Source organism: Anabrus simplex, chromosome 4 (assembly GCF_040414725.1).
Source record: "Anabrus simplex isolate iqAnaSimp1 chromosome 4, ASM4041472v1, whole genome shotgun sequence".
Lineage (NCBI taxonomy): Eukaryota > Metazoa > Arthropoda > Insecta > Orthoptera > Tettigoniidae > Anabrus > Anabrus simplex.
Genome location: NC_090268.1, coordinates 127,021,583 through 127,093,671, shown reverse-complemented (window position 1 = coordinate 127,093,671; position 72,089 = coordinate 127,021,583).

Below are 72,089 nucleotides of genomic sequence, written 5' to 3'. Positions count from 1 at the left end.
TGTGTATAAGGATAGTGGCGGATAACTTGAAAGATAGCACCCAGAAAATGGGCTTTCACGGTTATTGCATGTTCCAACATGTTAATGACCCTAAACATACTTCGGAACTTGTAAAAACCTGGCAGATTTGGAACCTTCCACATCAAGTAAAAAACCGCCTCCTCAGTTAGCGTATTTAAATAGAATTGAACATTTATGACCGATTTTGAAAAGTAGGATCAGAAACTGCAAGAGAGCATCCATACCGGGGCTAGGACGTTTCATTTCAGAACATTGGAAGAACACCAATCCACAACAATGCAAGAGACTAGTCTGTTCTATGCAAAGACGATGCGAGGGAGTTGTTAAGGCATAAGGATATGCCACACGATACTAATATTGTGGAAGTGTTGATTTATTTTGTGTGTTTCGAATAATTCCTATAATGAACTGTACGAATAAAAAAGCTGTAAAGAAAGTTCAGTTATCTGTTTTCTGAGATCGTTCATATATCTTCTGAAGTTGATATGTAAAATTTGACATAATTTAAAAATAAACCTCACACTATATCATGTTCCTTTCAGAAAAGTTCAAACAAATAGTGACTCAGACGACCTGGGATCTCCCAGCCGCCTTGTGAGTGTGGGGCCGTTCCTTTCCGTGTATTGTTCTCGTCGGCTGGCTTACCTGTGAGTATTTTTTTGGAGATTCAATGAGAATGTACTACCTATAACCACCACGCGAAAATTCTGGCTCACATCACTCGAGCTATAAAAAGGGACGCTAGCCGCGGATAGTCAGTCAGAGTTGGGCTCCGTGTTGGAGCTATAGTCAGTGTTGGTGCTGGACTGGGAGTCAGTGTTGAACTCCGTGGTGGAGTCAGCATGGGACTCAGTGTGTTGGGGTCCGGTGACTGGGCTGAGGGCGACAGAGGGGCAAGCTGTCGCTAGTGTCCCACCTAGGTCTGAACGAGGAGCAGTGGTTGTGGTGTCGGAGAATCCAGTGAATATGTGGTCTGGAGTCGACGGAACGGAAGACTGTACTACCTGAGAATACTGTGTGTTTATGTATTTCTGTGGACTGAGGATCATAGTGAGTCAGCGAGGGAAGCCGCTATCGTGAGTGTGAGGGTAAATGGACCTGTGTTAATATTCGCTGCTGTGAGTATCGTCCTGCTGTTGAATACTGTTGATCTGTTTAGTTGTTCACTGCACGTGACTGTGTGAATTACTTGACTCTCTCTGGAGTCGAACCAAGAAATAGTCATCGTGTGTTGTGTGGCCCGTAGCCTTGTGTTCAAATCCAGCGGCCTACACACAGCTGCTGTAGGAGGTGACTGGACTTAGGGAAGTGAAAGTAAGGATTACAGCCGTCCCAGGTATAGGAACGGGCCGGACTGCCTGCTGCGCCATAAGGAGCTAGGACCTAGGAAACGTTTTCACTCCTCTCCCCGGAGGAGCGGGCGGGCCAACTAGAAGGTAACGCGTCCTCTCTGGCCAGAAGTTTCGGCGGGTTTGGAGATTTCAAGGAGTTGTGAGATGGATGGGGAGGTTTTGAATCGGTGAAGGAGCTGGGTGGGGTCTTGGCTAAGTGCTTTATTGAATTTTCAAATTGTACTAATTATTATCATATGATTTTACAATTTTCAGTTAGATGTGCTGTTATAATTCATATTTAGCATTTTGTGGGTTATAATTTTCCAGTTTCCAATTTGCTCTTCCATTTGTTTATTGTAATATATTGTAATGGTTATGATTTTTGTTTTACAAATTTGCTCTGTTGCAATCTACGGTTACGTTTATCCAATTCCCAATGTACATTTTTCCATGTGTTACAATATAAAGATACAGCTTTACAATTACAATTTACTCTGTTTCCATTTGTTTAGTTTAGTTGTGAGTGACATTTTTTATGGTTATATTTACAGCTCCATAAGGAAGAGAGATTTGTAATAGACAGTAATTATTAAGTGTGGCCGTTAATAGCTGATTAGAATTGTGTGTGTGTGTGTGTGTGTGTGTGTACATTTATTGGATCATCCTGGAAATAAATTAGAGTAATAAAGCCGACGTAGTTTCATTTGTAACGATATTTTATGTAGGTCACCTGGCTGGGCAGCGGTCGTCTTGGCATACCAAGGCCCAAAATGGGCTTATGTACACAGGAAGAGATGGAGAAGGTTAATTATGGTATTAATGGTTTGATGTCTCATCAACTACTTTTACAGTTTTCGCAGACGGGATTTTGTACGTCACGAGTTATTTTGTTTACTAGTAAATCTGCCAACACAAGTTTTACGTGTATGAGCACCTTCCAATAACTGAACAGCGCCGGGATCGAACCCACGTCTCAAATGGCTGGCACTCTACTCTTTGAGGTATTCAGTCCGGCTGATTGGTAAGGACTAAGTATGGAACGGTAAGAGCCGTCGTCTTATAAAGTAAGTTACAGCTCGGGCATTTGTCTCGAGTAGAAACTAGAAATAACGTAAAACCAGCTTCAGGGCTGCCGATGGTAGGTTCTAATTCCATAACATTGATATCGTTTCTATGCAATTAATGTAAAACTTTTATTATTATTATTATTATTATTATTATTATTATTATTATTATTATTATTATTAGTAGTAGTAGTAGCGAATTCTCCCATATTGGAAGACGTTAAGCAAATAACTCAAGTCAGTTCTTCTGTGGGTTCTTCTTATTGCTCCAATAGGCTTTCATTCTTTCCGAGAAGGCTTGTTTACTTTCTTCCGACCAGTTGGTTTTCGCACTGTTTCTGTTGTGGTTGCTCTGATGTAGCTTTCCAATATCGTTTATTTTATGTCTAAATATGTCTCTTTCTAGAATGCCTGTTGAACTAATGTTTGCGTTTCTGAGGCCCTCTGTGAGTGGGGCTGCAGAATAACACCAACAGTATCGCCTCCCTGTCATAAGAGGCGTCTAAAAGGGGCGCCAGGGGCTCTCAACTTGGCAGCGTGGGTTGGCGACCACGGGGCCATTAGCTGGGGCCGGGCATTCTTTCCACTTACTTGTATCAGGCTCTTCACTTTCACCTATCCTATCCGATCATCCTTGGTCAACTCTTGTTCTTTTCCGACCCCGACGGTATTAGAGCACTCGAGGCCTAGGGAGTCTTTCATTTTCACGCTCTTCATGGCCCTTGTCTTCCTTTGGCCGATACCTTCATTTTTTGATGATGATGATGATGATGATGATGCTTGTAGTTTAAAGGGGGCCTAACATCGAGGACATCGGCCCCTAATGGTACGAAATGAAATGGCAAAAAAAAAATTCAAAATCATCCACTGATCAAAATAAGAAAATGTCATTAAGAATGAATGGATGGACATGAACCCCCAAAGAACAAAAAAACAAAAAACAGTGGATCCGACGCAAAGAACATAAATAATAGTACTACTGACCAAGGGACCACGTATAAAGCATAATCCTGAATAGAGGATGCCCGATGTCTAAAGAGGTCTAAAATCCATGTCTAAGGCCCCACAGAATGGTACATGTCGCAAGTAAATTAGAACCATGGTATTTGTCATCTTGGTGTACTAATCAAAAGTAACGAAGACTCACGGTGTTCCACACAAGATGGTACTAATCACAAAAATTGCACTTCGTACAGGGAACGCAGACCTATGGTGTTTCTCACACAATGGCGCCACTCATAGCCAACGCAAACCGGTAAGGTTCCCCACCTAGGTGTATTTGTCACGGGCGCCGGTATTCCCGTGGTGTTCCTCACATAGTGGGTACTAATCACAGGCAACGCTGACCCACGGTGCCGCTCATATAGCGGTACAACTCACAGGCTACGCCCAGACCCGCGGTGTTGCTCACATGGGTACGACGTACGGGTACTGGAAACCCCCAGGCCAGGCTTTTTACTGCAACTAATCACAAACCTATTTCGTACCTAACTTAATGGTACTACTCGCAAGTACAGGCAACCCATGGTGTTCCCCGCGTGATGGTACGAATCAAAAGTAGTTTCATGGTGCTAATTCAATCACCCCTTGGTCGCCCCTTTTAGTCGCCTCTCACGACAGGCAAGGGATACCGCGGGTGTATTCTACATGTGCGTTCCCCACCCGCAGGGTGTAGTGTGTTTGGTCCGAGAGAGGTATTTTATTTCTCTCAAGTCCGCCGGCAAGCCGGTTAGGACCCCCCTATCCGCCACCTGGGACGCGCCACGTGGGAGTATCACCTCTCCCCCTGCTATGCCTTCGTAGCAGGTTCGTAGCTTCATTATTTGAAGTGTCGGATCCCTACCATTTTTTTCTCTGATTAGTGTTATATAGTGGATGATTGCCCAGTTCCCTACTTCTTCTTAAATCAATAATCACTACCACCATCACCACTTTGAGGTCCTTTCGAATCTCGTTAAGTCAGGATATCGAGTTCCTAAGTGAGGTTACATGACTTATTTTCCTTTTTATCAATCGATTTTCTGGTAATCTAAGGAGATGACCGAAGATTCGTCTTTTCCTAATGTCAATTTCGATGTTTGAGAACTTTTCTGTTGTTTTGATTCATTGTGACCTGTATCCTTTTTGGGTGTATCTTGCTCCTAAGATTTTCGTAATGATCTTCCTCTGTTCATTTTTGATTTCTTCAAGTTGTTGTTTTCTGTTGAGTGCCAGTGTTTGACTTGCGTAAAGGACTGTTGGTTTTATGACTCTATTGCAATGCCGAATTTTTGTATGTCGAGATATGGATTTTATGTTGTAGTTGTTTTGGGCTAATCCTAATGCTTTCGTAATTTTTTGGAGACGCGTTTTTTGAGAGATCTTTTCATGGTCTGTCGGTTCGATAAATTCTCCGAAGTATTTAGAGTAAGGAACACATCAATTGTACCATGTTTTGTTCTCAGGCTCTTGATTATCTGTCTCTGAACATAAGAATTTAGTTTTCTCGAACAATATACGTATTCCCCTCTTTCCTGCACGTTGTTTGTCATTCATTTATATATTTGATTAGGCCATCCTAAGACAACATGAAACAGTCATCTTCTTCTTGTCTTCCCAAAACTTTTTCATCTTTTATTGGTGGTGTTGTTTTCTTTCGTCCATTTTCTGTCCGATTTCGTCTTGGCTTTCTCTGGAAATTTACCATAAAATTGCTTCACTAAATTCTTTTCTATTTACAACATTTCTTTTTTTAATATTGAATAATTCCAAATTATTATCATCATCATAATCTTCTTCTTCTCTTCTTATCTACAATAGCTAATATTATATATTAAAGCTAATAATTCTATTATGTGGACACAGTTGCTTTTTATAATTTTATTATCGTGAGACTGGATTAATAATTTCAAACAGTCTGTATTCATTGTAATCTCATTCGATAGCTGAGCGGAAAAAATCACAACAACCGATGTATTCTTCAGAGTATTGATGCAACCGCAAACGCAATTTTGGTTGGCAAAAGCCAGCTTGTACGTATGTATTTATGGAAATGTTGTTAATGGAGTGCTGGGATCGAAACGAGGTGGGGGTTGGACTGTATTGGGCCAGAAGTTGCTTGTAGTAGTTTGCTATCCGGCCATTTCCCTCTTGTACTAGAACCGCCATGTTTTCAACAATATAACAATGGTCACTCATGTATTAATCATTAGGGTTGGGAGGCGAGGAAAATTCCCGCAGCTCCACAAACGCAAACCGTCATCACATATCTCACGCAGTCAATCGAGCAAAATCATCATCAACGGGACCCTGTTTTAGTCAGTCTCTGAAGCAGCCCTTGTAACGCGATGAAGAGAAAATTACCTGCGACAGAGCGGTAGACATCTACAATAATAGCAAAACAATACAGGGGATAGGATGTATATGCTGTTTCCTTAGCCTCGTGGGGCAGGCACTAACAAGTACGTTCTACTGAATTCATAACTTGTATGTCTGTGTGTGAGAGTATAATCGTGCATTTTACATGAGGGAGTCATGTTGGCTGCAAATGTTTATCGTGCAGGCTGTACTCAACTGAAACCAGGCTTGTTAAATTCCAAATGGTCGAGAGAAAACAGGACAAATGGTCGCCGTGGACAAGGTATGATGGCAGGTCGGGGATTTCCTAAACGGACGAGTTAGTGACAAATGAGAAGCGGGGACGCTGTATAACAACAGCTAGAGAGAAGGGCTCTGGCCGACATGGGAGCACATTTAAAGGTAGCAGGCAAGTCCTTGGGGAAGTGATAACACACGATCCGGCCACTACCGGTTACTGATAATGTGTGTGTGAGTCAAGTCTCGCAGGGATCTCGGTTCTGACCTCTGTTGGCTCACTATTCCCGAAGGCTAACATTAGAAGTCCCTATCGGGAACGTCTAGTGAAACAAATATCCAGCAAGTCACTTAGATTGATGTCCTTTCTCAACGATCTTACACATGATTATTTCTTTACGACCTTACAAGAGATGATGGTCAATAGTATCCTCATTCCAGTAGTGAATAATAATAATAATAATAATAATAATAATAATAATAATAATAATAATAATAATAATAATAATGATAATAATAATAATAATAATAATAATAATAATAATAATTGTTACGGGGTTACCCGTGGACCAGCAGAGGTGAAAGAAGGTGCCGGGATGAATGGGTCTAACTACAAAGTAAAAGTTAATTTAAAATTTTAACAAAAGGTTATATTTTTCGAAAAATAACGAAACTTTAACGACTTTTCACTTAGTGAAATAACAGTCACATAGCAAATTAGACAGAAGACTTAGAAAGATCCAACATTTCCGAACTTGAACATTCTTGGGCTACAAGCTCCTAGTTTTACAATTTTTGGGTTCCCAGCTCGATTTTAAAAATAATATACATTTACCCAAAGGGCAGAAATCCCCTAATACCTGGAGCACTTGAGCCCAAAATTGCAATATCAGGCCTCCCAGAGGCAATTTTACAACACTTGAAAAAGAGCACACGCGCTCTCAGATCTCAAGTCTATTCCAGGCAACACAAAATGAAAATCTAATAATCACTGGCCTTACAAGGCACTATTTACAAATAGCCATCTTATTACACAGAGGTATCTAGAACCCAACCTACGGGGCCTTAGTGGAAAAGAACAGGTTCAATAAACGGCCCGAGTACAACTGGAAAGGAGTCAAAGATTGAGCCCCCCCCCCCCAAAAAAAAATTTTAAACCTATAGGGCACTTGGCCAATGAAACAGGGGCTAATCCCAAACTACTGAGGTAGCGCTAAGGGAGATAACTTCAATACATTGCAGAAACAAATGCGGTACCTCAAACCAAGATGAAGTGGAACTCGAGAGGGTATATCACCCTCTATCCCCGGTTTACAGTTAAAGATTTATGAAATTTTACATGAGCCGACAGGAGATTTACATTTTAAGGAAGTTGGTTACATAGGTCAAGTTTCGAACCTTTCCCTCGGGTGAAACTGCGGAGCTAGCAAAAGTGAAGATGTTAAGTGGCCATACCTTGTCGGAGAACTGCAACCTGATGAAGGAGGCGCCTCCCGCCCCCTGCGTGACACACACACTTAGTTAGATGACGATGAAAAATGGCCAAGAGACGGGAAAATCTGTAGTTTATAAACCCTCGGGGAAAGTTCGAGACCTTTCACGAATAAAACAGCCACACCCTCACAATTTTATTGGTATATGAAAAGTTTACACTCAATATCGAAGAAGAAAAACGGGATTGGTTGAAAATAAATTACAGAAATTCTTGATTGGCTAAATTCAAAACTGGCGGAAAGAAAAAATAAATATTTCCAACCCAAAGATGAATGAACAAAATTTAGTAAGAAAAAATTATGAATAACAAAATTTCTTCAAAAAGGTTCTTTCACTTCGCACCAGGGTGCATGATCATAGTTTTCTAGCAGTGACATCTATGAGAGAATGTCCCAACTTCTTGATAAATGGAAAACAAAACGAGTTGAAATTCACACAGTACTGGAAACTTCACAATAACAAAATTTTTGTGGTGCCATCTTCAGAGAAAATTTATAAGTTGGTCCAGTTTCAAGTTCACTGTTTCTCCTGTAGAGACGTTCTTTAAGACGCAAGATTTAAATGTGCGGCGTAGAGGTATACCTCCCGGTATAATAATAATAATAATAATAATAATAATAATAATAATAATAATAATAATAATAATAATAATAATTGTACCGGGAGGTACACCAAAACGCCGCGCATTTAAAACTAGCGCCCAAAAGAACGCCTCTATAGATAAAACAGTGAAACTGAAACTACAACAACTTAGAACTTTACTCAGAAGATGTCACAACAGAAATATGATGTAATTTTGTTATTGTACAGTTTCCTAACCTGTGTGGATTTCTACTTGTTTTGTTTACCATTCATCCAGAAGTTTGGACATTCTCCCATAGATGACACTCCCAAAAACTATGATCATGCACCCTGGTGCGAAGTGAAAGAACTTTTGATTTAAGGAAGTTTTGTATTTGTACCGGGAAGTACACCTCTACGCCGAACATTTAAATCTTGCGCCAATAAGACCTCCTCTATAGGAGAAACACTGAACTTAAAACTAGACCTCTTTAAACCTTTTGCTCAGAAGATTTCACTACCTTAATTTTGTGATAATGAAGTTGCCAGTACTGTATGGATTTCAACTTGTTTTATTTTCCGTTCTTCAAGAAGTGTAGACATTCTCTCATAGATGTCTCTACAAAAAACACTATGATCATGCATCCTGATGTGAAGTGAAGAAACTTTTTTGAAGAAATTTTGTACTCACAAGTTTTTCTTTACTAAATTTCGTTCATTCTTTTGTGGGTTGGCAATATTTAGCTTTCCCTTCCGCCAGTTTTGAATTTAGCCAATCCAGAATTTCTGTAATTAATTTCCTACCAAACACAGGCTTCTTCTTCGATTTGGTGTGTAACTTTAAGCTAGCCAATTAAATTGTGGGAACCACAACTGACTCACTGTACGAGAAGGAAATAGTGCGAACACGCTGTACGGGAAGGAAGTGATACTAACACACGGGAGTGAAATTGGATATACGGTATTCGAGTGACACGACTACAACGGACTGGTCTTCAAACGTTCGTGGAACGTAGTCTTGTTATGTTCGTGGAAAGTGGCTGATCGACAAATTGTGGAGTGCTTACGCATTAAGTATTGGAACACCTGTGGCGGCCTGGCATTGATGATGATGATGCTTGTTGTTTTAAGGGGCCTAACATCGAAGGTCATCGGCCCCTAATGGTACGAAATGAAAGAACAAAAATTGCAAAGGCATCCACTGACCAAGATAAAAATAAAATATGGCATGAAGAATGAATGGATGGACATGAACTCAACAAAACACAAAACAAACAAACAAAAAACCAGTGGATCGGACTCAACACAGATCGAAAATAACATTATTACCGACCAAGGGACCACTTATAAAGCACAATGATGCTTGGTGTCTAAAGGGGGTGCAAAATCCACGTCTAAGGCCCCACAGAATGGTACATGTCGCGAGTAAAATAGAACCATGGTATGTGTCATGTTGGGGTATTAATCAGAAGTAGCGAAGACTCACGGTGTTCCACACAAGATGGTACTACTCACAAGTATTGCAATACGTACAAGTAACGCAGACCTATGGTGTGTCTCACACAATGGCGCAACTCAGAGTCAACGCAAACCGAGAAGGTTCCCCACCTAGGTGTACTAAACACGGGCGCCGGTATTCCAGTGGTGTTCCTCACATAGTGGGTACTAATCACAGGCAACGCAGACCCACGGTGCTGCTCATATAGTGGTACAACTCACAGGCTACGCCCAGACCCGCGGTGTTGCACACATGGGTACGACGCACGGGTACTGGAATCCACCAGGCCAGGCTTTAACTTCTACTAATCACAAACCTATTTCGTACCGAATTTAGTGGTACTACTCGCAAGTACAGGCAACCTATGGTGTTCCCCGCGTGATGGTACGATTCAAAATTAGTTTCATGGTTCTAATTCAGTCAGCCCTTGGTCGCCCCTTTTAGTCGCCTCTTACGACAGGCAGGGGATACCGCGGGTGTATTCTACATGTGCGTCCCCCACCCGCAGGGGGTAGTGTGTTTGGTCCGCGAGAGGTATTTTATTTCCCTCAAGTCCGCCGGCAAGCCGGTTAGGACCCCCCTATCCGCCACCTGGGACGCGCCACGTGGGAGTATCACCTCTCCCCCTGCTAAGCCTGCGTAGCAGGTTCGTGGGGCCTGGCATTATATGCTGGTGAAAGCTATCTCAGATTTTCCATAATTTATGTTCAGGATCGACAAGCGTGGGTTGCTCAAATGTATATATACTTACAACAAGTGTTAAAGTCTGTGAACACAGTATTACGAGGTACAGTATCTGTGTGATATTATAACTGCCGATTATGAGAATCGGCAAGTCGTGTTAATACAGAGACAGTGAAGGGTATTATTTTATCTACATATATGTACATTGTTCGACAGACTAACCACAAATGGTGGCTTAGTTCTCGGTTTCGTTTTCCCACTGTTTTCACTGTTGTTGTTGTTCCAGCAATCTTTTGTTTGTGTATTATAAGTGTATTTTGGTGTGTTGATGAGGTGCTCATGCACGGATTTTATTGAGAATATAATTAGATATTTTAGAATCAGTGGAGTTATTGATGAACCTAGGCGCAGTTCCTATCTATTTAGTCGTTTTCAGAAGGTTAGGTGAGGCCTGTAGCAGATGTACCAGTACGCAGCATTATGTACACGTCCTGGGATATAAAGTATTATCATGCTCTATCTGGTGAACTCTGGCACCCATATTACGGACATTTCGATTAATTATGTTTATTAATTTTATTACGTTTTTGCGTAATGTTATTTATTTATAGATTTTTATTAATTATTATTTATTAATGTTATTCAAAACAGTTACAACCTGAGGGAAAGGTCCGAGTCATTAACTATGTAACCTAGTTTTCCTGAACATGTAACTTTCTACCGGCTAATGTAATAACTACATAAAAAATTTAACAAGTAAGTAGAAGCAATGCCAAGACGCCGCTAAGGGTCCCGTGGTCGCTAATCCACACTCCCAAGTTGAGAGCCCCTTGGGCCCCTTTTAGTCGTCTCTTACGACAGGCAGGGGATACCGTGGGTGTATTCTTCATCTGCGTCCCCCACCCACACGGGGTCATATGAAATTATGACAGTGTGCTTGAAAAATGAAAGAATCGAGTGTTAAATCACTGCATTCAATATATATTTATATGAATCCAATTTAAGGCTTCTATATCACCGATAAAATGTGATAATTGATATATGTTAGACGATTTTCGGGCATTCATTTACTGCGTGGAAAAATAATAATAAAAATAATGTAATGCCTTGTTAATGCTGCAATGGCATCTGGAATTCTTTGCAGAATTCTACATACCCTTGTCTTGCACTCACGAGTATCGTTGCCTACAATTACATGAAAAGAGTCTCAAGCATACTATCTAAGAACTATACGCAACTGCTGTACTGGAGACACTGATAAGTTTCAATCTGTGGGCAACTCTAACCTATTTTGAATTTATTGAATTTATTTTAGTACGTTTGTAGAAAATTTTCTTCTGACAAATAAAAAAGTCGTTTTTCTTACGATGGGTCGTCCTTTTCCTTCTTGAGTTAATAATATTCTTCAAACAGCAGTAAAGCTTTTAACTCATCTTCTACATACTGAAGAAAAATGAAAACCTAAAACCTGTTTTCCAGTCATTGACCGGGTCAGGGATGTAATGAATGAAGCAGATAGAGGCTGTTAGTACGATGGGGTCGCCACTCCCAAAGTGATTTATTAATGAATGATAGATGCTATGAAATGAGAATGGAGAGTGTTGCTGGAATGAAAGATGACAGGGAAAACCGGAGTACCCGGAGAAAAACCTGTCCCGCCTCCGCTTTGTCCAGCACAAATCTCACATGGTGTGACCGGGATTTGAACCACGGTATCCAGCGGTGAGAGGCCGACGCGCTGCCGTCTGAGCCACGGAGGCTCCACCTTCTACATACTATCATCTTGAAATTTTAACAGCTGTTAGGTGGTTTAACACAGAGCTTCTCTCAAGTCAGTTTAACAGAAGAATTAACGATTCGTTAGAGTTAACAATTCTTGATGAGACGGTCATTTTGTTACATTGTGTGTTAAGTCTCCTTATGTCCGGCCCCGCGGTGTAGGGGGCAACGCGTCCACCTGTCACCTGGCAGCCCCGGGTTCGATTCCCGGCCGGTTCAAGAGTTTTTAACTGTTAATGATTAATATGCCTGACGTGGGGACTGGGTGTTTGTGTCGTCCTTAACGTTCTTTTCCTGACATTCAAGACTTTACACTTCCACAATTTCCAAATACACGCAGGTTTCTAACATATGGTGCAAGTAGGGGCAAAAGATTTCTAGGTCGACGCCCCGAACAAATAGCATTAAAAATCTCCCCTTAACACCAGTGTTAACACATAACATTCGTTGAAGAAACTGATCATGATGATGAAGATTATGTTTGTTGTTTAAAGGGATTAATAGTAAGAGGTAAAAGAAACGAAAATTAAAACTTCAAAATTTATCCACTGAATACAATCTAAAACGAACGGTGATGGAAAAATGATACTGAAACGAAAACAATCAGTAAATCCAATTCACAAAGCTTCAGTTACTGGGATGATGATGATGATGATGATGATGCTTGTTGTTTTAAGGGGCCTAACAGCGAAGGTCATCGGCCCCTAATGGTACGAAATGAAAGAACAAAAATTACAAAGGCATCCACTGACCAAAATAAAAATAAAAAATGTCATGAAGAATGAATGGATGGACAGGAACCCAACAAAACACAAAACAAACAAAAACAAAAACCAGTGGATCTGATTCAATAGAGAACGAAAATAATAGTATTACCGACCAAGGTACCACTTATAAAGCACAATGATGCTTGGTGTCTAAAGGGGGTGCAAAATCCACGTCTAAGGCCCCACAGAATGGTACATGTCGCGAGTAAAATAGAACCATGGTATGTGTCATGTTGGGGTATTAATCAGAAGTAGCGAAGACTCACGGTGTTCAACAAAAGATGGTACTACTCACAAGTATTGTACTTCGTACAGGTAACGCAGACCTATGGTGTTTCGCACACAATGACGTCACGTACAGCCAACGCAAACCGATGAGTTTCCTCACCTAGGGTACTAGTCACGGGTGCCGGTCCCAAGGGCCCCGTGGTGTTCCGCACATAGTGAGTACTAATCACAGGCAACGCAGACCCACGGTGTCGCTCATATAGTGGTACAACTCACAGGCTACGCCCAGACCCGCGGTGTTGCCCACATGGGTACAACGCACGGGTACTGGAATCCACCAGGCCAGGCTTTTTACTGCAACGAATCACAAACATATTTCGTACCATATTAGTGATACTACTCGCAAGTACATGCAACCCATAGTGTTCCCCGCATGATGGTACGAATCAAAAGTAGTTGCATGGTTCTAATTCATTCATCCCTTGGTCGCCCCTTTTAGTCGCCTCGCACGACAGGCAGGGGATACCGTGGGTGTATTATTCGTCAGCCTCCCCCACCCACAGGGGGTGTGTGTTTGGTCCGCGAGAGGTATTTTATTTCCCTCAAGTCCGCCGGCAAGCCGGTTAGGACCCCCCTATCCGCCACCTGGGACGCGCCACGTGGGAGTATCACCTCTCCCCCTGCTACGCCAGCGTAGTAGGTTCGTGGACTGGGATGATGCAATATTATGAAAAGGGGTCCAAAATCCAGGTATCCGGCCCCTCAAAATTGTACTAATCACTGGGAGGAAGAACCATGGTATTCTTCCTATAGTGGTACTAATCACAGGTAACGTAGACTCGCAAGTACCCGAGTTCAAAAGTACAGGCTTAACAGTGTTGCATAACGATTCCGGCGTATTACTCTGTAAAGCATGAATCTCTCGCTTACGTAGGTGAGCTCGTCTTCGGGTTAACCCGACCCGTAGAGAATTTCCAGTGTTTTCTTTTTGGACATTAGGTACAAATATATTTTCTGCTGAATAGCTATGATGTCAAATTAATGTCCTATTTTGAAAATAAAGGATGAAGTTTTAAATTTGATGTTTGAAACTCAGGTAGAATTTAAGATTTGCTGACGCACATTATAATATTTTTCCAGTGTGGAAACGTTCGTCTGGGTGTGTGTGGCTTACATACAATTTACGCATGTATGTAACTAACTACCTGAAGATGCAGTGCAGTGACTTTAAACTGTTTCCTGCACATTGTATGTGCATACGTCCTGACTCATAGTACGGCGTTTGGTATAAGCCGAGAGGCAAACGAACCTCACGAACATCACACTTTACCTCAGACTCAGTGCCGGAGGCTGCCGCCCGCGCTGCTAAAGACTCCTAGACAACAGATAAAATTTAGACCTCATATAGTGGCTGTGTGAACTGCGGATTAATTTACGAACACATTTGCGAGTATATTCTGTATTACAATGGCGAAGTGAGTTTCATTAAAATAATATTTGCCATGCGTAATAATGGCGTATGGCCTCCGGAGAGGCCTGGTGTAGGTCTTTTTCTCGTAGACGGTCTAATAGGCGACCTGCATGTCTGTGAAGATGAGGGCCATTCATTGGATGGTTTCTAATACTGAATACACCACACACACCCGGGCCCGAGCCATTGGAATTAACCAATTATTGTTAATATCCCCGACCTGGCCGGCAATCGAACCCGGGACCCTCTGAATTGAAGGCTAGTACGCTGACCATTCGGCCAACAAGTCGGACTTTCTCTTGCAAATAGCACTTCATGAAGCATACATCTCGACACCTGATACCATAGTTGAAACATAAGGATGCACTTTGCGATTAGTTTTACTGTCCAAATTTCCTTCGGTGCCATAAAGCCTCATTTTTTTAAACAAAGTGCAATCAATATTTCCAAATGCCATGACGGCATGCAGAGTATATATGGGTCTCATGATAACAAAGACTTCTACACAAGGGACGTTCTTCAATTAAAACTACTTAAGGGTTGTCGTCGAACTTCAGTGATACAAGAAACTCTTGCCATTATTTCTACAGAATATGAAATCCTATAAATAAATAAATAAATAAATAAATAAATAAATAAATAAATACATACATACATACATACATACACACATAAATAAATAAATAAATAAATAAATAAATAAATAAATAAATAAATAAATAAATAAATAAATAAATAAATAAATAAATAAATAATCAACATAATCTGAATGATTTCATTCCAAACAAGAAAGGAAAGGGAGTATTCAACGTGACTGTTTTCTAGTGCTCTATTACGAGGGTAGGGTATAATACATTGCAACTATCTTTATTAGCACGGTTGCAGGATTTACCAGAAAAATGGAAATGTATAGATGGAAGTGCGGAGCGTAAGGTGCAGGGGAATGTATGAAAAATTCCGAGGAGGTTTACGAGGTGTATAATATAAAGCGACGAATTTGTCATCCATAAAATCCTTGTGCTACATAATTTTCAGAGAGTGCACTAACCTTTACGGTAAACTCTCAAAGTAGTCCACCGGGCGAGTTGGCCATGCGGATAGGGGCGTGCAGCTGTGAGATAGTGGGTTCAAACTCCACTGTCGGCAGCCCTGAAGATGATTTTCCGTGGTTTCCCATTTTCACGCCATGCAAATGCTGGGGCTGTATCTTAATTAAGGCCACGACCGCTTCCTTCCCATTCCTAGCCCTTTCCTATCCCGTCGTCGCCATAAGACCTACCTGTGTCGGTACGAAGTAAAACAAATTGCTCAAAGTAGTCCCTTATATCCACAACTCTTTCCAAATGATGTGGGAGACCTCGGATATCTGTCGCCTCGCCATGTGTACATTTTCCAATATCATGTTTCACAGCGTTGGCGGTCTCCTCTCGTGTCGCAAACAGTCTCCCACGTGACGGTTCTTTCACTTTGGGGATGAGATCAAAATTGGACGGAGACAAGTCCGGTAAGCATGGCGGGTGTTCCAGAACTTCCCACGCCGCTTTTCCCTCGGCACATCCATTCTGCACGGAGCCTGACTCATTACTGCTGTCCTATTGCCCTGCACGTGGTAGCTGACCAATATACCGCCATCTCGTGCTGAGCCCATGTACTATGAGTGTCATGCTCTCCAGGACGTGTGACAATTGTATGGAAGCACCATGAAAATGTGAGGAAAAATTAGTTGCTATGATGTGCCCTAACTATCGTATATTGTTTAACCATGTTAATATTATGTGATACTGTTTTCCGGTGAATTATTTGAAATTTTAGTGAAAAGTTAATGATCTGATAACATTTGGCTTTGTAAACTGTTTTATTAACATTTGGGAGCGAAATTAAGTACCTTGTAGGAGTTATTTGTCAAGGGGTACCCGAAGAGCTCAACTGCCTATGGACCCACATAAAATTTAATCCGGCACTATTCAAACTCCTCCCTCGGACAAATCATTCGCTGAATTTAAAAAAGGAATAACGTTTTACGAACGTCGAACATTCATCCCTACATTCCGTAATTATTTTATTTGTATTATCTCCCATACACTCGCTACATAGGCCTATAATCGTTTATCTGCCTGTATTTTGAATTTTTAACTGATAAAAGTAAAACAATCTCCGTACAGACAATGAAGGCCCTTGAAGGAGCGGAAGGTAAAGTCTTTCACGATTCGTAACCTCAGAACTTATTACAGTAGAGTGGTTAGATCTACGACAGGCTGCCTTTGCTCTCGAGAATTAAGCTCCGGAATTTTTCTACTTCCTGACGGGGAATCGAACCTGCGTTCTTCCGAGTGAATCGAGCACGCCTTTACCGCCTCGGTCAGGCAGCCAAATGGAACAAATAGCCAACGAGCGAATTGGCCGTGAGGTTAGGGTCACGTATCTGTAGGCTTGCATTCGGTAGATTGCGGGTTCGAATTTCACCGTCGGCAGCCCTGAAGATGGGTTTCCGCGGTTTACCATTTTCACACTAGGCGTCATCAGACGGAAATCTTACTGGCTATTCGGAAGAAATCGCTCCCAGGGGCTCTTAAATTGGAAGCGTGGGTTGGCAACCACGAAGACCTTAGCTGAGTCCTGGCATTGCTTCCACTTACTTGTGCCAGGCTCCTGACTTTCATCTATCCTATTAGACATCCCTTGGTCATACCTTGTTCTTTTTGAGTCCGACGAAATTAGAGCAATGGGGGAATAGGGAGTCTTTCATTTTCACGCCCTTCATGGTCCTTGTCATTCTTTGGCCAATACCTTCATTTTTTGACGTGTCGGACCTCTTGGATTTATTCCCTTTGATTAGTGTTTCTTTCTAAGCGTTGAGAAGAAATGGCCGCTACAAGATTACATTGCGAGGTAGCGAAAGAATCCTTCTACAAAGAGGACCTTAGGATGAAATTATCGTTGCAAGCTACAGGACCATCTATACACTTACTAGAGTGTAAACAATTAAAGATGATGATGGTGATGATGATGATGATGATGCTTGTTGTTTAAAGGGGCCTAACATCGAAGTCATCGGCCCCTAATGGTACGAAATGAGACGAAATACAATGAAGATTTAAAAGTACAAATTTCATCCACTGACCAGAATTCAAAACGTGATGATGAGGAATGAAGGAATCAGTATGAATTTAAAACCATCAGTGGATCCGACCCGCAATGCCTCACCTGACCAGAAACAATATTACGAACCAAAGAACAGTTTCCAAAACACAATCTTGAATCGATGAAGCTTGTTGTCTAAAGGAGTTCCAAATCCATGTCAACGGTCAATCATAACGGCACTTGCCGCCAGTAAAGGAGAACCATGGTATTTCTCAGGTTGCGGTAGTATTCAAAGGTAGCGTAAACTCGCGGTGTTCCAAACATTAAGGTACTACTCACAAGTATTGTACGTCGTAAAGGTAACGCAGACCTATGGTGTTTCTCACACAATGGCGAGGCAACACAAACCGATGGTGTTCCTCACCTAGGTGTACTAATCACAGTCAACGCAGACCCACGGTGCCACTCATATAGTGGTACTAATCACAGGCAACGCCCAGACTCGTGGTATTCCTCACATGGGTACGACTCACGGGTACTGGAAACCCACAGTGACACACTCTCTGCTGCTACTAATCACAAACCTACTTCATACCTAATATAGTGGTACTACTCGCAAGTACAGGCAATCCATGGTGTTCCCCGCGTGATGGTACTAATCAAAAGTAGTTTCATGGTGCTAAAGCAATCATCCCTTGGTCGCCCCTTTTAGTCGCTTCCCACGACAGGCAGGGGATACCGTGGGTGTGTTCTTCGTCTGCATCCCTCACCCACAGGGGGGTAGACAGAGAGAAAAAAGAAGTGATCCGTCACTTGAAATAACGGACGAAGAAAGGCAAGGTCCACGAAGGGCGTGAAAATGAAAGACTCCCTTGGCCTCGAATGATCTAATGCCGTCGGAGTTGGAAAAGAACAAGAGTTGATCAAGATAGGTCGGACAGGAAAGATGAAAGCGATGAACCTGGCACAAGTAAGTGGAAGCAATGCCAGGACTCAGCAAAGGGCCCCGTGGTCGCCAACCCACGCTTCCAAGTTGAGAGCCCCTGGGGCCCCTTTTAGTCACCTCTTACGTCAGTCAGGGGATACCGTGGGTGTATTCTTCATCTGCGTCCCGCACCCACTCGGGATCACAGCCAATGGTTGTGATCATTTTGAAATGAAGAATCAACCCGTATAGTTAGAATTAAAGACGTAAAACTGCAGGGCCCTTGTTCATGAGCACGGCATCAAGAGCCGCGTTAAGTTACAAGCTTGCTTTAGAATATTTGTTCACTCTGTATATATATATATATATATATTACGCAGCAGAAATTAAAAACTGCACGTACAGGAAGGAACTGTTCGCTGTTACCGAACTCTGTTATTTCCCCCAAGATAATGGCAGCCCTACACCTGTAAACACACAAATCCAGCCGTAATATTGTAGTCCCTGTAGCGTGACTGATAGCCCGTGCGTGGTGCCCTGCCTGACGTTGTGTTTACTCTCTGACCCGATGTCATCAAACACACGCTTGATTTATTTTTATATAATTTACTGTCGACTCGCCCGTCAGGCGGGAGCCCCCGAGCCAGCTATAATTAACCCTCACTCGCCATTATCATTTAAACACTTGAATACATCGCAAGAAAAATCGAAAACATGTTTTGTTGTGATTCGTTACATGAACATTGGGACACATGAAATATGGCGGCTCATCACGGTACTTCGATCTACACTTCGCTCGGTGCAACTCATTTTAGAAACTTTTGCATATGAATTAATTTTTATAATATCTGATGATGATTATGATGATGATGATGATGATGATGATGTTTGTTGTTTGAAGGGGCCTGACAGCTAGGTCATTGGCCCCTATTGGTACGAGCTGAATGAAACAACATATCCACTGACCAGAATCTAAAACGAATGTTGATGAAAAAGTGATCGTGAAACAAAAACTCTCAGTGAATCCAATTCACAAGGCTTTAATCACTGGAATGATACTCGTTATCTAAAGGGGTCCAAAATCCAGGTCACCGGCCCCTCATAGTAGCACTAATCACTGGTCAAAGAGAACCATGGTGTTCCTCCTACAGTGGTACTTACCACAGGTAACGTAGACTCATTGTGTTTCCCTCATGGTGTTACTAATCACAGGTAATGTAGACCCGTGGTGTGTCACACACAATGGCACCACTCACAGGTAAAATAAACCCATGGTGTTTCGCACATAAGCTACACAGACCCGTGGTGTTCCTCACTTAGTGGAACTAATCACACGCCACGTACACTCATGGTATGTAGGCAATATAGACCCAAGGTTATCACATATTTTGGTAAGGCCCACAAGCAACATAAACCCACGGTGTTCCTCACATAATGGAACTACTATTCTCAGGCTACGCAGACCCATGGTTTTATTCACATGTGGTACCAATAACGGGCGTCATCCAAACCTGTGGTGTTTCTCACTTAGTGGCATTAATCAAAGGCAACGTAGATCCATGGTGTTTCTAATACATTGGTACTATTCATAGGTAACGCAGACTCATTCTGAACACAGTGGAACTGACCGGTGGAATACACACGATGACAATTATCACAAACAACGCCCGGATCCTAAGTGTTTCTAGCAAAATGGTACTGCTCTTATGTAACGTAGGCCCATGGTTTTCCTCGCAAGGTCGCAAATAACGTCGATCCATGGTATTCAGCACGTAATGGTACTAATCACAAGTAATCTCATGGTTCTAATGTCATCATCCCTTGGTCGCCCCTTTTTAGTCGCCTCTTACGACAGGCTGGGGATACCGTGGGTGTATTCTTCAACTGAGTCCCCGAACCACAGAGGATTGTGTGTTTGGTCCGCGAGAGGTATTATATTTCCTTCAAGTCCGCCGGCAAGCCGGTTAGGACCCCCCTATCCGCCACCTGGGACGCGTCACGTGGGAGTATCACCTCTCCTGCTGCTACGCCAGCGTAGAAGGTTCGTGGTGGAAAAAAAAAACTTAATTAAAATAGAATGACATGTTTCATTCTTAAATGGACATAATCAGATTCTATCAAATCACACTCAAATATTTATAAATAGTTGTATGTTTATTTCTGTTTACATATTTAGGAACTTGAAATCCGGAACTGATCACCGCTTTACACACAATTGTAACGGACTCGTCACTTCACTGGCATATACGAAATTCGCCATGCACATAACCTTTTTTCTAGTACTAATTTGGACTCACCCTCATCTTGATATACACCCTATTTTCTCTGCAACTGGGACTTACATACTTCAGTGAATATTTATTTGGACATCACATTCTTTGCACGAACTCCGCTCTATCCATCTCTACGATTTGGTATCTACTGACTACCTTCTTGCCTGCTGACGTCATACGACACCGCTTGGTTTGTTGCGCATGCTCCTGTAACATCTGGAATCTTCCAGACGTATTTCTCCTCATTATTCCCCTCTACTCTACCGTATAAATATCTGGCCTTTTCTGGATATTTTGAGACTTTAGCCTGTGTGGATGGAGGAACACCAAACGTCGTCTCCGTCCTTAGGGACATGTGCCCAGGAGTCTCCATTTTGGGGCAGTACTACGTATTTCATGATGAGGTATGACAAACTGTTCATTCATTTTCTGTAAAACTTCAAGTTGCACCAGGAACATTTTCCTTTGTAATTCTGAGTATACTCGATTCAATCATCCAATAGGAGAGATCCACATCGCTCTACAAGGCCCCTCCCATTCTTGCCCTCTCTACGCGCAGCGTGCCTCACAAAAACTTTCCATGACCACAGTCCTGAAATAGTGTTTGGTGACACGGACTTAACATCGGCAGTCTAGATAAGTACGTAAGTTTTCATTATATTAATACTTGTATATATTTTCATTTTTGTCATTACTGTTTCATGTTATTACTAAACTCTCTATCAATGACAAGTTTACGCTACGTAAACAATACTGTACATATACAAAATTGTTTTTAAAGTGATTTGATAGAATCTGAGGATGTTCTTGTAGAACGAAACATGTCATTCTTTATATATTATTGTGTTTTTACAGGTATGTTTATAGTGTGATAATTTACATTGTATTTGCTGTGTGTTTGACAGACTGAAAAGCCTTTGTTACATTTAACTAAGTCAACACTGGAAAACATGGCTTTATTCTTAACAAATTCAGATAGGGAGCATGTCATTTCCAGGCCAAGATTCCACTCACTTTTTAACTATTTAAAGTTTCCTTTGAAGAACTTAGTTACAACTCTCTTTCGAGCTGTGCGTGTGCTGTATTTGGAACTCCGTGAGTCCTACACACGGTCATACGTAAAAAGTGCTTCGCCATTCGCGTTTGCAGTTGTAAGTGACTGTCTTGGAACAGCTTTATTTGAATAATATTGTGATTTCGCCTTGCATAATTTTACTTGGTGTCAATTCGTGTGGTAACTAATAGTAACTGATGCAGTTCTGTTTTGTATATTTGGACTTAACTTCGAAGATTTCTTGCTGTTGTATTCTGATCTTGTAATTTTGTAGATCTTTTTCCTTATATTTCTTGTTACTCTTCGTTTCTCATCAGAAAGGCTATTTTCCCTTTTCCTTTCTTGTTCCTTTCCATTCCTGCTTTGTTCTTCCTCATTTGCTCTCTTTCCCCTTGATATTTTGTTTTGTATAAAGATTTGAATTTTCGTATAACTGGTTGGGAAAGTACCACATTTGTATATTCTTATTTTTTGTGAAAATTTGTAAGAGGTTCGGTTTGTTTATTTCAATATATCTGTCTCCAAAGTTTATTATGCTTTCTTATCTATTCTTGACCCGTCATGTCCCTAATTTCACTTGACACTTCCGTTTTTTTTAATGTTCTTACGCACGGTTTCCACTGCGCTATGTGCTAGTTCCTCTTGAATGCTATGATCTTGATAGTAGGAAGTCTTTATTACCACGGCCTCTATTCTCAAATTGGCATAACTGGATGGCGTGAATACTATAACCGACCGTTTTGGAAATAACTTGGTGTTGTCGATATATTGGGATCTTGCCTTAGCATTATTATTATTATTATTATTATTATTATTATTATTATTATTATTATTATTATTATTATTATTATATGTATGTATGTATAACCCGAATGGGTTACACAATCCAACACTAACACCAACAAAACACGGTCGGAGGATCGCAAGAAAAGCTACAGCGAGCAGATGAAGAGATTTTGGGAGAAAAAAGGGGCAACGACATAAGCTAAGTTCAACTGCGCTCCTTAGTGGGGTGATATGGCGGTTCTTTCGGATTCACTTGACACAACCGAAAACCAAATAAACCAAATTCACATGCAAGTGGCTAAGGCAGGCCTCCAGATTTAATTTGAGAAAACACAGTTCATAACAAAGATCAAGACGGCTCCCACAAATCTACAGGTCAACAGGGCAAAATAAAACGGCCAGAGAAATTCAAATACCTTGGGGTGTGGATAGAACCTAATATTTCTGAGAAAGAGGCATTCAAATCAAGAATCAACAAGATGGAACTAGCCTATCACCTCACCAAAAATATCTATAACATACGATCAGTATCTTTCAAATCAAAGCTCATACATTACTGTACAGCTATTCGATCTGAAGCTCTATGTGCAGCAGAATGCCGCTCAATGAATAAAAAAGGTCTGGTATAACACCTAGAAGCCAAAGAAAGGAAGATTATAAGGAAGATCTTGAGTTCAGTAAAGAAAAATGGAGAATATGGGAGAAGGCACAATAATGAACTATATCTGCATATGGAGAAAATTACAGACACTACTATGAAAAACATTTCCTCCTATGGTCACTGAACACAAATGTGACCAGAAAGATAGTGCACTCGAATCTTTGCCTACTTTCTGAATAAGAAATCTAAAGGGGTCTGCTTCACCGAAATGTAAAAGGATTTGCAAGAATTGGGGATCTTACCTGATGACATCTTGCAACATGATCCTTTAAAGAAGAAACTTGAAGGTCTACAGAGTTTTCGAGCAAAACCCAAAATGAAGACTGAAGTACGGAAGGAAGCTCACCGAAGAAGGATGCGGAAGTACTGGGCAGATATTAAAGTTCAAAAGTAAAACGGTTGAAATAGCGTGGTCTATATTTGGCCGAAACAAAAGATAATAATAATAATAATAATAATAATAATAATAATAATAATAATTGTTCCGAGACCGAGCTCGATAGCTGCAGTCGATTAAGTGCGGCCAGTATCCAGTAATCGGGAGATAGTGGGTTCGAGCCCCACTGTCGGCAGCCCTGAAGATGGTTTTCCGTGGTTTCCCATTTTCACACCAGGCAAATGCCGAGGCTGTACCTTAATTAAGGCCACGGCCACTTCCTTCCAATTCCTAGGCCTTTCCTATCCCATCGTCGCCGTAAGACATATCTGTGTCGGTGCGACGTAAAGCAAATAGCAATTGTTCCGAGGTTTCTGTGGAACAGCAGAGGTGAAAGAAGGTGCAGGGGTGAATGGTTCTAACTACAAATGCCACGAAAAGAAAAATTTAAAACTGAAGGTTATTTCCTGTTTTTAAAATTTAACTTTAGCAAATTTTATAACAATGAAACGTTAGGTAAAATGACAAGGCTTTAACCAAAACAAGAAAATCCAAAATTTAGAGACAATTAAACAATCTGGGCTTCAAGCCCCAAGTTTTACAATCCTTGAGCTACTGGCCCAACTTTACCAAGGCACAAATTTGTTCAAAGGGCAGAAATCCCCTAATTCCTGGAGCACTTGCTACCAACTCACAATATCAAGCCTTCAAAAGGCACTCAGTAATCTAATTTTGAAAAGAACTAACAGGCTCTCAGTTAATCAAGCATATTCAAGGCAACATCAAATTTTACAATTACTTGCCATCAAGGCACAACTTACAAAATTAAACGGGGGTATCTTGCACCCAACCTACTGGGCCTTAGCAGGAAAAGAACAGGTTAAGTAAATGGTCCGACACACAAAAGGAATGGAGGGGTGAATTTGCACTCCTACATGAAACTTCTTAAAACCTGAAAGGCACTAGGCCGATGAAACAGGGGCTATTCCCAAACTATGGAGGTGACCCGTATAAGAAGGAAGTATGAACATTACGGAAGAAAAGAAATTCAGTTACCAAAACGTAGTCACCTCAAATCAAAATGAAGGGGAGCTCGGGAGGGTAAAGCACTCTCTATCCCCGATTTACAGTTACAAATTTACTTAAGTTTTACATAAACTGGAAGAAATTTACATATTTATAGAGATAGGTTACATGGTAAAGGTTTCGGACCTTCCCCGCGGGTTAAAATGCTGAGCTAGCAAGAAATAAAGATGTTAAATGGCCATTACCTTGCTGAAGAGCTGCTGCCGGATGAACGAGGCACCTCCCGCCTCCTGCTACACTTCCATACACTAGGTATGATGTTGATGATGATGATGATGCTTGTTGTTTAAAGGGGCCTAACATCGAAGGTCATCGGCCCCTAATGGAATGTGATAAACGACATGAGAGATGATGTTAAAATTTTAAAAACATATCCACTGACTAGAGTTTAAAAATGATGGAGAAAAATGAGGGTGAGATTAAAACAATCAGTGGATCTAATACGCAATGCCTTATTTTCTAATAAAACAAGAGAAATTACAGGAAAACAAAAGAATAAGGCATTGCCTGGTAGTACATAATTTACGAGAGACGTTAAAATAACACATTAAGATAAGCAAAACAAACTAAAATTAAGTCAATAGGATAAAAGCGAAAGTGACACAAAACACACTAGGACAAAGGACAGCATTACACACGAGAAAACAGTCCACTATCCCTCATAAAGCGGATGACGAGGTCTGCTGACTGCTCGTCATCACGCAAGATAAGGGAGATAGTACTCGGAAGGTTAAGACTACGGCGCAGATCGACCAGGTCCACACACACCGTAAGGATGTGCACCACGGTAAGGTGGTCGCCGCAGGTACACACCGGAGGGGGTTCTCCTTTCAAAAGATGCGAGTGAGTCAAGATACCGTGGCCGATCCGAAGACGACATAATACCACGGCTTCCCTCCGCGAAGCCCGAAGGGAAGTCCTCCATACCTTCGTTGTTCCTTTTATCGCTCGCAGCTTATTGGGAAGTGGAATGGCCTGCCACTCCATCTCCCAATGGGACATAACAAGATGTCTCAGCTGGGAGCGAATATCACTTACTGGAACCTGGAAAGGCAACGTGGGCAGTGTAACTGCCTCCTTGGCAGCCTGATCTACTAACTCGTTTCCCTCTATGCCCATGTGGCTTGGGAGCCACAGAAATGTGATTCTGGTGCCAGCATCCCAACACCCGGCCAGCAGGTCCTGGATTAGCTGCACCAGAGGGTGCCGAGGGAAACAGGTATCTATAGACTGGAGCGAACTCAAGGAGTCGGTACACAGAAGAAAGTGTCGGCGCTCATTGTACAGTGCGTACCGCAGAGCCTCATAGATAGCATAGAGCTCTGCTGTGTACACACTACAGGTTGCCGGGAGAGCAAAAAGGAACCTATCATTGTTAACAACGAACGCACAGCCCACCTTCGTATCTGACCTTGAACCATCCGTGTAGACGACGACTGAACCTGGATAGCGGCCAACAACGGACAGGAAGAGCCTCCGATAAATCGAAGGGTCCGTGTTTTCCTTCGGACCAGTGTGCAGATCCAGGATTACTTCAGGTCGTCGTACGACCCACGGAGGTACCCCACTTGGTTGTCTGACAAGGCAAGGAACCGAAGGTACGTCAAACAATTCGGAAATGTTATCCAAGCGTATCCCAACCGGCCGCGTCGCTCGAGGACGAGCAGCGTACAGCAAACGGTTGCCATTGTTGAACACGCAAGGATAGCTGGGATGAAGTGGCATCTGTCGCAAATTTGCAGCATATGTAAGTAGAAGTTGCTGGCGCCTCAGGTGTAAAGGCGGCACACCAGACTCAGCGAGCAGGCTAGCGATGGGGCTTGTACGAAAAGCTCCCGTCGCCAACCTAACCCCGCTGTGGTGGATACTGTTTAGCTTCGCAAGAACGCTTGGTCTTGCGGAGCCATATGCTGCACTGCCGTAGTCTAACCGGGATAAAATGTGTGCCCGATAGAATCGCAGGAGCACCGTGCGGTCAGCCCCCCAAGAAGTGCTGCTAAGAAACTTAAGGATATTAAGCTTCCTAGTGCATTGCACTTTTAACTGCCGCACGTGTGGCTCCCACGATAATTTACTGTCAAAAAGGAGCCCAAGAAATCGGTAGGTGTCAACAACTGGAAGAACGACATTACCTAGATAAAGCTCAGGATGAGGGTGAAGTGTACGTTGACGACAAAAGTGGACAACGGAGGTCTTTGCGGCAGAAAACCGAAAGCCATGTTCTAAGGTCCACTTCTCCACCCTCCTAATAGCTTGCTGTAACTGTCGCTCTGCGACTGCCATACTGCACGAGCTATAGTGCAGAGCAAAATCATCCACATATAGGGACGGTATGACGGCTGGACCAGCAGCCGCGACAATACCGTTTATGGCAATCGCGAACAGAGTGACACTAAGAACCGATCCCTGTGGTACTCCATTTTCTTGAACGTGGTATTGCGAATATGTCCTCCCTACTCGGACACGGAATAGCCGGAGGGACAAAAAATTCGCAATAAATACCGGCAAGTTACCTCGGAATCTCCATTGATGCAGGACTGAAAAGATGCCATATCGCCAGGTGGTGTCGTAGGCCTTCTCCAAGTCAAAGAAGACAGCTACCAAGTGCTGTTTGCGGAGAAATGCATCCTGGATAGAGCTCTCCAGGCGTACCAAGTGGTCTGTGGTGGTTCGAGCGGCTCGAAATCCACATTGGTACTCGGACAAGAGTCCTTGTTTCTCCAGACACCACACGAGTCTGCGATTTACCATCCTCTCAAAGAGCTTACACAGGCAATTTGTAAGACAAATCGGTCTGTAACTTCCTGCATACTTAGGATCTTTGTCAGGCTTGAGGACAGGGATGACTATGCCCTCTCGCCACTGAGACGGAAAATCACCCTCTGTCCAGATTCGGTTGAACACACGAAGGAGATATAGTAAACTATCATCACTAAGGTGTTTCAACATCTGGTTATGGATGTTGTCCGGTCCAGGAGACGTGTCCTTGCAAAGCGCTAATGCGCTGCGGAGTTCCCACTCCGTAAAGGGCACGTTGTAGTCCTCTGAAGCTTGGGTGGCAAAACTAAGGTGATGACGTTCAGCCTCCCGCTTCAGAGGGAGGAAATCTGGATTGTAATTCCCGGAGCCAGAGACATCCGCGAAATGACTAGCGAGATGATTAGCAATCGCGAGGGGATCAGTGGCGACACTGCCTGCAATGGAAATTCCCGGTACAGCAGATGATCCTTGAATACCCGAAAGTCGTCGAAGTTTCGTCCACACTTGAGATGATGGAGTATGCGACGTCATGGACGACACATATCTCTCCCATGAAGCCTTCTTACTTTGTCGAATAAGAACTCGCGCCTTAGCGCGGAGTTTCTTAAATGTTACCAAGTTGGCCACAGTAGGCTGTCGACGGTAACGTTTATGAGCGCGACGGCGTTCTTTGATGGCTGCTGCTATTTCATCGTTCCACCAAGGAACGAGTTTTCGGCGAGGAGCCCCCGAGAAAAACGGAATGGACTCCTCAGCAGCAGCAAGAATAACTTGGGTGACGTAAGTTATTTCCTCGCCGACGGTCCGCCTGACATCATCGTGAAAGACAGCTAGTGATGTGTACTTTGGCCAATCAGCATGTTTAAGAATCCATCGAGGGGGAGCCTCGACGGGTTTATGTTTCAACAAAGTAAGAATAATGGGAAAATGGTCACTGTCACAGAGATCATCGTGTGCATTCCACCGAAACAGTGGAACCAACGTTCGGCTGCATAGACTTACGTCTATGCGAGAGTATGTGCCGTAACGTACACTAAAGTGAGTTGGTTCCCCTGTGTTCAAAATACATAAATCCAGATCTGTTATAAGTGTTTCCAACTCTCTTCCTCGGGGACAAGGCGTCTCAGAGCCCCATATGGGGTGATGGGCGTTAAAATCGCCCAATAAGAGGAAGGGTGGTGGAAGCTGATCTATAAGATCAGCGACATCATTGATGTTCAGATGCTGGCCGGGTGGAAGATAAACATTACACACTGTTGCTATGACAGGCAGCGAGACGCGAACAGCTACAGCCTCTAGAGGGGTTCGTAATGGAACCTCTTCGCTGTAGCTATCAGAACGTACAAAAATGCCAACGCCTCCGGAAGCCCGGTGAGCATAGTATCGTTCTGTCGAGTATAGTTTGAAATTCCTCAAGACCGTATGATGACCAGGTCTGAAATTGGTCTCCTGAATACAGACTATACTCGCTGCGTACTCACTAATAAGCTGACGTAACTCAGCAAGATGCCTGTCATAACCATTACAATTCCACTGTAACAGTGTCATAGTGTGGACTGTAAAAGGAGTGTTAGGTTATGAGCGAAAAATGCTCGTTAGCCTAAACACTATCTAATTCTACATCCGTAGATGTAGAGGACAGCGCGACATCCATCCCGTCATCAAAAGATGGCAGGGGTGCCGCCCAGAACTTCGACAAATTTCGGGCGCGAGGGGGTCCCCTACGAGGAGAGCGCGCAGGTTTAGGAGCAGGAGTGCCTCCTGGCGCAGACTCATACCCTCCAGATGGGGGGCATGACTTCTCCTTCGCAGGGGAAGGCCGAGAGCGCTCAGAACGGGCGCTCTTCTTCCCCTTCTTTTTTTCAGGTTTAGACGGGCTGGGAGATGGTTTCCCAGCCCTGGTCAACGAAGCCGCCTCCGCCGGCTGGGGCACGACTTTCGTCGACCTCCTAGGGGGGGGGAGACTTAGTCTTCCCCCCTTGCTGTGCCGGCTGGGAGTTCCCAGCCGGCACAGACTTCTGGTTGGTCGAAGGTGGGGTGGTCCCCCCCTTCGAGCTTTGACTATTAGCGACGTTGCTGGGAGCAGCAACAGTCGCCTTGGGCGCAGCGGTCTGGACAGGTGTCTTGGTCGTAAATGACGAACCTGGAAGACTCTGAGCTATCAAGCTATAGTCGAGTGTACGGGCAGGTGTATTCATAGAATGAAACTTACGGCGCGCTTCCTGGTAGGAAAGACCATCCAGGGTCTTGATCTCCTGGATCTTCTTCTCACTCAGGTATGTCGGACAATTCCGATCCCGAGGAGAATGAAAACCGGAGCAGTTAGTGCACTTGTATGGAGTTGTGCACTCCTCCGCGCCGTGAGCTACTCGTCCACATGTACCACATACAGCCTGATTCGAACAGCGAGATACCATATGTCCGAATCGCTGGCATTGATAGCATCGCATAGGAGGCGGGATGTACGACCTCACATCGCAACGATAAGTGGTTACCTTGACTTTCTCTGGTAACACTGACAACTTGAAAGAGACAATAAAGGCACCAGTGGCAACGTCTTCACCGTTGACCTTGCGCGTAATGCGCCGGACGTGTGTCACGCCACGGTTCTTCATGTCTTCCATCAACTCGTCGTCAGTGTTCAAAATAAGGTCGCGGTGAAAGATGACTCCGCGAATCAGGTTCAAGGACTTATGCTCCTCCACTTTGACGGGGATTTCGCCAAAGTGCTCGCACTTAAGCAACTGATCAGCTTGCAGTGCTGTACGAGTCTTGAGAAGCAAACTACCGTTGCGCATTTTCTTAAGTTCCTCCAGTTCGCCATAGACGCCTTCGATGTGCCGACTAAAAAGGACCGACTTCACCAGCTTAAAATCGTTCCCATCGGTTCTGGTAGCGACCAGAAACCTAGGGAAGCTGGATCCCATTCCTTCACGCTGCGCATGTTCCCAGGGAGTTGAACCTCTCAGGGAAGCAAAAGTTAAAGACTTAGGTGGGCGACCACCTTGAGAGAGCAGACTTCGTTTGGAAGCCATGCCCGATAGCATCCTCCCCGAATGCCACCCACTCCGATCAGGGGTCTCTGTAGCCGAACCAAGCAGCCAAGGCAATACCCACCTGGTCATAGCAGGTACTGCCCGGGGTCCGATGTTGGACGATGCCTAATACGGCATGACTGAGGCAATGAGCACTAAGACTCCCTTCCTCCAGTCACCCGCAATAGCATGTACCCCATAGCGTTTACAGAGCACTAAATATAGAGAAAAAAATAAAAATAATTAATAATAATATGTCCTTCTGGCATTCGGCTGTGCGGGGACCTGCGTTGTCAGGCGGATACCACTGCCCGGGTACATGATACTCCCACCCGCCGCGTCCTGGGTGGTTGCTGGCACGGGCTTTCGAGCGTAGTCGCACACATAGGAGCTCCATCGCCGGGCAGCACGCACATCAAATTTTGAATGGTCTACATCTGACCCTCGGAGAAATAATAAAAAAATAAAGAGGGGACCATGGCCACATGACCCTTTAAGTCGCCTTCTACGACAGGCAGGGATTACCTATGGATGTATTCAGCCTCTCCCATCCACAGGAGGTCCATCACATTATACCAAACCGCAATCCATGTCCGCGCCAAGGTCGCCCCTTTTTGTCGCCTCTTACGACAGGCAGGGGATACCGCGGGTGTATTCTGCATGTGTGTCCCCCACCCGCAGGGGGTGGTATGATGTTGATCAAGTGGCCAAGAGACAGGAAAATCAGCAGTTTTTATACCCTCGGGGAAGGTTCGAGACCTTTCATGAATGATCAAGACGCATCCATGGAGTTTTATTGGTTAACATCAAAAGGTACACACAAAATCGAAGAAGAAATACGGGATTGGCTGAAAATTAATTACAGAAATTATTGATTGGTTAACTTAGAAACTGACGGAAGGAAAAGATAAATATTGCCAACCCAAGAATGAATGAACAAAATTTAGTAAAGAAAAACTTATGAATACAAAATTTCTTCAAATAAAGTTCCTTCACTTCGCACCAGGGTGCATGATCATAGTTTTTTAGTAGAGGCATCTATGAGAGAATGTCAGCACTTCTTGATAAATATTAAACAAAAAGAAGTCGAAATTCACACAGTGACATCTTCAGAGGAAAATTTTAAGTTGGTCAAGTTCCAAGTTCAGTGTTTCTCCAGTAGAGGAGTTCTAATTGGCGCCAGATTTAAACGTGCAGCGTAGAGGTGTACCACCCGGTACAATAATAATAATAATAATAATAATAATAATAATAATAATAATAATAATAATAATAATAATAATAATAATAATAATAATAATAATAATAATAATAATAATAATAATAATAATAATAATAATAATAATATTTTAATTTACTTTTTAATTCTTAATTTAACTTTCTAATTTTTAATTTTTATTTTTTAATTTAATTTAATAATAACTTTGATATGACGCCATCTGGCTGCCTGCTCGTCAATTTGGACGTTGTGTTTCACCCTTGGCCTACTAGATGGCAGTGTAAACCGAATTTGTCTTGGGCGTCTATGGCTGACTTTAATTAATTTTGTCGGATAAACACCAAATGTGTTCATCAGATATCTTTTACATGCAGGCATAGTACAATATGGAGCGTCGAACGGATTTTTTTCGTCCCATCAAAAATCCTGCTTCCTTTGCGAATGGAAGTACAGCGAGTGGCAAGGAAGATGTTAGTCACCAAGCCTGAAGGAAGTCGCTCAGTGGGACGCCCAGGCTCGACGATGTAGAGGCGGACTTGAGGAGACTAGGAATACGGAACTGGAGAAGGCTGGCCGCTTCGATAGATGACTGTAGGAGACAAGTGATCGACAAGGCTCAGGTCCTTCAAGGACTGTAGCGCCAGATAAACTAAAACATTAAAAACTAAAAACCTTTGTTGGGTTTCAATCCGCAATTTTATGATCCAGAGGCCGACATTCGACCAATGACCCACGGAGGGATCCCATTTATGGTGCCATACAAAAATTTACTAACCAGTGTCGGAATTACCAGTCTTGAAAATCAGAGAAAAATGATTGATGCCAAGTACCTGCATAAATTATTAAACAATAAAATAGATAATATAAATTTACTGTCTCTATAGAATTTTTAGTTCGTCTATCGTGTAAGGTCTCTCAACGAATTGTACGCTACTTTCGACATATAATGCGCCGAGATGGTAGTCTACAAAAGCTGATTGTTGAGGGCAAAGTCCAGGGAACCAGACAACGAGGACGAATACCAACGCGATGGATTGACATGGTGAACAGCCCCCTACAGTGTTCTCTCAGAGTAACCACATTGAAAGCTTTAGATAGGGAAGAATGGCGGAGTATGGTTCATCGGCTAGAGGGCTGAATATTATGATAGTCACGACGCCTCAGTCATGAGGCAAAACGAAGAAGAAGATAGAATTTTTGCGTACCTCGCTTGCACTGAAGAGAACGCAGCACGTTTAGGACTGAAAGAGCTCTGACGGCCGTCCACAACCATTCACCACTCTATAGGTTATATAACAACTATAATGAAGCTGTTAGGATAGACAATAACTTGGACTTCCACATGTCAATATTCAAATTCATAAAACGTTTCTCAGCTACACTACCACGACACTAAGCATTAAAATCACGTTGAAAGCTGTCAAAAAGTTATAGGTACTGAATAATTTAGTTGCTAAGAAGTTTATTTTTATTCATTAAGATCTAAGACTTGTATCAATGTAATTTAATGAATAATTTATTTATTAAATATATTCTTAGTTATAAAAATCTAAGACTTGTATCAACCTAATTGAATTCATAATTTAGTTATTAAGAATTTTATTTTTAGTTACTGAGATCTAATATTTGTGTCAATGTAATTTAATATGTAATTTAAAGATTTTTAGGTTTACTGTAATTGGGGTTTACTACCCTGTTGTAAACCGGATATTAAACAAAAAAAATTAATAAAATAAGTAAATAAACATAAAATAATAACATTATTTTCGCACGCTAAGAAAGCTGGCATTGTGAACAGAACAAAGTTAATTAAGTTTGTCAGTAACTACAAGCTCATGTTTTGTGAACTGACTATATCTCCATTGTGTGTGTGTGTGTGATCAACAAGGGCGACCAAGCACGCGACTGGTGGCCCATGTCGGTCCCTGGACCCTTAAATTATCCTAGTTTAAAATTTATAAAGAAGGAGGGAGGTGGTAGGAAATCTCGTGGGGATCAAAGGGCAAGCAGTAGGGGGCGAGGGTGCAAAGCGAGCTGATTCGCTCGTGAAATCTGCTACCCTCCTGGTAATTATCATTATGAGTGCGGTGTCCGCTTTATTGCATCTCATCTGCAGTAGTCACGCTACCGGTCTGCTCGTCTTGCCAGCCTGTTCCGTGAGGCGAAATAACACTATCGGACTAATAAATCCTTCTAGAATGTATGTAGGGCCTACAGCAGAATGCAAGATCCAAGTTTTCATTTTCGTAAAAAAAAAAAAAGTCGGAAAAATAATTCTCTCTATCTTAGCATTTTTTATAGATATAACGGTACAAATGACACCACTGTACATATAATATTAAAAATAACTCTTTAGCACAATTTATTGTAAGACCAAGCCATAATGAATCAGATCATATCAAATTAGTTTAGATTTTTTTGCTAGTGGCTTTACGTCGCACCGACACATATAGGACTTATGGCGACGATGGGGTAGGAAAGGCCTAGGAGTTGGAAGTAAGTGTCCGTGGCCTTAATTAAGGTACAGCCCCAGCATTTGCCTGGTGTGAAAATTGGAAACCACGGAAAAACATCTTCAGGGCTGCCGACAGTGGGGTTGATGATGATGATGATGATGATGCTTGTTGTTTTAAGGGGCCTAACATCTAGGTCATCGGCCCCTGATGCTACGAAATGAGGCGAAATGCAATGACAAAATAAAAGTCTAAAATTCTCCACTGACCAGAATTCAAAGCGTGAGGACGAAAAATGAACGGATGGATATGAAGTTAAAACAATCAGTGGAGCCGACCCACAATGCCTCAGTCTCAGAAACAGAGGGAGAACAATAGTAATACTGACCAAGGAACTGCTTCTTGAGCATAATACCGAATCGATGATGCTTGCAAGCTAAAGGGGTCCAAAATATAGGTTATCGGCCTCCCATAATGGTAGTTATCGCTTGGAAAGTAGAACCACGGTATTTGACATGGTGCGGTACTAATCAAAAGTACCGTAGACTCGCGGCATTCCACACATTATGGCACTACTCACAGGTAATGAAATTCGCACAGGTAATACAGACCTATGGTGTTTCACACGTAGCGGCGCCATTTACAGGCAACGCAAACCTATGGTTTTCATCATATAATTGTACTAAACACAGGGACTCGTACTATCCCGTGGTGTTCCTTATATAGTGGGTACTAATCATAGGCAAGCCAGAACCCTGGTGTCGCTCATATAGTGCTACTAATCACAGGTACCGCAAAGGCCTGACCGCACGGTGCTCCTGATTGTTACTATCACAAACCTATTTGGTACGTAACATAGTGGTACTACGCGCAAATATTAGCGGCCCATGGTGTTCCCCGCGTGGTGGTTCTAATCACATGTAGTTTCATGGTTCTAATCCGATCATTCCTTGGTCGCCCCTTTCAGTCGCCTCTTACGACAGGCAGGGGATACCGTGGGTGTATTCTTCGTTTGCGACTCACACCCACAGGGGGTTGTGTGTTTGGTCCGCAAGAGGTATTTTATTTCCCTCAAGTCCGCCGGCAAGCCGGTTAGGACCCCCCTATCCCCCACCTGGGACGCACCACGTGGGAGTATCACCTCTCCCCCTGCTTCGCCAGCGTAGTAGGTTCGTGGACAGTGGGATTCGAACCCACTATCTCCTGGATGCAAGCTCACAGCCGCGTGCCCCTGAGCGCACGGCCAACTCGCCCGGTTGTTTGTTCATTTTAATGCCCTGAAGCACTCTTTTCATTTCTTGAAGCAAGTGATGTTTTTGGATAAACTATTAAAATTCAAACCTCTCTCATCCGCAGTGAAAATCTGGTCCTTACTCTATCCTTGCAAAAATTCATTCATTTTGGTTTTGAAATTATCTGCAGTATCGTCATCGTCAGATAACTTTTCCACACAAACATTTACTTGCCGCATGCCGTACGTACTTTTCCACTTTTCTTGCCAATGTGCACTGGCTTTAAATCCTTTACCCTCCTCATCCATCAGTTCGCATAACAATTTGGCTCTTTATTGAATAATTGGTCCTGATAATGTCACTCCTTAGTCTCTCTGTTGTGTGAACCATAAAAATATGGACTTATTTATTTGATCATTTTAACAGGTCTTCGTGGTTTCCTTATTAGGCATTTTTAATGCATGCTCTTCACACTTAATTTTCATTTTAACCAGTCACATACTGTGGAAACACTAACATCAAAATTTGCTGCAGATCCTGGGGGAAGCAGATGACGAATAAACCCACGGTATCCTCTGCCTGTCGTAAGAGGTGGTTAAAAGGGGCGACCAAGGGATGGTATTAGAACCATGAGGTTACTTGTGTATAGTACCATTTCGTGCGGAACACCATGGGACGATATTACTTGCGACTAGTACCACATTGCGAGGAAAACCATGGGTTTGCGTTGCCCAGGAGCAGTACCATTACGCGAGGAACAGTACGGATCTGGGAGTTGCTTGTGATAAGTGTCTTCGTGTGTATTCCATCGAGGTGGGGCGCTCAGTTGCATAGTCAAGTATCTAGTGAGAGTAAGTGCCGAGCTCTGCGCTCGAATGTGTTGGTTTCACTGTGTTCAGAATGGGTCTGCGTTACCTAAGAGTGGTACAAATAAATGAGGAACACCATGGGTCAACGTTGCCTGTGATTAGTACTGCTATGTGAGAAACACCACGGGCTTGGCTGGCGCGCGTGGTTAGTACCACTATGTCAGGAAAACCAATGGTCTGTGTTGCCAGAGAGTAGTACCATTATGTGAGGAACTCCATGTGTTTGTGTTTTCTATGGGCGTTACCATAGTGTTTCATACACCGTGGGTCTTCATTGCCTATGATTGGTTACTATGTGAGCGGCACCTTGAGTATGCGTGGCTTGTGATTAGTTCCACCAAGTGAGGAACAGCACGGGAATACCGGCACCCGTAATTAGTACCACTATGTAAGGAGCATCATGGGTGTGCGTTGCTTGTGAGTAGTGCTCTTATGTGATAAAACACCATAGGTTTCCGTTATTTGCGAGTGATGACATTGTGTGTGACAAACAATGGGTCTACATTACCTGTGATTAGTACCACCATGCGAGAAACACTATGAGTCTACGTTATCTATGATTAGTACCACTGTCGGAGGAACACCATGGTTCTGCTTTACTAGTGATTACTACCATTATGAGCGGCCGGTGGCCTGGATTTTGGACCCCTTTAGATAATACGCATCATTCCGGTAATTAAGACATTGTGAATTGGATCCACTGATTGTTTTCATTTCACGATATTTTTTTTCATCACCATTAGTTTTAGATTCTAGTCAGTGGATACATTTTGAAGTTTTAATATTACCGGGCGAGTTGGCCGTGCGGTTAGGAGCGCGCAACTGTGAGTACTAATCACAGGCAACGCAGACCCACGGTGTCGCTCATATAGTGGTACAACTCACAGGCTACGCCCAGACCCGCGGTGTTGCCCACATGGGTACAACGCACGGGTACTGGAATCCACCCGGCCAGGCTTTTTACTGCAACGAATCACAAACATATTTCGTACCATGTTAGTGATACTACTCGCAAGTACATGCAACCCATGGTGTTCCCCGCATGATGGTACGAATCAAGAGAATTTTCATGGTTCTAATTCATTCATCCCTTGGACGCCCCTTTTAGTCGCCTAGCACGACAGGCAGGGGATACCGTGGGTGTATTATTCGTCAGCCTCCCCCACCCACAGGGGGTGTGAGTTTGGTCCGCGAGAGGTATTTTATTTCCCTCAAGTCCGCCGGCAAGCCGGTTAGGACCCCCCTATCCGCCACCTGGGACGCGCCACGTGGGAGTATCACCTCTCCCCCTGCTACGCCTGCGTAGCAGGTTCGTGGAAACCACAGATTGGCTCATGATTCCGTATGTATCATCACTTGGTCGCTCCTTTTTTTTATTCCCTTCTTACGGCAGGCAGGGGATATCGTCTTTATTTGCGTCCCCCATCCGCAGGGGGTATAAAAAGATCCGATATTCCGAAAAATGAAGTACCGGACAAAGAAAGACAAGAGCCATGAAGGGCGTGGAAATTAAAGGCTACATAGGCCTCGAGTACACCAATACCGTCGGAGTCGGAAAAGAACAAGAGTTGACCAAGGGCTGTCGGACAGGATAGATGAAAGTGAGAAGACTGGCATATGTAAGTGGAAGCATTGCCAGGACTCCACAGGGGGTGAAGTATGAGACGGAAATTTGAAGAGTACAGATTAAATTATAATTGTATTTATATAGATACGGGAAAAAGTATTTTACTGCCTGGGGGAAAGCGTTTCCGCTTGCTGCCATTTGGCCTGGATTCGTTCAAAAGTTCTTCTTTCTATTCAGAAATGTTATACATTGTTCATTTTCATCTGATATATTACGTGGTGTCGGAAAGGGCACCTGTCTGAAAATTCAAAATGAGACAGGTTGTCTCTAGTAACTCTTTGGAATAAGCCAAAGAAAGTTCTTGCTTATGACTGCGTGGTGTCGTATAACCCACGTGACTCATTGAGCCCTTGGGTGTAGGAAGTTTCATAATGGAGAACTGGGCTGAATGCCAAATTCTTTACCTTCCAAGCAGATGCGAATCACTTCTTTCTCAGAACTAGTGTATTGTTACTTTAAAAGTCCAGGCTTTGGATAAGTAAGTTGGCTCCAGTTACTGCGTTAGTCATCTCATCTGAAGGAACAGTAGTATCTTATTACGTAAAGTAGACAGGGGAAGACGGCATCGGAGTAGTTTATCGCAAGGTACTTGATTGCGAAATTTTCACACAGCCATTGATTAGGTCTCCATGTATGTAAACTAATCCATTTTCAAACATTTAATATAAGAGTAATAGGCTTAATGTTAAGATGGTTGTTTGTGATGCTGCTAGTCTTCTTTTACATGAAAATTCCTCGAACGTTATATTCTAACAACAAGAGAGAGTGGTGGTGATGATGGTGATTTTTATTTTAAGAGGAACAGCTAGGACAGACAAGCAGAAAGAATTCATAAGCTTGTACTAATATAGTATTAACATTTTTAATATATATATTCGTCAAATGACGACAATAAGTGATTTTTTTTTATTTACAGAAAGGGGTGTATAACCCATATCTGTCCACTGATCTGTTTTGAAACGTTACTATTTATGTTTATAATTTTATTATATATTTGTTTATTACGTTGGTATTCATTAAAATGTCAAATAAAAAATGGATGGAAGCAAAGAAAATGGGACAAAACAGTGTTTAATCTGTTGTGTATGAGTGAGGTTAAATACTCATACTTCCTCTCCTTATAAGTCATTCTGTTTTCTATATTTTCCATAGGCTAGCGGGTTCCTTATCTTCTAATTTTATATCTTCGTTATGAATGTGTACATTTTTTACTTTTTATTTGAACTCTATAAAAACAAGCCAACAAGCAAATATAATCACGGGACTTCGAATTTTCTTTACGTTGAACCCGAACCACAGTCTCTTGACCTTATTTATAAAAAAACACACACATTGGCAGAGATAAAAACACCGTCTACCTTGGTGAGACACCAGTGTCACTCTGCTATCATGCTCCCACCCAAAATGTATCAATTTGATTCCATCTAGTTCAGTTTTACGTTCATCGGATTAAATTGTGTGTCTCCCTCACGTGTAAATATGATCCCTCTTCTGTAGCAGATTTCTACAAAGCACATTATAGCACAATTGGAGTTGGTCACAAAAATAATAAAAATTAGAACTCATATTCCTACAAGCCTGGTTTCCTTTCCCCATTCTTCACAGCTTATATACAATGATAGCTGAATTTCTCAGAAATAGTGAAATAAAATATAATTGTTTTCGTGTATATTTTCTATTGATTTATTAACATAGATAAGTTTTGGGCTGGGGTCTATCTAGAATATTACTATCATCAGTTTTCCGTCATCATTGTAACCATGGCAACCGGTGTTCATCTATGTACATTAGGCCTGTAGCGTAATTTTCTCACTGTGCGCGTTCTTCCTGTAACCAAGAGCTTCAGAAAATCACGTATTCAATGAACATCGTTCTACTCTCCAGTCCAGAATTAAAATCCTTGGAGGCGCGCGGCTGTGAGCTTGCATCCGGGAGATAGTAGGTTCGAATCCCACTATCGGCAGCCCTGAAAATGGTTTTCCGTGGTTTCCCCATTTTCACACCAGGCAAATGCTGGGACTGTACCTTAATTAAGGCCACGGTCGCTTCCTTCCAACTCCTAGGCCTTTCCTATCCCATCGCCGCCATAAGACCTATCTGTGTCGGTGCGACGTAAAGCCCCTAGCAAAAAAAAAATAATACTTGGAACTGGCCTGAAGAAGAACCCAGGGCCTTACAATAAAAGGAAGGCACGCTAAATCTACACCACAGCGCTGGTTAATAATAATAATAATAATAATAATAATAATAATAATAATAATAATAATAATAATAATCTGTGCCTGGTCAGCTTGCGTGGGGGTTTGGCTCTGAATTGAGTAAGACACTCGGTTGGGGGCCCTCAACCCTGACACGGCGCGTCCCAATCGCTGATAGGGGAGGTTCCTGTAGATATGCAGGACAGGTGTGAATAAGGCATAGCCAAATTAGCACCCACAGATCAACTGAGGTAAAGAGAAAATGGGCAACGGCCTCGAAGGCAGAAGAGGACATATCCCAGTGGCAGAGAAGATGGAAGGGCCAACTCAAATCCACTTCGCGTCTGACTTGTAACAAGCGGAAATGTAGTCAGCGTCTGATCACCAGAGGTAGGGCTGGAAATTCATGTTCTGGAACTCACCACTGCAGTGCTAAGAACTGGACCTAGGTCCAAACTTCTGATAATCCAGTACTATGAGGCGTGTTAGAGATAAAATTTTTACCCCAGGTGGTAACCATTCCACTGCTGTCAAGAACAGTACAACCAGACTGTCGGATTCTGGGGAGTCTGGACTGACACGCAAACAGAGAGAGTCGGAGACCTCTGGACAACTTCGCCTAAACAGAAAAACCTTTTTCGGAACACTAAACATATACACTCTCATACGAGCAGGAAAATTGTATGAACTAGAGAAAATCTTAAACGAACAAGAAATACAGATACTGTCACTACGAGAAACAAGACTGACTGACGAAAACACAATGGAATTCGGGAAATTCGGACTATTCAAAAGTAAAACAGATAGCCAATTATAAAAAAAACACGCCACTTTTAGGAGTCGCTTTCGCAATCAAAACATACCCAACTCAATAACAAATGTGAAATCTTTAAACGATAGACTAATGACAATCACCGTAAAGTGTGCAAATAAAACATACGCACTAATTAATGCACGCATGCCAATCAATGACGACAATAAAACAGACCGCGAAAAGGTAGACAAATCCTGGGAAACTCTACAAGAAATAATATCCAAAATTCCACCAAACCACGTCAAAACCTTAAGTGCACAATTAGGCAAAGAAATAAAAAACAGAGATGATGATGATGATTATGATGATGCTTGTTGTTTAAAGGGGCCTAACATCGAGGTCATCGGCCCCTAATGGTAGATATGAAATAACAAAAAATTCAAATTCATCCACTGACCAAAATAAAATAAAAAATGTCATGAAGCATGAATGGATGGACATGAACCCTACAAACAAACAAACAAACAAACAAACAAACAAACAAACAAACAAACAAACAAACAAACAAACAATCAAACAAACAAACAAACAAACAAAAACAGTGGATCAGACTCAAAAAGAAGTTAGTTAATTAGAGTATTACTGACCAAGGGACCATTTATTAAGCACAATGATGCGTGATGTCTGAAGGAGTGCCAAATTCACGTCTAAGGCCCCACAGAGTGGTAAATGTCGTGAGTAAACTAGAACCATGGTATTTGTCTTGTTGGGGTACTGATCAAAAGTAGCGAAGATTCACGGTGGTTCACACAAGATGGTACTACTCACAAGTATTGCAATTCCTACAGGTAACGCAGACCTATGGTGTTTCTCACACAATGGCGCCACTCATAGCCAACGCAAACCGGTAAGGTTCCTCACCTAGGTGTACTAGTCACGGGCGCCGGTATTCCCGTAGTGTTCCTCACATACTGGGTACCAATCCCAGGCAACGCTGACCCACGGTGTCGCTCATATAGCGGTACAACACACAGGCAACGCCCAGACCCGCGGTGTTGCTCACATGGGTACAACGCACGGGTACTGGAATCCACCAGGCCAGGCTTTTTACTGCAACTAATCACAAACCTATTTCGTACCAATTTAGAGATACTACTCGCAAGTACATGCAACTCATGGTGTTCCCCGCATGATGGTACGAATCAAGAGTAGTTTCATAGTTCTAATTGAATAATTCCTTGGTCGCCCCGTGTAGTCGCCCCTTACGACAGGCAGGGGATACCGCGGGTGTATTCCACATGTGCGTCCCCCACCCGCAGTGGTTAGTGTATTTGGTCCGCGAGAGGTATTTTATTTCCCTCAAGTCCGCCGGCAAGCCGGTTAGGACCCCCCTATCCGCCACCTGGGACGCGCCACGTGGGAGTATCACCTCTCCCCCTGCTACTCCTGCGTAGCAGGTTCGTGGAAAAAAAAACAGAGAAACAATAGGAAAATTACCAGCACATAAATGAACCAACCAAATTGGACAAAGATTAGTCGAACTCTGCAGGATATTCAACCTTAAAATCATGTCAACATACTTCAAAAAGGAACCATCAAAACAAATAACATGGATATCGATGATGATGATGATGATGATGATGATGATGATGATGATGATGATTGGTGTTTGAAGGGGCCTAACATCGAGGTCATCGGCCCCTAATGGTACGAAATGAGATGAAATGCAATGACAATTTAAAAGTACAAATTTCATCCACTGACCAGAATTCAAAACGTAATGATGAAGAATGAATGTATGCACATGAATTTAAAACAATCGGTGGGTCAGACCCGGAATCCCTCACCTTACCAGAAACAATATTACTGACTAAGGGACTGCTTCCAAAGCACAATCCTGAGTCGATGGTGCTTGTTGTCTAAAAGAGTTCAATATCCTTGTCAACGGTCCATCATAATGGCACTTATCGCTAGTAAAGGAGAACCATGATATTTCTCAAGCTGCGGTACTAATCAAAGGTAGCGTAAACTCGCGGTGTTCCAAACATTAAGGTACTACTCATAAGTATTGTACGTCATACAGGTAACGCAGACCTATGGTGTTTCTCACACAATGGCGCCACTCATAGCCAACGCAAACCGGTAAGGTTCCTCACCTAGGTGTACTAATCACGGGCGCCGATATTCCCGAGTGCGGAAAGAGACAGCTCAATTGATCAGACAGACAAAAAGGAAATTTGTAAATGTTTAACTACTTGAAATCGAGAAAGACTTTGAGAGAAATACACACGAATTTTCTACAAAAACTTCAAAACTAAGCTTGTTAGATATCAACAGCAAAGTCTCTGTTTCAAGAAAGGAAATGGCACTAAACAACGAAGAAAACTGTGGGGAACTCGCCAGGTATTTTAAATAATTACTGAACTGTCCGGAACCAACACGAAGATTTTCTCCACAAGAACCTGAAAATATGAATCCAAATTCATTGCCACCAAAAGAAGAAGAAATCAGAAGACAGATCAAAGTCTTAAAAACAGCAAAGCATCGGATGAGGATGGAATCATAGCAGAAGTCCTCAAATTATCAGGCCCAAAAACCATAAAAAATTCACAATAATCATGCAAAACATTGGGGAAACAGAACAAATCCCAGGAGACTGGAAAACTGCATTCATTCACCCGCTACACAAAAAGGGAGACAGAACAGATGTAAACAACTACAGAGGAATCTCACTATTACCGGTTGCATACAAAATGCTATCCCAGTGTCTTCTTGATAGAGTAAAACAACAACTAGAACCAAAAAATGGAGAATATCAGGCAGGATTCAGACCAGGCCGATCGTACCCAGAGCAAATCTTGAACCTAAAGCCAATCCTAAGACATCAGAGAATTTGTAGCAAAAATTTAGTCTGCACATTTGTAATTTAGAAAACAGCCTGTAATTCAGTGGATCACAAATCAGTCTTCCAAATATTGAAAGAACAAGGTTTAGTCATGAACACACTTTCAATCATAAAACAGACACTGAAAGTCACGAAGTAAAGGTTAAATTCCTAGTGGAATCTTCGTATCCCACTGAAATCAAAACTGGAGCAAGACAAGGAGATGAATTATCGCCCTTACTATTCAACTGAGTCCTGGAAAATGTGATACAAGAATGACGCAAACAGAAATTGGTCTTCAAAATTCACCAACCAATCATTTTAGCCTGAGGAAAACTAGCGATAGATTGCTTACCATTTGCGCATGACCTAGAAATACTAACCCGAGACATTTCAACAGCCCAAAATCAGATTGAACTCCTGAAACAAACTGCGGAAAAAGTCGGCCTTCATATATCTTTGGAAAAGACATTACATAACCTGCAACAAATATGCACCAAAATTCATCGAAACAAAATATGGCAGAATTAAACAAGTATCACAATTTAAGTACCTTGGTGAAATAATTCAGTAAAATGGACTCGAAACAAAGGCCAATGAAATTAGATGTCAAAAGATGTAAATTGCACATCGACTAACCCAAAATACCTATGCAAACATGTATGTCCAAGAATACAAAGCTGAGACACTACAATACAGTCATTAAATCAGAATGTCTTTATGGCTCAGAGACTCTAATTTTGAACAGGAGGGCAGACATTAGGAACATTGAGGAAAAGGAACGCAAAAACCTGAAGAAAAATTCTAGGCCCGAAACTCACCAGCGGACAATACCAACTTAGAGGCAGACAGGAAATGAAACATACACAAATATTCACAGTGCTATTAGAAAACGCAGGCTAAGATTCTATGGCCATATTAAAAGAATGCATCCAGACAGACTTACCAAACAAATAGTCGAATTCGATGAAAATAGTAGTAAGGTTAAAACAGACACAATGAAATGGATTGACGAAATTAAAACAGATTTGAAACAGGCAGGAATTAGACCAGCAGATGTCCTAAACAGGGTATTCTTCAGATCCAAATTCATAAATGGCAAGTTGACCAAGAGGAAAGACCAAAGAAGTGGACTGGAGCAAACTGGTATGAAGACAGAAAGTAAGCCCACAGTAGGCTATAATAATGAAAGAAATATGGGAACAGAAGAAGGAAACTGCACGCCTCTACAGTAAGTACTTTGCGTAGTCCTAATGGGTTCATACGCATATATGATAATAATAATAATAATAATAATAATAATAATAACATGATAATTTTTATTGTTATTATATTTACGAGGTCTAGAATGTCTTTTATTTTCTCACAATTCATGAGCCTTTCCATTCCTTCGAGGATACACTCACTTTTCTTTTGATTGATCTGAAATCTTTATCTCCCCTGAGGGTGGAGTACCCCTGCAGGTCGCGAGAGGCTACTAAGAGGAAAATAACCAAGAACCTGTTATCAATCTCTCGTTTTCTAATTCCAGTATCATATCCTTGATTCTATGCTTTCCCATGCAGTGGAGAAAAAGTGTGAGCACGAAGATTTTCATTGATTTATTATTCTATCACGATACATTCTTCTTCTTGTCCCTCCACCGTTTTTCCCACATCTGTCGGCCGTGGGTGTGGACTGTGTCGCACATTAGGCCTTGCTTTACGGAAGAATGCACATCCTGACGCCAACTCTGTGTGGAGGGATGTAATTCCCGGCCGGGAATCGAATCTGGGACCCTCTGAACTGAAGGCCTTAACGCTGACCGTTCAGCCAAGGAGTCGGATCGGATCTTATATCACGATTTATATTGTACCTTTTTTCTGATACGATTGTATACTAAAGGGTGAACCGTGAACGTTAGAACAGTGAAGGAATTTGTATTAAAAAGGATTTTGCAAGTGCCCTCCTCTGTTTACTCATTTCATCAACAATTATGTTACTGCCTTTCGTTTTCAGGTGTATGTCATGTTACTCTGTTGTGTACAATGTTCGATATTTTGCTGGCTGAAAGACAAATAAGTTATTAAGAAAAAAGAACGTATACACTCTCTGTATAAACGATGATGATGATGATGATGATGATGATGATGATGAAGTTCCAACTCCCCCTCAAATGGAGTTTCCATTACAACAACAGTGATAAAGACAGCTGTTTGCGCCAATTCGCTCTTGACTCACGCACGCACTACCCCGTCACTAATGTATTGAACCTCCCTCACACATGAACATACACCTCACCGGACTGCGTATGAATAATACTCCTCTATAGATCACGCGTGCCTCCTGAAATCCACGTTTCACTCCCTCCAGCAATGAGAAGTCATAACACCAGTTTACAATATCGATTAACCATTATCTAAGGCATTACTTCAAACACGTTAATAGCCTGCCGCATATTGTAACAAGACTCTCTTGTTTCGACATGGTTCATTTGCTTCCGCATAAACACCATCGTGGATTGCTTGATCAGTTGCAGCTAACTATATGGCTTTCGTCTCGAATTTTACTTAAAAAAACTAGTTCTCCCTTTGAGAAGTTCTATAACTGTTAGTTTCCTCTGTCAGTTGAAACCACTTTATGATTAAATGAAATTTATAAAATATATGAAAAAAGTATGTTTGTTGTTTGAAGGGGCCTAACAGCTAGGGCATAAGCCCCTAATGCTTTGTAAGTCAATAAGAGGAAAATATGGTTTCTATGAAGATTGCATTCCGTAATTTGTTAAATGTCCGTTCAATTGCTATAGGTTTTAGGAGACATTCTGGTGTCGAAATTTTGACCTAAGGGTATCTTCAACGTGCTGGAAACCAATGTCTCTGAATTATTGCAACCGATCCAGGTTTGATTGGGATCCATTTCAATTCTTTAGAACGCGGAAGACCAACGACCAACCAACTGTCACTGATGAGAGTACTGAACTATTACCTTGAAGAGTTTTACAGTTCTATACACTTTCCGTTTGATAATAATTTTTATGTTTTGTTTGAGCAAAAAGTCATTTTACAAATATATAAAGAAACTGACGATTCGAAAAATTTGATTTATTTAATCCGTCGATACTAGAATCGTAAGGAAGGAAGGTTTGGTACTTGAAGTGAAAACTAAGGATATTTTACTTTTCGGAATATTTATGTATAGTCACTCAAAGGAAGAGCGCATGATATGGTATTTAATATTCCTGCATTTAATATTTTATCGGAGTTAATTATTATCAAATTGGCCGGCTCCATGGGAAAATGATTAGCATGCTGGCCTTTGGTCACAGGGGTCCAGGGTTCAATTCCCGGCAGGGTCGGGAATTTTAACCCTCATTGGTTAATTTCGCTGGCATGGGGGCTGGGTGTATGTGTTGTCATCATAATCATTTCATCCTCATCATAAAGCGCAGGTCACCTACGGGCATCAAATCGAAAGACCTGCACCTTGTGAGTCGAAGATGTCCTCGGACACTCCCGGCAGTAAAAGACATACGCCATTTCATTTCATTTTGAAATTAAAATTCACCTTCTATGTAGATACAAATCCTGTTGATACCCAAAACAAGCATATCATATATAGGTTCAATTGGTTTTGAGAAAAGTGTACTTCTGGGGAGCTAACGATTGCTCATTCTTTTTATGAGCGAACTATACATCTTCAGTACGATTGTTAATATTGTTAGGTGCTCTGGAGTCGCTGTCACCATTCATCTGTTATAAGTTAATGCAAGGAAGCCATCGTATTTTTTAATTGTAAAGAAGTTTAGCGAAGACTCAAACACTTACACAATAAAAGATTCGTTAGGAGTGAGCTCTTGGTATGAGGGGAGAAAAGATTTGACAAGGTAGCTTATCTACAGTCGCAAGTACAATCGATTACAATTAAATTCAGCAATAGCTGCTAATAGCCCTTCATTTCTTTCCTTCCGTGCAGTGGTGCGGTAATTGATTTGGTAATAAAATGTATATTTTACATGACAGTTAATTTCCTTCTTATAAACGCCGATCGTCCAGCGGGGTTTTTACTCTCCCACACCTAAGCAGATGAACGGGAAGGGCGCTCATAGTTCTTGACCTTGCAAGGAGCGTGCATAATTCTTGACCTTGCAAGGAGCCCTCATAATTCTTGACCTTGCAAGGGGCATGCATAATTCTTGACCTTGCAAGGGGCATGCATAATTCTTGACCTTGCAAGAGGCGTGCATAATTCCTGACCTTGCAAGGAGCGTGCATAATTCTTGACCTTGCAATGGGCGTGCATAATTCTTGACCTTGCAAGGAGCGTGCATAGTTCTTGACCTTGCAAGGGGCGCTCATAATTCTTGACCTTGCAAGGAGCCCTCATAATTCTTGACCTTGCAAGGGGCGTGCATAATTCTTGACCTTGCAAGGAGCGTGCATAATTCTTGACCTTGCAAGGAGCGCTCATAGTTCTTGACCTTCCAAGGAGCGTGCATAATTCTTGACCTTGCAAGGAGCGCTCATAGTTCTTGACCTTGCAAGGAGCGTGCATAATTCCTGACCTTGCAAAGAGCGCTCATAGTTCTTGACCTTCCAAGGAGCGTGCATAATTCTTGACCTTGCAAGGAGCGCTCATAATTCTTGACCTTGCAAGGAGCGCTCATAATTCCTGACCTTGCAAGGAGCGCTCACAATTCTTGACCTTGCAAGGAGCGTGAATAATTCCTGACCTTGCAAGGAGCGCTCATAGTTCTTGACCTTGCAAGGAGCGTGCATAAATCTTGACCTTGCAAGGAGCGCTCATAATTCTTGATCTTGCAAAGAGCGCTCACAATTCTTGACCTTGCAAGGAGCGTGCATAATTCCTGACCTTGCAAGGAGCGCTCATAGTTCTTGACCTTCCAAGGAGCGTGCATAATTCTTGACCTTGCAAGGAGCGCTCATAATTCTTGATCTTGCAAAGAGCGCTCATAATTCCTGACCTTGCAAGGAGCGTGCATAATTCTTGACCTTGCAAGGAGCGCTCATAATTCTTGACCTTGCAAGGAGCGTGCATAATTCCTGACCTTGCAAGGAGCGTGCATAATTCTTGACCTTGCAAGGAGCGCTCATAATTCTTGACCTTGCAAGGGGCGTGCATAATTCTTGACCTTGCAAGGAGCGCTCATAATTCCTGACCTTGCAAGGAGCGCTCACAATTCTTGACCTTGCAAGGAGGGTGCATAATTCCTGACCTTGCAAGGGGCGCTCATAGTTCTTGACCTTGCAAGGAGCGTGCATAATTCTTGACCTTGCAAGGAGCGCTCATAGTTCTTGACCTTGCAAGGAGCGTGCATAATTCTTGACCTTGCAAGGAGCGCTCATAATTCTTGATCTTGCAAAGAGCGCTCATAATTCTTGATCTTGCAAGGAGCGCTTATAATTCTTGACCTTGCAAGGGGCGTGCATAATTCTTGACCTTGCAAGGGGCGTGCATAATTCCTGACCTTGCAAGGAGCGCTCATAGTTCTTGACCTTGCAAGGAGCGTGCGTAATTCTTGACCTTGCAAGGAGCGCTCATAGTTCTTGACCTTGCAAGGAGCGCTCATAGTTCTTGACCTTGCAAGGAGCGCTCATAGTTCTTGACCTTGCAAGGAGCGTGCATAATTCTTGACCTTGCAAGGAGCGCTCATAGTTCTTGACCTTGCAAGGAGCGTGCGTAATTCTTGACCTTGCAAGGAGCGTGCATAATTCTTGACCTTCCAAGGGGCGTGCATAATTCTTGACCTTGCAAGGAGCGCTCATAATTCCTGACCTTGCAAGGAGCGCTCACAATTCTTGATCTTGCAAGGAGCGTGCATAGTTCTTGACCTTGCAAGGAGCGTGCATAATCCTTGACCTTGCTAAGATCGTGTGCGTGTTCGACTTAGCATCAATAGCCAGTCTGAATCTCAGCTGTTAACATAGTGAGACAGTTATCAATGCAACACCTTATTTCCGTATGTAAAATTTATTTCAAATACAAGTCGGATCGACGGGTACGCGATACATTTGTTCAGCAGTTTTCTTGTGAATTGCCACCTTCATGAGTACAGATTCACGTAATTGTAAATAAATTTGAAACTACTGGCTCAGTGCTCAATAAAAACATGCGCGCACACGAACAGTTTTAACAGAGGAAAGACTAGATGATATTGGTGTGAATCTTGAACGGTCACCGAATAAATCACTCACAAAATCAGCACAACCAGTAGGGGTTTCTGTATCTTCTGCACACAGAGCTAGAAAGCTGTTACACATCAAACCGTACAGGTTTACTCGGGCCCACTGCTTAAAACTTGCTGACCCGTTCACAAGAGTGAGATATTGTGAGTGGTATCTTGCACCATTGAGTGGTCGTTTATTCGAGCCACAGCTTGTGTTTTTTTTTTTTTTTGTTTTTTCGCATGACGCCTGGTTTCATCTTAATGGTCGTGTGAAAAGCCATAACTCTCGCTAATAGCATGATGAAAATCCTAATGGTGTTTGTGATGATTGATGTTTGTTGTTTAAAGGGGCCTAACATCTAGGTCATCGGCCCCTAATGGTGGTGTTTGTGAAGCCCCTCATTATGAAGGATGACACTTCCAGCATCCTATATAAGATAAGATTTCAAGATTGTATACACTCTTAAAGCAGGGCGGCCTCGCGTGACGCAAATTGGGCTGAGGCAGCTGCTGTAGCGCAGAGTACAAACACCGTGCGCTCGATGATGATGATGATGATGATGATGATTGTTGTTTAAAGGGGCCTAACATCGAGGTCATCGGCCCTTAATGGTACAAAATGAAACGGCAAAGTAAAAGTTCAAAATTATCCACTGACCAAAATAAAAAATGTCATCAAGAATGAATGAACGAATGAATGAATGAATGAACATGCATTTAAAACAATCTGGATCCGACTCAAAAAACTATCATAGTTAATAGTATTACTGACCAAGGGACCACTTCCAAGGCAAATCGAGGATGCTTGGTGTCTAAATGGGTCCAAAATACAAGTCAAAGGCCCCTCAGAATGGTACTTATCGCTAGTAATGTAGAACCATGGTATCTGTCCTGTTTGCGGTACTAATCAATGGTAGCAGAGACTTGCGGTATTCCACACATTATTGTACTACTCAAAGCTTATGAAATTCTACATTAATACAGACCTATGTTTTTCTCACTCTGCGGCGCCATTCACACGCAACGCTAACCTATGATGTTCATCACATAAGAGTACTAACCACAGGGACCTCTCCCTATCCCGTGGTGTTCCTCATAGAGTGGGTACTAATCACAGGTAAGGCAGGTCCATGGTAGCTATCATCCCATGGTCCCGCTCATATGGTGGTACTAATCACAGGTACTGCAAAAGCCGACCGCACGGTGCTCCTGTGTGCTACTAATCACAAACCTATTTCGTACCTAATGTAGTGGTACTACGCACAAGTAAAAGCGACCCTTGGTGTTCTCCGCGTGGTGGTACTAATCACATGTAGTTGCATGGTTCGAATACAATCATCCCTTGGTCGCCCCTTTTAGTCGGCTCTCACGACAGGCAGGGGAAACCGTGGGTGTATTATTCGTCTGCCTCCCCCACCCACAGGGGGTGTGTGTTTGGTCCGCGAGAGGTATTTTATTTCCCTCAAGTCCGCCGGCAAGCCGGTTAGGACCCCCCTATCCGCCACCTGGGACGCGCCACGTGGGAGTATCCCTCTCCCCCTGCTACGCCTGCGTAGCCGGTTCGTGGCCGTGCGCTCGGTCTGAGTTTATATGAGAGACCCTTTCTTTAACACAAAGTTGCTGGAGTGATAAGAACATGAATATTAACGATCTTCAGTAAGAAGAGCAATATATATATATATATATATCTTTTTGCCGAAACAACAAGTATGCATATGCTAAGTGAAAGGAAACAATGTTAGACTATTAAGAAGTTGAAAGAGGCTATTTGCACCTGAAAACTCAACAGAAGTGTTTGGACCCGAGCCATACATCTAGTGAAGACTCATAATAGTCTGAAATTAAAAAGACGCGCGACGTGTTATTTTGTAAAGGAGTTAAAATAGTTGACCTAGTAGCCAGTCGTTCATCGTTGAGAGCAGTTATCACAATTAAATCCAACAATAGCCTCCAGAAGCTCGTCGTTTCTCATCGCCCTGGTGTGGTAATAGTTTAGATAAAGAAAGATGTACTGAACCCATGACCTTTGTGCCCTGGCCCAAAGGGTTCAATACGGTATACAATATGTTTTTCCATTAGTTTCTTTTTACAAATACACAGACAAACTGAGGTTTCATTTTATAACTTGTTTTACGTCGCACCGACAAAGATAGGTCTTACGGTGACGATCGGATAGTAAAGGACTAGAAGTGGGAATTAAGTGGCCGTGGCCTTAATTAAGGTACAGCCCCAGCATTGCCTGGTGTGAAAATGGGAAACCAAGGGAAACCATCCTCAGGAGTGCCGACACTGGGGTTCGTACCCATTATCTCCTGACTGAAAGCTCACAACTACGTGACCCTAACCGCAAGACCAACTCGCTCGGTAAACTGAGATTTCAATTACTATGCTTTCTTTAATTAAACATATATTGTAATCTTAAAATAAAAGAGATAGTAGAGAATTTAAGTGGAAAAATGTGGATTTTATTTACTGAAACAGTTGTTTGTATCTTAAGTAAGATATATATAAGCTGTTGGGGTTCGGAGTCACCATTCACGTCGTATAAGTCGTTGGTGGGAAATAATCTTGTCTAGACACGAGTCAGAAGTATAATGAACACTCATCTATTTACTACTATTGCACAATGAAAGAGACAGTAGGAGTGGAATCTTGGTATCAGGGGAAGAAGAGTTGACGCAGTAGCCTGTCTTTCATCGTGAGAGCAGTAGATTACAATTAAATCCAGCAATAGCCGTCAATAGCCCGTCGTTTTTTCCCTCGCCGTACCGTGGTAATTGTTTTCCGATAAGTGTGAAGCACATTTGAATATTGTGCGTCCCGCCTGTGTGAGTTATAGGTGTCGAGATTTATTGTTATTGCCGCAAATAGTGTGTGCTGTGCAGCTATTGCTTCATTGCGACAAGTAAAGCCAACGGTGATGAATAGACTCGAGTTATCAACAGCTGTGCTGCTCCCTACAGCTCCCTTCATCCAGCTTACCAGCGTTCACAGCTCTTTGACTACAAGGCTCTCTCTAATTAGTATCAAAACGAGAGTAGCGCGAATTAATATTTTTTCTTAATTAGAGAAATTGTCTTATACAGGGCATTTTTTTTAACACTTGACAGATGCGTTCATCTCGACGCCACCAAGCGTGCGTGCAGCACGCCGTCACGGGCTTCCTGCTTCAAATACTGTTTGTACAATACAATCTTACGTTAGGGAAAGGTATTTTAGGCGCCAATTGGTTAGAATTTAAACGTATTTAACCAAGGCGCAAGTGCCTTCTAGGCAGCACAAGAGTTCTGCAATGATATTCGCATAAATGTACTGTAAGTGGTCTGAACTTTCAGAACCCCTAAAATGTATGCGACTCACCTACAGAACTGTAGAGCAGCTAGATGATAACAGATGCCGGAAGTGTCGTCTTTACTGGGTTACAATGATGGTGGTGGTGATTATTCTTTAAAGAGGAAGTACAACTAGGCAACCATCCTCCATATAACACTAATCAGGGAGAAAAAAAGGAAGGGGTTCAACACTTCGAAAAATGAAGGTATCGGCCAAAGGAAGATAAGGGCCACGAAGAGCATGACAATGAAAGACTACCTAGGCCCCCATACGTAATACCGACGGTGTCTGAAAAGAACAAGAGTTGAACAAGGGAGGTCGGATAGGATAGATGAAAGTGAGGAGCCTGGCACAAGTACGTTGAAGCAATGCCAGGACAGAGCTGAGGGCCCCGTGGTCGCCAATCCACGCTCCAAAGTTCTTACTGGGTTACACAAGCATTGTATGTGGAAAGCACATTCCGACTGACGCGAGTGAGATCTTCCACTGTAATGTTTCTGATGATGATGATGATGATGATGATGATGATGATGATGATGATGATGATGATGATGATGATGATAATTGTTGTTTAAAGGGGCCTAACATCTAGGTCATCGGCCCCTAAGGGTACGAATTGGAATGACATATTAAAAGTCTAAAATTCTCCACTGACCAGAATTCAAAATCGTGAGAAAGAAGAATGAATGGATGGACATGAATTTAAAACAATCAGTGGATGCGACCCGCAAGGTCTCTCATTCACATAAACTGACGTGACAAAAGAGTATTAATGCTATAGCATAACACAATCGATTATGCGTGCAGTCAACAGGGCGTCCTAAATCGAAGTTATTGGCCCCTCATAACGGTACTGATCGCTAGCAAAGTAGAACCATGGTATTTGTTCTGTTGCGGTACTAATCAAAAGTAGCAGAGACTTGCGGTATTCCACACATTATTGTACTACTCAGAGCTTATGAAAACCGACATAGAATACAGACCTATGTTTTTCTCACTATGCGGTGCCATTTACAGGCAACGCAAACCTATGGTGTTCATCACGTGAGAGTACTAACCACAGGGACCTCTCCCTATCCCGTGGTGTTCCTCATATAGTGGGTACTAATCATAGGCAAGGCAGAACCATGGTAGCTATCATCCCATGGGTCTGCTCATATGGTGGTACTAATCACAGGTACTGCAAAAGCCGACCGCGCGGTGCTCCTGTGTACTACTAATCATAAACCTATTTCGTACCCAATGTAATGGTACTACGCACAAGTAAAAGCGACCCTTGGTGTTCTCCGCGTGGTGATACTAATCACATGTAGTTTCATGGTTCGAATGCAATCATCCCTTGGTCGCCCCTTTTGGTCGCCTCTCACGACAGGCAGGGGATACCGTGGGTGTATTATTCGTCAGCCTCCCCCACCCACAGGGGGTGTGTGTTTGGTCCGCGAGAGGTATTTTATTTCCCTCAAGTCCGCCGGCAAGCCGGTTAGGAACCCCCTATCCGCCACCTGGGACGCGCCACGTGGGAGTATCACCTCTCCCCTGCTACGCCTGCGTAGCAGGTTCGTGGTGTAATGTTTCTGATCTCATTCGTAATGTTTTCGTTTAGTTCCCGTGTAAATCTGCACAGCTTAAGTTTTTGCAGATGTGTTGCTTTGTGCACCTACAGAAGAACTGAAATGCACCAGATGGGGGACACCCAGGAGGGGTTCAGTGACGATGTTGCCTGCAATGGAAATTCCCGGTACAGAAGATGATCCTTGGATACCCGAAATACGTCGAAGCTTAGTCCACACTTGAGATGATGGAGTATGTGACGTCATAGACGACACACATCTCTCCCATGAAGCCTTCTTACTTTGGCGAATAAGAACTCGCGCCTTAGCGCGGAGTTTCTAAAATATTACCAAGTTGGCCGCAGTGGGCTGTCTACGGTAATGTCTGTGAGCACGACGGCGTTCTTTGATAGCTGCTGCTATGTCTTCGTTCCACCAAGGAACGAGCTTTCGGCGAGGAGTCCCCGAGAAGAACGGAATGGACTCCTCAGCAGCAGCAAGAATAACCTGGGTGATGTAAGTTATTTTCTCGCCGACGTTCCGCCTGATTTTGTCGTGAAAGACAGCTAGTGATGTGTACTTTGGCCAATCAGCATGTTTAAAAATCCACCGAGGGGGAGCCTCGACGGATTTGTGGTTCAGCAAAGTAAGAATTATGGGAAAATGGTCACTGTCACAAAGATCGTCGTGTGTGTTCCACCGAAACAGCGGAACCAACGTTCGGCTGCATAGACTTACGTCTATGCGAGAATATGTGCCGTAACGTACACTGAAGTGTGTTGGTTCCCCTGTGTTCAAAATACATAAATCCAGCTCTGTTACTAATGTTTCCAGCTCTCTTCCCCGGGGGCAAGGTGACTCAGAGCCCCAGATGGGGTGATGGGCGTTGAAATCACCCAACAAGTGGAAGGGAGGTGGAAGCTGATCGAGAAGATCAGTGACATCATTGATGTTAAGAGCCTCACCTGGTGGAAAATAAACATTACACACTGTAGTTATGACAGGCAGCGGTACGCGAACAGCTACAGCCTCCAGCGGGGTTCGTATTGGAACCTCCTCGCTGTAGGTATCAGAACGGACAAAAATGCCAACGCCACCGGAAGCCCGGTGAGCATAATGTCGTTCTGTCGAGTATAGTCGAAAATTTCGCAATACCGTATGATGATCTGGTCGGAAATTTGTTTCCTGAATACAGACTATACTCGCCGAATACTCGCTAATGAGCTGGCGCAACTCAGCAAGATGCCTATCATAACCGTTACAATTCCATTGTAACAGTGCCATATTGTAAATGTGGACTTCTGAGGATTAGGATAGGAGCAACGGAATGCTACCTAACCTAACCTACACTCACATCCCCATCCGAAGATGGAGATTCGTGTTCCATGTGCAGCTCCTCGTCATCAGACGAGGTGATGCAGGCCTTCAACTTCTTCGACGTAGTCCGGGTGCGGGGTTTCTGCCCACGAGGGGAGCGCGCAGGTTTCCCCGAAGGAAGACCTGCTGACGCAGGATCAGGCCCTCCAATCAATCAATCAATCAATCAATCAATCAATCAATCAATACTGATCTGCATTTAGGGCAGTCGCCCAGGTGGCAGATTCCCTATCTGTTTCTTTCCTAGCACTTTCCGAAATGATTTCAAAGAAATAGGAAATTTATTGAACATCTCCCTTGGTAAGTTATTCCAATCCCTAACTCCCCTTCCTATAAATGAATATTTGCCCCAGTTTGTCCTCTTGAATTCCAACTTTATCTTCATATTGTGATCTTTCCTACTTTTATAAACGCCATTCAAACCTATTCGTCTACTAATGTCATTCCACGCCATCTCTCCGCTGACAGCTCGGAACATACCACTTAGTCGAGCAGCTCTTCTTCTTTCTCTCAATTCTTCCCAACCCAAACATTGCAACATTTTTGTAACGCTACTCTTTTGTCGGAAATCACCCAAAACAAATCGAGCTGCTTTTCTTTGGATTTTTTCCAGTTCTTGAATCAGGTAATCCTGGTGAGGGTCCCATACACTGGAACCATACTCTTGTTGGGGTCTTACCAGAGACTTATATGCACTCTCCTTTACATCCTTACTACAACCCCTGAACACCCTCATAACCATGTGCAGAGATCGGTACCCTTTATTTACAATCCCATTTATGTGATTACCCCAGTGAAGATCTTTCCTTATATTAACACCTAGATACTTACAATGGTCCCCAAAAGGAACTTTCACCCCATCAATGTAGTAATTAAAACTGAGAGGACTTTTCCTATTTGTGAAACTCACAACCTGACTTTTAGCCCCGTTTATCAACATACCATTGTCTGCTGTCCATCTCACAACATTTTCGAGGTCACGTTGCAGTTGCTCACAATCTTGTAATTTATTTATCACTCTATAGAGAATAACATCATCCGCAAAAAGCCTTACCTCTGATTCCACTCCTTTACTCATATCATTTATATATATAAGAAAACCTAAAGGTCCGATAACACTGCCCTGAGGAACTCCCCTCTCAACTATTACAGGGTCAGACAAAGCTTCACCTACTCTAACTCTCTGAGATCTATTTTCTAGAAATATAGCAACCCATTCAGTCACTCTTTTGTCTAGTCCAATTGCACTCATTTTTGCCAGTAGTCTCCCATGATCCACCCTATCAAATGCTTTAGACATGTCAATCGCGATACAGTCCATTTGACCTCCAGAATCCAAGATATCTGCTATATCTTGCTGGAATCCTACACGTTGAGCTTCAGTGGAATAACCTTTCCTAAAACCGAATTGCCTTCTATCGAACCAGTTATTAATTTCACAAACATGTCTAATATAATCAGAAAGAATGCCTTCCCACAGCTTACATACAATGCATGTCAAACTTACTGGCCTGTAATTTTCAGCTTTATGTCTATCACCCTTTCCTTTATACACAGGGGCTACTATAGCAACTCTCCATTCATCTGGTATAGCTCCTTCGACCAAACAATAATCAAATAAGTACTTCAGATATGGTACTATATTCCAACTCATTGTCTTTAGTATATCCCCAGAAATCTGATCAATTCCAGCCGCTTTTCTAGTTTTCAACTTTTGTATCTTATTGTAAATGTCATTGTTATCATATGTAAATTTTATTACTTCTTTGGCCTTAGTCTCTTCCTCTATCTCGACATTATCCTTGTAACCAACAATCTTTAGATACTGCTGACTGAATACTTCCGCCTTTTGAAGATCCTCACATACACACTCCCCTTGTTCATTAATTATTCCTGGAATGGCCTTCTTGGAACCTGTTTCTGCCTTAAAATACCTATACATACCCTTCCATTTTTCACTAAAATTTGTATGACTACCAATTATGCTTGCCATCATGTTATCCTTAGCTGCCTTCTTTTCTAGATTCAATTTTCTAGTAAGTTCCTTCAATTTCTCCTTACTTCCACAGCCATTTCTAACTCTATTTCTTTCCAGTCTGCACCTCCTTCTTAGTCTCTTTATTTCTCTATTATAATAAGGTGGGTCTTTACCATTTCTTACCACCTTTAAAGGTACAAACCTGTTTTCACATTCCTCAACAATTGCTTTAAACCCATCCCAGAGTCTGTTTACATTTTCATTTACCGTTTTCCACCGATCATAGTTACTTTTTAGAAACTGCCTCATACCTGCTTTATCAGCCATATGGTACTGCCTAACAGTCCTACTTTTAAGACCTTCCTTTCTGTCACATTTATTTTTAACTACCACAAAAACAGCTTCATGATCACTAATACCATCTATTACTTCAGTTTCCCTATAGAGCTCATCTGGTTTTATCAGCACCACATCCAGGATATTTTCCCCTCTGGTTGGTTCCATCACTTTCTGAATCAGCTGTCCTTCCCATATTAACTTATTTGCCATTTGTTGGTCATGCTTCCTGTCGTTCGCATTTCCTTCCCAATTTACATCTGGCAAATTCAGATCTCCCGCTACAATCACATTTCTTTCCATGTCGTTTCCCACATAGCTGACTATCCTATCAAATAATTCCGAATCCGCATCAGTGCTACCCTTTCCCGATCTGTACACTCCAAATATATCAAGTTGCCTATTATCTTTAGAAATCAGCCTTACACCTAGAATTTCATGTGTCTCATCTTTAACTTTTTCGTAGCTTACAAATTCTTCTTTCACCAGAATGAAAACTCCCCCTCCCACCTTTCCTATCCTATCTCTACGATACACACTCCAGTGCCGTGAGAAAATTTCTGCATCCATTATATCATTTCTCAGCCATGATTCAACTCCTATTACAATATCTGGTAAATATATATCTATTAAATTACTTAATTCTATTCCTTTCTTTACAATACTTCTACAGTTCAACACTAACAATTTTATGTCATCCCTACTTGATTTCCAGTTCCCTGTTCCCTTATCACCGCTCCCTAGGCCATCCCGTTTCCCTGAATGTACCTCCCTATTACCCTTCCAAACAAATTTCCTAACTTATACGTACCACTGCGGTTTAAATGAAGGCCATCCGAGCGCAGATCCCTATCTCCTACCCACCCATTAGGATCTAGAAATCTCACTCCCAGTTTCCCACATACCCACTCCATAGTCTCATTTAAATCCCCAATCACCCTCCAGTCAGTATCCCTCCTACACAGTATTCCACTAATAACAATCTCCGCTTTCTTAACTTCACCCGTGCTGCATTTACCAGATCCCACACATCTCCAACTATGTTGGTACTTATATCAGCTTGCCTTACGTTGTTGGTACCAACATGAAACACTACCACCTTCTCCTTCCCCTCCTCCCTCTCTTCTACTTTCCTCAACATCTGCCTCAACCTAATTCCTGGATAACATTCTACCCTGGTTCCCTTTCCTCCACACACTTTCCCCACGTGTCTAACGATGGAATCCCCCATGACCAGAGCCTCAACCCTACCCACCTCATTTGATACCCTCCCCTCCTGGTCAGCCCTATCTTTCCTGATAGCTGCAGAAGCTACTTCCTCCTCCCTTTTCTCCTTCCCATGACCCTGTTCCACCTGTCTTTTCCTATCCTCTACTCTACATTTCCCTTTCCTACCTTTTCCCTTCCTCCTACTTCCATGCATCTCAGCAACAGTTCCCTGTCCCTCATCTTCCCTCTGTTGTTCTACCTGGAGTGACTCGTACCGATTTCGCACAGACACCTGTCCTGAATTCTGATCCTGAGTAGAGCCCTTGGCCTGCAATCTCCTTCCCCTTAGAACATTAGACCACCTGTCTTCTACAACTCCTCCCTTTCCTTCCCCTCCCTCTTGTACACCTACTGTAACCTGTACATTGTTTGAGGGAGTCCTATCTTCCTTCCTGTCTTCTGTGAGAATCCTAATTATCTCCCTCAAACTTTCCAACTCCTCCCTCATACCCCTCAATGCCTCACCACACCCACAATAAGTACACTCGCGCTCCTTAGCCATTCTTTACGGGGGGAAAATTTTAAATTAAAAAATAAAGTAACTTATTTGCAAAAAAATAAATGAACGGAGGGATATATTGTCTGGGATACTACACAACAATAAGGTAATTAATATACGACTACACTACAATACTACTTAGTCGTGCTCTATTTTTTTTTAATCCTACAACCCCTAACAGGATAAAAACTGCTGTTAATTACTGAATATCGAAAGTAATACACAAGAACTACACAATTCCAAACTGCAATTAAGCCTATCCTAATTTCAACAATATTTTAGTAAGAGTTTCTATGGATACCTCTACTACACCAGTACTACACAAATATTTTACAATAACAAAATAAGCACACTAATTTCTAATAGGATATTACTCGTATACTACTGTACAGTACACTACAGTAATTTTTAAACTACTTTCAGACGTATCCTAATTACGATACCGGTACCGTACCGTATGTCACTACTAAGCACAACAGAAATGAAATTTGCAAGAACTACTGTACTCAAAGATTACCAACGAAGCTAAATGCTTAGACAAATTACTATTAGTATTAGGGTCTAATAGATACACACGAAAGATAACACACGAATATAGCAGGCAAGATACGCCACTATCTAAATGTACTGTATCTATACTACAATGTATCTACACTACACTACACTGCGTTTGGTTAAATGCTTAAGTATCGAAAGGATTGCCGTACACGAAGAAAAACACGAATATAACTGGCAAGATACTATCTAATATATTATACCTTATCTTCACTACAATTCTACTGAAATGTGGTTATGTGATTATTACAGCTGGTGGATTACTATTATTTTCCCTACTCCACGGGACGGAGAATAAAAGTGTTCTGAATTAGGCCTACTGAAAAATACGAGGTTGTCTACAATAATTTCTCAAATATTTCTATCAAAATTACTACTACTACTCCAGGGACTTGAACTGCAATTACTGGGATATATGAACTTTATTATTATTATTAGCTAACCGCTCATAAATACTGAAAGATCGAGGGAGCGAAATATAAATTACGGATACTAACTACCTACTCAGAAGTACAAATGAATGGAATACAAGGTCAGCTGATTTTTATTTATATTCACTTGACTACACTACACCCTTTGTTCACGACTGTAGCCAACAATGCAATATTTGAATATGAGGAGCGACAATAATCAATAACAATACGACTGTTAACTATTACCGTGTAATCTCTTTAACTTCTTTTTAAATGGAAGTTTACAGGCGTGTCGTGTTTTTTAATGTAGTAAATTATTACCTTCGCGATAGTTTGAACGTATATCTATACGAAATACCGGAGAAGTTGCTGCAGAAGTTACGGTACTATTCCTTATGATAATCTGCCTTTGTAAGTACAACCAACGAACCTACAGATATTTACAAATATTTTTAAAGTTAATATTGTTACCTAAAGTATTACCTAAACCTAAATTCGAAACAAGGTGCACCTATAATAGCTAGCCTACTTAACCTAGAAAACGTAATTTACTGAAGACCAACTGAATTACTTGTTAAAAAATTTAAATAATTATTACTACTCCCAATTTCTACCAACAAGCACTAAACTCCACTCCAGGTGGAGGGCGTGACACCCCATTTGTAGGAGATTTGGAAGAGCGCCTATTAAGGGCGTTTTCTTCCCCGCCGTCGATTCTTGTTTAGACGGGCTGGGAGGGGAGTTCCCAGCCCTGGTCGACGATGCCGCCTCCGACGGCTTAGGCGCGGCTTTCGCCGACCGTGTAGGGGAAGGAGACGTTGTCTTCTTCCCCTTCTGTGCCGGCGTAGGTTTCTTAGCCGGCACAGGCAGATTGGTGGTCGAAGGCCGGGATGGACCAGCCTTCGAGCTTGTTCTCTTTGCGGCGTTGCTCGCAGGAGCAACCGCCGCCTTGGGCGCAGCGATCTTCTGGACAGGTGTTGCAGAGGAAAATGAGGAACCTGGCAAGGACTGAGCTATTAAGCTGAAGTCTAGTGTCTTGGCCGGTGCATTCAGGGAATTAAACTTACGGCGCGCTTCCTGGTAGGAAAGACCATCCAGGGTCTTGATCTCCTGGATCTTCTTCTCACTCAGATAGGTCGGACAGTTCCGATCCCGAGGAGAATGAAGACCAGAGCAGTTAGTGCACTTGTACGGAGGTGTGCATTCCTCCGCGCCGTGAGCTACTTTCCCACATGTACCACACACTGACTGATTCGAACAATGAGATACCATGTGTCCGAATCTCTGGCATTGATAGCACCGCATAGGAGGCGGGATGTACGGCCTCACATCGCAACTATAGGTTGTCACCTTGACTTTCTCGGGCAACACTGACAATTTGAAGGAGACTATAAACGCACCCGTGGCAACGTCTTCACCGTTGACTTTGCGTGTGATACGCCGGACGTGGGTCACGCCGCGGTGCTTCATGTCTTCCATCAATTCATCGTCAGTGTTCAGGACGAGATCGCGGTGGAAAATCACTCCACGAACCAGATTCAAGGTTTTGTGCTCTTCCACTTTGACGGGGATGTCGCCAAAGTGGTCGCACTTAAGCAACCGATCTGCTTGGAGCGCAGTGCTCGTCTTTAAAAGCAAACCACCATTGCGCATTTTCTTCAGGTCCTCCAGTTCACCGTAGACACCTTCAATGTGGCGACTAAAGAGAATCGATTTCACCAGCTTGAAGTCTTGCCCATCGGTCCTGGTAGCAACCAGGAACCTAGGGAAGCTGGAACCCAGACTAATTCGCTGCGCTTGTTCCCAAGGGGTTGCCCCCCTTAGGGAATCAAAAGTTAAAGACTTGGGTAGCGAACTACCCGAGGTGGCAGGCGGAAGTTGTTTCGACGCCATGCCCGAAATCATCCTCCCCGAATGCCATCCACTCCGATCGGGGGTCTCTGTAGCCGAACCAAGCAGCCAAGGCAATACCCACTTGGTCGTAGCAGGTATTGCCCGGGGTCCGATGTTGAACGATGCCTAATACGGGATCACTGAGGCAATGAGCACTAGGACTCCCTTCCTCCAGTCACCCGCAATAGCATGTACCCCATAGCGTGTACAGAGCACTAACAATAGGAAAAATAAATAAAAATAATTAATAATAATATGTCCTTCACCGAGCTCGATAGCTGCAGTCGTTTAAGTGCGGCCAGTATCCGGTATTCGGGAGATAGTAGGTTCGAATCCCACTGTCGGCAGCCCTGAAAATGGTTTTCCGTGGTTTCCCATTTTCACACCAGGCAAATGCTGGGGCTGTACCTTAATTAAGGCCACGGCCGTTTCCTTCCCACTCCTAGCCCTTTCCTGTCCCATCGTCGCCGTAAGACCTATCTGTGTCGGTGCGACGTAAAACAACTAGCAAAAAAAAAAAAAAAAAAAAAATGTCCTTCTGGCATTCGGCTGTGCGGGGACCTGCGTTGTCAGGCGGATACCACTGCCCGGGTACATGACACTCCCACCCGCCGCGTCCTGGGTGGTTGCTGGCACGGGCTTTCGAGCGTAGTCGCACACATAGGAGCTCCATCGCCGGGCAGCACGCACATCAAATTTTGAATGGTCTACATCTGACCCTCGGAAAAATAATAAAAAATAAAGAGGGGACCATGGCCACATGACCCTTTAAGTCGCCTTCTACGACAGGCAGGGATTACCTATGGATGTATTCAGCCTCTCCCATCCACAGGAGGTCCATCACATTATACCAAACCGCAATCCATGTCCGCGCCAAGGTCGCCCCTTTTTGTCGCCTCTTACGACAGGCAGGGGATACCGCGGGTGTATTCTGCATGTGTGTCGCCCACCCGCAGGGGGTAGTGTGTTTGGTCCGCGAGAGGTATTTTATTTCCCTCAAGTCCGCCGGCAACCCGGTTAGGACCCCCCTATCCGCCACCTGGGACGCGCCACGTGGGAGTATCACCTCTCCCCCTGCTACGCCATCGTAGTAGGTTCGTGGAATCCAAAGTGCTGTTCGAAGATTAAATGCATAGAGTCGCTGTCGCTAGGCAGCGTACATAAGATAGGTAGAGAACACAATATTCAAGGAGCCATTTTACGTCCAGGGCGTAGGAAACCGTTTCTGGTCTTGTATGGTGTGAGGGCATATGACGCTGTTGATGGTGATTCGTCCGACGGATCGGGACGTAAAGTCTTGAACTATTCGAGAGGAGTGGGCTATGTGCCGGCGCCGGGTTTCATCCTCTTCATTCTTGCTATCATATATAATGTCATTCATTTCATCTCATTAACTCATCTGATTAGGCTGACGTCATGAAAGTCATCCGGTCGTAAAAATTCTCACTTCATATCCAAGCCCCATAGAGAAAGGGGACAAGGGTTGGACACTTATACATATACCGTCTTACTAATAAACGGTGTATAACTTTTATACAAGGTTTATACACCGTTTACGCGAAATTCGTTACTAATAAACCGTGTATAAGCCTCCTGTGTATACATCTGTTATAGTTATTCACTGAATTGCTTATACAGTCCAGGACCCTAGTATAAGCGTTGTATAGCAGCGTGTAGCGGAAAAAAAGAAACGAGCGAGCAGTTTATTTTCGTGGTATTTATTGTCGACAGTAATATAATCGTTGTAAAATATTCGACTTATCCATTTAACATTGAACACACGTTGAAAGAATGACGATAACGTTGATGATCTTCACGATATTTTAAACATAGAAGACATACGGTACCGTACACGATTCAGAGGTTATGGAAGCTAGACATCTTCGTAAAGTAAAACACTTTAAAGAGACGGAATGACAATGAATAACTATAAAAGAAATGATGGTTGGGCGTATTTTAGTGTAAAAATATGTTACAGCTTAATAGACCTTTGATATTGCGAGTTTTTTATACACTATCTGCCCCTACAAAGATCTTTCTTAATTGAGTACCTACCGTATACAAGGGGACATATTCCTCGAGATAAAAAGTGGCATAACTTGAAAACCATACGTAATATGATTTCCATACTTTGTAGTTGAATACGTAGAAATGTGATGTATAAATGCCTAATAGAAACTTTTTTGATCTAACCTTTCGTTTAGCTACAAAACAGGTTTTCCTTTCTTCTGAAAAGTAAGGATTTTGGAATGTGTACCCTTTTCAACTCGCCGGTTCAATTACAATTGCTTACGTTTTCCGAACTACCCCAGTTAGGAGCTTTTGATATTTTCTTAAGCTTTTCCATTTCTTTTTTAGCGTCCATTACACAAGCAAGCTGAAGAAATGTTGATATCAATATAAGTCAATTTCTAGCTGTCTCACGGAATGACAATGAATACGGTAACTATAAAAGAAATTATGGTTGGGCGTATGTTTGTGTAGTAAGGTGTTACTGCTTAATAGACTTTAAATTGCGAGTTTATTATACATTATCTGCCTCTACGAAGATCTTAGATCTTTCTCACAGTTGAGTATAAAAAGGGACATATTCCTTGACATAAAAAATGGTATAACTTGAAAACCGTACGTAATATGATTTCCATACTTTGTAGTTGAATACGTAGAAATGTGATGTATAAATGCCTAATAGAAACTTTTTTGATCTAACCTTTCGTTTAGCTACAAAACAGGTTTTCCTTTCTCCTGAAAAGTAAGGATTTTGGAATGTGTACCCTTTTCAACTCGCCGATTCAATTGCAATTGCTTACGTTTTCCGAACTACCCCAGTTAGGAGCTTTTGATATTTTCTTAAGCTTTTCCATTTCTTTTTTTAGCGTCCATTACACAAGCAAGCTGAAGAAATGTTGATATCAATATAAGTCAATTTCCAGCTGTCTCACGGAATGACAATGAATAACTATAAAAGAAATTATGGTTGGGCGTATGTTTGTGTAATAAGGTGTTACTGCTTAATAGACTTTAAATTGCGAGTTTATTATACATTATCTGCCTCTACGAAGATCTTAGATCTTTCTCAAAGTTGAGTATAAAAAGGGACATATTCCTTGACATAAAAAATGGTATAACTTGAAAACCGTACGTAATATGATTTCCATACTTTGTAGTTGAATACGTAGAAATGTGATGTATAAATGCCTAATAGAAACTTTTTTGATCTAACCTTTCGTTTAGCTACAAAACAGGTTTTCCTTTCTCCTGAAAAGTAATGATTTTGGAATGTGTACCCTTTTCAACCCGCCGATTGAATTACAATTGCTTACGTTTTCCGTACTATCCCAGTTAAGAGCTATTGATCTTTTCTTAAGCCATTCCATTTCTTTTTTTGGCGATCATTACACAAGCAAGCTGAAGAAATGTTGATATCAATATAAGCGAATTTCCAGCTGTCTCACTTAGTGTTGCCACTGCCTTTTCGATATGCCGTGCTACTGTGCGACTTTCCGGAAAGTTTTGCTCGTAGATAACCAGCAGAAGCGATCATTAAGGCGGTGAACGTGCGAAATACGTCAGTGAACTACAGGAAGAGATTCCTACTCCTTGGAACGAGTGTATACGTGCTGTGTAGTAATACAATGCGTATACCTTGTTTATTAGTAAGAAAAATGTAAAACGCGTATACAGGGTTTATTCACTGTATAACTAAACAAGAGTTAAACAACGGTATAAGGACTTTTTATTAGTAAGACCCTTAGAGGAAACATATATGGCACAAGATGGACGATAATAATAAACAAGGAATAATACATATATCAGTCAGGATGCCATTGTAAGTCCGTGGAATAGGAAGCCATTTTCCTTCAATCCATGATGTCTGTGTGTCTGTGTGTCTATCTGTCTGTGTTCAAGTGTGCGATTCCCAGCCAAATTTACGGCAAACAGAGATCTAAAATGTTTGTCATAGGTGGGCACAGGTTTTCACCTAAGACGCATGGCTGTGTCTGAGAGCAATTTCTTGCACCAAGACATAAAGCTGTCAACGCTTCGAAAACGGTGCTTTTGCCATTGTCAACTGTACGTGGATTGTTCAAGAGTTCGAAAGGCTAACACAATACAGTATACATCTTACCTCCAAATGGAAGGACATTAATATAGTTTGTTCCGAAGCTCTAAGGAAACAATATATTTTGTATTATATAACATGGTCTTTAACATGGTTTTAATATTATTAGTACCATCCATCAACCCGGTATCTTAAGAATTGAAAGTAACAATATAATAAAAAATAATGTATTTAATGCATTTACGTCAAAAAGATGTGAGTTAATAAATGCAATGCTTTGATGTGCTTTTTAATAACGAGTTTAGAAACATCTAACGGTTGAATTACTAAACGCGGGCAAAGCCGCGGGCTCATGCTAGTATTTTTATAAGTTAAACTTGTTGCTCACTGATGTTGTTTAAAAGGAGTTGAAGGTCTTCTAAATTATCAGCAAATATAACGGTGTCATCTGCATAGCATTTTCTTACCGTTGATTTTGACTTATTTATAAACTTCATATAGGGAAATTCGAAAAAATATCTGATTATAAGTCGAAAGGGAATCTTGTTTCACATCTTAATGCATCTTCACCTGTTCAGTAGCAAATTCTTAGGATAACATTCAATTCAAGTCGTAGGAAATTCCTTGTTTCCTGCAGTGGCGAAGGCAAAAGACCGAGTCGTTGATGATGATGCTTGTTGTTTAAAGGGGCCTAACATCGAAGGTCATCGGCCCCTAATGGAACGAGATAAACGACATGAGAGATGATGTTAAAATTTTAAAAACATATCCACTGACTACAGTTTTAAAAAAATGATGATGGAGAAAAATGAGGGTGAGATTAAAATAATCAGTGGATCTAATACGCAATGCCTTATTTTCTAATAAAAGAAGAGAATATACAGGAAAACAAAAGAATAAAGGCATTGCCTGGTAGTACATAATTTACGAGAGACGTTAAAATAACACATTAAAATACGCAACACAAACTAAAATTAAGTCAGTGGGATAAAAGCGAAAGTGACACAAAACACACTAGGACAAAGGACAGGATCACACACGATAAAACAGTCCACTATCCCTCATAAAGCGGACGACGAGGTCTGCTGACTGCTCGTCATGACACAACATAAGGGAGATAGTACTCGGAAGGTTAAGACTACGGCGCAGATCGACCAGGTCCACACACTCCGTAAGGATGTGCACCACGGTAAGATGGTCGCCGCAGGTACACATCGGAGGGGGTTCTCCTTTCAGTAGATGGGAGTGCGTCAAGATACCGTGGCCGATCCGAAGGCGACATAATACCACGGCTTCCCTCGCGAAGCCCGAAGGGAAGTCCTCCATACCTTCGTTGTTCCTTTTATCGCTCTCAGCTTATTGGGAAGTGGAATGGCCTGCCACTCCATCTCCCAATGGGACATAACAAGATGTCGCAGCTGGGAGCGAATATCACTTACTGGAACCTTGAAAGGCAACGGGGGCAGTGTAACTGCCTCCTTGGCAGCCTGATCTACTAACTCGTTTCCCTCTATGCCCATGTGGCTTGGGAGCCACAGAAACGTGATTCTGGTGCCAGCATACCAACACCCGGCCAGCAGGTACTGGATTAGCTGCACCAGAGGGTGCCGAGGGAAACAGGTATCTATAGACTGGAGCGAACTCAAGGAGTCAGTACACAGAAGAAAGTGTCGGCGCTCATTGTACAGTGCGTACCGCAGAGCCTCACTGATAGCATAGAGCTCTGCTGTGTACACACTACAGGTTGCTGGAAGAGCAAAAAGGAACCTATCATTGTCAACAACGAACCCACAGCCCACCTTCGTATCTGTCCTTGAACCATCCGTGTAGACGACGACTGAACCTGGATAGCGGCCAACAACGGACAGGAAGAGCCTCCGATAAATCGAAGGGTCCGTGTTTGATGATGATGATGATGCTTGTTGTTTTAAGGGGCCTAACATCGAAGGTCATCGGCCCCTAATGGAACGAAATGAATGACATGAGACATGAAGTTAAAATTTTAAAAAGTATCCACTGACTAGAGTTAAAAAAGAATGGTGATGAAGAAAAATGAGGGTGAGATTAAAACAGTCAGTGGATCTAATACGCAATGCCTTATGTTCTATTAAAATAAGAGAAAGTACAGGAAATTGAAGGAATAAGGCATTGCCCAGTAATACAGATATTAACACATAATTTACGTTAGACGTTCAAATAACACATTAAAATGCGCAACACAAAATAAAATAAAGTCAATGAAATAAAAGCGCAACTGACATAAACAACACTAGGACAAAGGACAACATCACACACGATAAAACAGACCGCTATCCCTCATAAAGCGGATGACGAGGTCTGCTGACTGCTCGTCATCGCGCAAGATAAGGGAGATAGTACTCGGAAGGTTAATACTACGGCGCAGATCGACCAGGTCCACGCACTCCGTAAGGATGTGTACCACGGTAAGATGGTCGCCGCAGGTACACACCGGACGGGGTTCTCCTTTCAGTAGATGGGAGTGCGTCAGGATACCGTGGCCGATCCGAAGGCGACATAATACCACGGCTTCCCTCCGCGAAGCCCGCAGGGAAGTCCTCCATACCTTCGTTGTTCCTTTTATCGCTCTCAGCTTATTGGGAAGTGGGATGGCCTGCCACTCCATCTCCCAATGAGACATAACCAGATGTCTCAGCTGAGAGCGAATATCACTTGCTGGAACCTTGAAAGGCAACGGGGGCAGTGTAACTGCCTCCTTGGCAGCCTGATCTGCTAACTCGTTTCCCTCTATGCCCATGTGGCTGGGGAGCCACACAAACGTAATTCTGGTGCCGGCATCCGAACACCCGGCCAGCAGGTCCTGGATCTGCTGCACCAGAGGGTGTCGAGGGAAACAGGTATCAATAGACTGAAGCGAACTCAAGGAGTCAGAACACACAAGAAAGTGTCGGCGCTCATTGTCTAGCGCGTACCGCAGAGCCTCACAGATAGCATAGAGCTCTGCCGTGTACACACTACAGGTATCCGGGAGAGCAAAAAGAAACCGATCATTGTCGACAACGAACGCACAGCCCACCTTCGTATCTGTCCGTGAACCATCCGTGTAAACGACGACTGAACCTGGATAGCGGCCAAGAACGGACAGGTAGATCCTCCGATAAATCGAAGGGTCCGTGTCTCCTTTCGGGCCAGTGTGCAAATCCAGGATGATTTCAGGTCGTCGCACAACCCACGGAGGTACCCCACTTGGTTGTCTGACAAGGCAAGGAATCGAAGGTACGTCAAACAATTCATAACTGCTATCCAAGCGTATCCCAACCGGCCGCGTCGCACGTGGATGAGCAACGTACAACAAGCGGTTGCCATTGTTGAACACGCAGGGATAGCTCGGATGAAGTGGCATCTGTCGCAAATTTGCAGCATATGTAAGTAGTAGTTGCTGGCGCCTCAGGTGTAGAGGCGGCACACCAGACTCAGCGAGCAGGCTAGCGATGGGGCTAGTACGAAAAGCTCCCGTCGCCAACCTAACCCCGCTGTGGTGGATACTGTTCAGCTTCGCAAGAACGCTTGGTCTTGCGGAGCCATATGCTGCACTGCCGTAGTCTAACCGGGATAAAATGTGTGCCCGATAGAATCGCAGGAGCACCACGCGGTCAGCCCCCCAATTAGTGCTGCTAAGAAACTTCAAGAGGTTAAGCCTCTTGGTGCATTGCACTTTTAGCTCCCGCACGTGTGGCTCCCACGATAATTTACTGTCAAAAAGGAGCCCAAGAAATCGGTAGGTGTCAACAACTGGAAGAACGACATTTCCTAGATAAAGCTCAGGATGAGGGTGAAGAGTACGTTGACGACAAAAGTGGACAACGGAGGTCTTTGCGGCAGAAAACCGAAAGCCATGTTCTAAGGTCCACTTCTCCACCCTCCTAATAGCTTGCTGTAACTGTCGCTCTGCGACTGCCATACTGCACGAGCTATAGTGCAGAGCAAAATCATCCACATATAGGGACGGTATTACGGCTGGACCAGCAGCAGCGACAATACCGTTTATGGCAATCGCGAACAGAGTGACACTAAGAACCGATCCCTGTGGAACTCCATTTTCTTGAACGTGGTATTGCGAATATGTCCTCCCTACTCGGACACGGAATAGACGAAGGGACAAAAAATTCGCAATAAATACCGGCAAGTTACCTCGGAATCTCCATTGATGCAGGACTGAAAGGATGCCATATCGCCAGGTGGTGTCGTAGGCCTTCTCCAAGTCAAAGAAGACAGCTACCAAGTGCTGTTTGCGGAGAAACGCATCCTGGATAGAGCTCTCCAGGCGTACCAAGTGGTCTGTGGTGGATCGAGCGGCTCGAAATCCACATTGGTACTCGGACAAAAGTCCATGTTTCTCCAGACACCACACGAGTCTGCGATTTACCATCCTCTCAAATAGCTTACACAGGCAATTTGTAAGACAAATCGGTCTGTAACTTCCTGCATACTTAGGATCTTTGTCAGGCTTGAGGACAGGGATGACTATGCCCTCTCGCCACTGAGACGGAAAATCACCCTCTGTCCAGATTCGGTTGAACACACGAAGGAGATATAGTAAACTATCATCACTAAGGTGTTTCAACATCTGGTTATGGATGTTATCCGGTCCAGGAGACGTGTCCTTGCAAAGCGCTAAGGCGCTGCGGAGTTCCCACTCCGTAAAGGGCACGTTGTAGTCCTCTGAATCATGGGTGGCAAAACTAAGGTGATGACGTTCTGCCTCCCGCTTCAGAGGGAGGAAATCAGGATTGTAATTCCCGGAGCCAGAGACATCCGCGAAATGACTAGCGAGATGATTAGCAATCGCAAGGGGATCAGTGGCGACACTGCCTGCAATGGAAATTCCCGGTACAGCAGATGATCCTTGAATACCCGAAATTCGTCGAAGT